This window comes from Myotis myotis, unplaced genomic scaffold (assembly GCF_014108235.1).
Source record: "Myotis myotis isolate mMyoMyo1 unplaced genomic scaffold, mMyoMyo1.p scaffold_m19_p_4, whole genome shotgun sequence".
In the NCBI taxonomy this organism is placed as follows: Eukaryota; Metazoa; Chordata; class Mammalia; order Chiroptera; family Vespertilionidae; genus Myotis; species Myotis myotis.
In genome coordinates this window covers 118,072,144-118,126,052 of record NW_023416346.1, presented here as the reverse complement: position 1 = coordinate 118,126,052, position 53,909 = coordinate 118,072,144, and the positions used below count along the sequence as shown (strand labels likewise).

Below are 53,909 nucleotides of genomic sequence, written 5' to 3'. Positions count from 1 at the left end.
AGGCCGACACTCTATCTGAGCCAAACCAGTCAGGGCTCATTCAACGACTTCTTACTGGGCTATATGCAATGCGCCAGAACGTCGTTGCAGATGCTGGGGATGCAAAAAAACTGATAAAAAAAAATTCCTGCTTTTTGGGGGCTTACCTAGCAGGAAAGGAAAACAAGTCAGCAAGCAAGTTAGCAAATAACATTTCAAACGTAGGAAAGTGGTCTAAAGAGGAAATAAAATAAGGTAATGAGAGGGTGTCTTTTGAAAAGATGGTAATTTCCTGGAAGGGAGGGTCCGTGTTGTGTTTCTTCTGAAACCCCATGCTTACCAAAAATGTTCCAATTTTAATTAAACTGGCTTTTTATTCTCTTAATATGTCTTTATTTATTTCAGAGAGAAGAAGGAAGAGAGAGATAGAAACATCAATCAGGTGGATCCCCAGTAGGCAGTGGCTGAGGGTGCAGTTGTCATTTTCGATCGGGAGGGAGTCTCAGGCTCTGGGCTCCAGTTCTGGGCGAGTCTCTGGGGACCCAGCCTCATACAGGAGAAACGGGACTGTCTGGCAGCGGTCGGAACTCGAGGGCAGCTTTCTCTCTGAGGTTTGCAGCGCTCACTGGGACTCTGTGAGGCAGAGCCTCTGGGGACGGGACTGAGAGCAGCCATAACTGCTTGCTCCGCCCGCCCTGTTAATCCCCTGGGACCCGCCCTGCCCAAGCCCTGCGCAGAGCCATTTGCCAGATAGCCTCAGGCAAAGGCTAGATTAGCACCTCCCTAGAGGACAGAAGTTCTCCCACTGCAGACACAGCTGATTCTCACAGCCAGTTGGCCTGGAGGTCAAATCCCCCTCAGTGTTACCTACAACAATCAAGGCTTAACTACCACAAGACAGCGCACAAAGACCAGTAGGGGGTGCACCAAGAAAGCATAAAAAATGAGGAGACAAAGAAACAGGACAGAAATGGAGGAAGGCAAAATGCTGGATATAGAGCTCAAAACCACACTTTTAAGGTCTCTCAAGAACTGTCTAGAAGCCGCCGATAAATTTAGTAAGGCCCTCGAAAAGACTGGTGAGACCGCCGATAAATATAATGAGATCCTCAAGAAATCTAATGGGACTCTCAATGTTGTGATAAAGGACCAACTAGAGATTAAGCATACACTGACTGAAATAAAGAATATTATACAGACTCCCAACAGCAGACCAGAGGAGTGCAAGAATCAAGTTAAAGATTTGAAATGTGAAGAAGCAAAAAACACCCAACCGGAAAAGCAAAATGAAAAAAGAATCGAAAATACGAAGATAGTGTAAGGAGCCTCTGGGACAGCTTCAAGCGTACCAACATCCGAATTATAAGGGTGCCAGAAGATGAGAGAGAGCAAGATATTGAAAACCTATTTGAAGAAATAATGACAGAACACTTCCCCTACCTGGTGAAAGAAATAGACTTACAAGTCCAGGAAGCGCAGAGAACCCCAAACAAAAGGAATCCAAAGAGGACCACACCAAGACACATCATAATTAAAATGCCAAGGGAAAAAGACAAAGAGAGAATCTTAAAAGCAGCAAGAGAAAGAAACTCAGTTACCTACAAGGGAATACCCATACGACTGTCAGCTGATTTCTCAACAGAAACTTTGCAGGCCAGAAGGGAGTGGCAAGAAATATTCAAAGTGATGAATACCAAGAACGTACAACCAAGATTACTTTATCCAGCAAAGCTATCATTCAGAATTGAAGGTCAGATAAAGAGCTTCACTGATAAGGAAAAGCTAAAGGAGTTCATCACCACCAACCAGTATTATATGAAATGCTGAAAGGTATCCTTTAAGAAGAGGAAGAAGAAGAAAAAGGTAAAGATACAAATTATGAACAACAAATACGCATCTATCAACAAGTGAATCTAAGAATCAAGTGAATAAATAATCTGATGAACAGAATGAACTGGTGATTATAATAGAATCAGGGACATAGAAAAGGAATGGACTGACTATTCTTGGGGGGGGGGAAAGGGATGTGGGGGATGCGGGAAGAGACTGGACAAAAATCGTACACCTATGGATGGGGACAGTGGGTGGGGAGTGAGGGTGGAGGGTGGGGTGGGAACTGGGAGGAGGGGAGTTATGGGGGGAAAAAGAGGAACAAATGTAATAATCTGAACAATAAAGATTTAATAAAAAATAAATAAATAAAATAAATTAAAAAATCATTTTAGCCTTTGCTGGTTGCTCAGTGGTTAGTGTAGGCTTATGGACTGAATGGTTGTGGGTTCAATTCTGGCCAAGGACACATACCTTGGCTGCTAAAAAATAAATGGAAAAAGATATTCTCGGGTGTGAATTAACAAAAAATAATCTATACTAATAAAAGAGTAATATGCTAATTAGACCAGGTCAACCGGCCATCTTCTGGACGTCTGACTTCTTTCCAGTGGTGGGGGCCAAGGCAGAAGCAGTTATGGGTGACCAGGCCAGCAGGGGAGAGCAGTTAGAGGCAACCAGGCCAGCAGGAGAGGGCAGTTGGGGGCATTAAGCAGGCAGGCAAGTGAGTGGTTAGGAGCCAGTGGTCCTGGATTGCGAGAGGGATGCCCACAGGGATCGGGCCTAAACTCGCAGTCAGACATCCCCCGAGGGGTCCCAGATTGGAGAGGGTGCAGGCCAAGCTGAGGAACAGACCAGGCCTCTAGTAATTTCATAATTACAAATGGAACATGGTTTTTGGCTTTCTCTTTCCTCGCCACCCATTTTTCCCTTTGATCAGTCTGGCATCCAGAACATTCTCCTTTTGGCCTGCAGGGATGTCTCCTTTATTTTGGTTCAGAATGTCTGCACCTGTTCAGTGATGGTTTTGTTTTGCTTTGTGTTAGCTATACTTCTTTATACTCCGCCACACCTAACACAGTGCAATAAATATTTTATTGAATTATACTCTTCGGGTTTTTTGTTTTTATTTGAACTTTTCAGTTGAGGTGACGGGAAGTTCAGGGAGAAAAATTAAATTCAAGAGAGTTTTCCAGGTTACATACATGGTATAACAATGGGTACAGAAAGCTTATAATTTGTGTGCAATCAAGTCACCATCCAGGCAGACATATTCTCGTTGGTGTGTAAACAGTATCAATTTGGACTGGAATCGCTGTGCACTGGCTTCAGTCTCTTTTCTTCTGTATAATGCAGTGATGGCGAACCTTTTGAGCTGGGCGTGTCAGCATTTTGAAAAACCCTAACTTAACTCTGGTGCCGTGTCACATACAGAAATTTTTTTATATTTGCAACCATAGTAAAACAAAGACTTATATTTTTGATATTTATTTTATATATTTAAATGCCATTTAACAAAGAAAAATCAACCAAAAAAATGAGTTCGTGTGTCACCTCTGACACGCGTGTCATAGGTTCACCATCACTGGTATAATGGCTTTCCCCGTGTGACAAAAGAAGCTCCATCTTACAACCACAGTCATGTGCATAGACATTGACCCCAAAATCTGCATCCCAAGAACAAAAAGTCTTGAGAAGAGATTCATTGGCCCCAGAGGTCTACATTTGAAATGTTACTTGCTAACTTGCTTGCTGACTTGTTTTCCTTTCCTGCAAGGTAAGCCCCAAAAGGCAGGAATTTTTTTTTATCAGTTTTGTTGCATCCCTAGCATCTGCAACGACACTCTGGCACATTGCAACCCCCCTGGACTGGTTAACTATGGCAGCAGGGAAAGGTCTTATGATTGGCCCATTTGACTTCTCAGAAACCCCCTCAACCCAGACCCATTGCCAGGTCAGAATCTACTAACATGGCTATTTCCATAAGTAGCCACTGTGATGGGGATATTAAGCATTTTTAGGAAAAAGAGTACTAAGTGCCCAGCTGTCATGACTCAGTGGTTGAGCGTCCACCTATGAATCAGGAGGTCGCAGTTTGATTCCTGGTCAGGGCACATGCCCGGGTTGTGGGCTTGATCCTCAGTGTGGGGCATGCAGGAGGCAGCTGATCAATGATTCTCTCTCATCATTGATGTTTCTATCTTTCTCTTCCTCTCCCTTCCTCTCTGAAATCAATAAAATATATATTTTTTTAAGAGTACCAAGCAGCCAATCTTACAGGTGTCCACTGCAGGAGTTATTTAAAGAGGAAAAATGATCTTATCACTTAGCTCACATATCTCAGTCCTAAGCTCGGAGGACCCCAGCTAAAACCTAGCTGCCCAGAATTCATCCATGTGTCTACGGTTATTTTAACTGGCAGCATGCATAAATTATTAAAACAGCTTAGCAACCCTGATTTCTGTGTGTGTGTGTGTGTGTGTGTGTGTGTGTGTGTGTAAAGTACATATGCTATACCAAATTTTAGATAGCAGGGATTAGAAGACAAAGTGGTCACAAAATCAGACCAGGAAACATGCAACAGTTGTCTAGTGGTGAGAATCACTATAATAGATTCTCCCCCCCCCCACCTTTATTGTTTCTTCTTATGTTCCAACTAGAGGCCCGGTGCACGGATTCGCACACTGGTAGGGTCCCTCGGCGTGGCCTGTGGGGATCAGGCCAAAACCGGCAGTCCAACGCTGCCTGCCACTCCTGCTTGCTGCTCCTGCTCATCCCAGCCCTGCTGCACCTGCTACCACAGTTCCACTGGTCAGTACAGCTCCTCTGGCGCCTGTTGGTCAGCTTAGTGGCGCTCCTGCTGTAGTAATGTAGTGACCACCAGGGGGCAGCTCCTGCATTGAGCATCTGTCCCTGGTGTTCAGTGCACATCATAGTGACCGGTCGAACAGTTGCTTAGGCTTTTATACAGATAGATAGTTCTATTATGATATGGTGCCGGGAAAACAGAACTGACATCAAATGTATCATTAAAACAAAATAAAAGGCACCTAACCATACTTGGACAGATAGATATTATCAATGTCATTTTTACAAGTAGAAAAATCAAATCAAGTAAAGCCTACCAATATGTGTTGTCAATTATTTAGATTTATGAAAAGTATCTAGTAACCATCTTACCTTGGGCTGCTGAATCATATATACTTTTGGATATCTAATGCAGGTAGGAAATGTTCTTGGAAATGTCATTAACTTTCAAACAAATTTATTTATGCTATAATTACATACGAATGAGAAACCACTGTTAAAACATTAGCTTGCCCTGGTCAGTGTGGCTCAGTTGGCTGAGTGTCATTCCATGCACCGAGTTGTCACCAGTTCTATTCTGGGTCAGGGCACATGCCCTGGTTGCAGGTTGATCCCCAGTAGGGCGAGTGCAGGAGGCAGCCAATTAATGCTTCTCTCTCACACATCAATGTTTCTCTCTCTCTCCCTCTTCCTCTCCCTCTCACTTCCTCTCTCTCTCTCAAATCAATAAAAATATATTTTTTAAATTATCTTATTTCCCAGAGTATAGAGATTATACAAAAGGATACAGAATAAAGTTGGGAGAAGGGAGGAGGAAACAATGGAAAGGTATTTTCCCTATTAGTGTTAAAAAAAACTGGAAAGACCAGTGAACTATTACATGAATCCTTAGTATTTTACCCACTTGCTCCAACAGAAGTGAAACCCAAGCTAGGTGATTTGGAAATGGCAGTGATTTTTATCACTTTCCCTGCCTTTCCTAAGCTCCACTTTTATGGCAGCTCCTAGAACCCAAGTACTGAAAGGTTTGTGTCTTTAGCAACGCTCTTTTCCCTCTAACAATTTCTTCTTGCTTAAAAATGGCAAGTATTCACAACATGTCATGCTATTAGTGACAGGGGATCAGAGGCCTCTTCAGGATAGGACATCTTCACTTCAGGGTGTCATCTTCAATAAAGATGTCTCTTTCAATAAAATAGGCCTTAAATGGTAAAACTTCAATGTCTGTTTCCCCTACCCATGCCTAACTGTAGGGAATACCTGGGAAGGCACATGGGTATTTCTTTAATTATTGTCAGCTGAATCCAGCGGCATTGGCAAAGCCACGTCCTGGAAACACGCTTTGCCAAAAGGCAGGAGTGTTGTCAGCTTGACCTTCAGCCCAGGTGCCAGGGGGTGGGTTTTGTTATTTAAATCCAGCCAAGCACCAAGAATGAATACTTCCTGGTTTTTTGCTGTATAAAATAAACACGCTGCCCTGACCAGTTTGGCTCGGTGGATAGAGCGTCGGCCTACGGACTGGAGGGTCCCAGGTTCGATTCCGGTCAAGGGCATGTACCTTGGTTGCGGGCACATCCCCAGTAGGGGGTGTGCAGGAGGCAGCTCATTGATGTTTCTCTCTCATCGATGTTTCCAACTCTCTATCCCTCTCCCTTCCTCTCTGTAAAAAATCAATAAAATATATTAAAAACATAATAATAATAAAAAAATAAACACACTGTATTGGCACGGGGTCTCTGTCTCTGTCACATCATCAGAGAGGACAGTGGTCCCACCCGGCCCCAGCTTTTTTCTTCCATCTCTGTGTCTGTCTCTTTCTTTCATTTTCAATCCCCAGCTGCCCCTATTCAGGAACAGGACCGTTCTCTAGCCACGCTGGACGCAGAGAAAAGAGACATATTTACACCTAACCTTACAGTCTTCACCCTGTCATGCCCACCCTGCCTCTCACTTAAGCCACTTTCTCCAACAAATTCAGTTCTCTTCCATTCATTCCTCACTCTGCATCCTATGTCTCCCCCCTCTCTTGCCCACCCACTGTTCATCATTTTTTTTTTTCACACCACCCCAACTGCTACCATCCTGGCTGGGAAAAAGAGCCTCCCTTCAGACTCCAGGGCAGCCCGTTGAGCTGGGCCAGTGTACGAACCCTGCTGTTTCTCAGCCCAAGGAAAACCAAAAAGTACCTCCAATACAATGACAGCTGCACCAGCATGCAGGGAACAGAGTGTAAACATGCTTCACCATCTCTGCAAAATATCATGGTTCAGAGTGCACACAAGCTTTTGAAACTTACTTTATAGTGAAGATTTGTATATTTTATAGATGCTAAAATCATGGTAGTTTTTAAATTTACATAACATGCTTTCAGGTGTAAATTTGTATTTTGTGCCCTGGCCGGTTTGGCTCAGTTAGTTGGAGCATCGTCCCATGCACCAAAAGGGCACTGGTTCGATTCCCAGTTGCAGGCTTTGTTCCCATTGGGGGCCTGCAGAAGCAGCTGATTAATGTTTCTCTCTCTCTCTCCCTCTCCCTCTCCCTCCCTCTCTCTCTCTCTCTCTTCTCTTTTCTAAAATCAATAAAACATATATTTTTTAAAAATGTGTATTTTGTGCTATCTGGAGATGGGGCCACACAAAAACAGGGTGATAGTATTGGTTTGTTTTCAGAAGTACTGGCGTTATTCTAGCTGGTTTATCTTTATGCATATTTATGGGACTGTTAGGCTGCCTTGTTGGTTTTTACAGGTAACTCATTAGCACATTGCTCAGGATACCACATATGGTTTCTATTTGACTTCATCTATGGAGATGCAGAAGTCAAGCCCGGAGGGAAAAAAGGTCTTTATTTTACACCTACAAAGATGCTTCAAAATGGCCATTCCTTCCTTGACTTCAGTTCCTACTATTACCCACAATTTCTCACTCCCCATGCATTGCTCAGCTCCTCCATCTCCCTCACTATGGCCCTGGCAACTCATGTAAAACTTCCCTGAGGAGATAGATATAGATATAGAGATATATAGTCACACACACACACACACACACACACACACACACACACACACACACTGAGAGCAATCTGCTCTAATGGACTGGAATACATGTCTCAAGCCAAGCCTGCCAGAGTCTGGGTTTGCTAGTAAACTGTACATTCAGAGTCCTTCAAGGTAGAAAGGTCTAGGGTTGAAAAACTAGAGAAAGTGTCACTCCCAGGAAACCCAATTGAATACTTTGGTGATTGGAGCTACTCCATATCTAAGTGAAGTCTGTGGCTTCCAGTCTGGAACAACAAGTTGAGAAACACTGGGTGGCAGGAGGTGGGGTGGGTGGCAGGGAATTAGAGAGGGCTTCACTGTTGATGGGGCATATCCAGGAGGCTTGGAATTCTGTTGAATCAGTCCTGGTCCAAGAGCCCTGCCAAGGCCAAGTTGCTTGTGACACTACCTCTCCATGCCTGCAGCCTACCAAACTCTGCCAGCCCACACCACAGAGAGCTAATGTCAACGGGATTCAGTCCCCACCAGTTCTTGTGCTTCCCCTCTCTAATGTCGACGCCACCACATTGAGTCTCCTCCCCATGTGCCTCCCATTTCCTCTGCCACCACTACGGACTCAGAGATTCAGTGACATTTGAGATACTCAGAATACAGAGATGAATAAGGCACAGTCCTGGACCAGGAGAAGCAAACAGCCTGAGAAAGAGAGAGAGGGGAACATGGAAACAAATCAGTATAATTTAATGACATCTATACTAATAAAAAGGTAATATGCTAATTAGACTGGGTCAACTGGCCATCTTCCGGACGTCCGACTTCCTTCTGGGCAAAGCCATGGTGATGGGGGCTGAGGCAGAGGCAGTTAGGGGCAATCAGGCAGGCAGGCAGAGGGATTAGGGGCAATCAGGCAGGCAGGCAGGTGAGCGGTTAGGAGCCAGTGGTCCCAGATTGCGAGAGGGATGTCTGATTGGAGAGGGTGCAGGCTGGGCTGAGGGACACCACCCCCCCATGCACAAATTTTGTGCACCAGGCCACTAGTATATTCTAATAAAGGAATAGGCAAAGTACCCCAATACAGCAAGAGTGAATTGGTGCTGGACAATGTGATTTGGATACCTTTTAGTCTCACCCACTATATTAGTTTCCTACTGCTGCTGTAACAAATTACCAGAAACTTAGTGGCATAAAGCAACACAGATTTATATCTTACAGTTATGAAGGTCAAAAGCCTGACATGGGTCTCCTGGGGCTAAAATCAAAGTGTCACCAAGGCTCTGTTCTTTCCTGAAGCTCTAGGGAAGAATCCATTTCCTTGCTCTTTCCAGCTTCTAGGGGCCACCTGCACCCCTTGGTTCATGGCCCCCTTCCACCCTCTTCAAAGCCAGCAACATTGCATCTCTCTGTGCCTTTCTTCGCATATCCCTCTGACTCTCTGACCTTCTCTCTTCCACTTCTTTATATATATATTTCAGAGAGAAAGGGAGAAGGAGAGATAGAAACATGAATGATGAAAGAGAATCATTGACTGGCTGTCTCCTGCATGACCCCCACTGGGGAACTAGCCCGCAACCCAGGCATGTGCCCTGACCAGGAATTGAATCATGACCTCCTGGTTCATAGGTCACTGCTCAACCACTGAGCTACCTCAGCTGAGCATCTCTCTCTTCCACTTTTAATGACTCATGGCTCACCAGGATAATCTCCCTACTTTAAATTCATCTGATTAGCAACCTTAATTCCATCTACAACTTTAATACCTCTTTGCTATGTAACCTAAGATATTGACAGATTCCTGCAATTTGGATGGGGACATCTTTGAGAGGCCTTTATTTTGCCTATCACACCCACCAAAAATGTATATAAATATAATAAACTAGAGGCCTGGTGCACGGATTTTTGTACCGGTTGGATCCCTCGGCCTGGTCTGCAGGGATTGGGCTGAAACCAGCTCTTCGACATCCCCCGAGGGGTCCCAAATTGTGAGAGGGCACAGGCCAGGCTGAGGGACCCCACAGGTGCACTATCAGGGCCAGGGAGGGACCGCAGGAGGGCTCCAGGGTGTGTCCGGCCCATCTTGCCCAGTCTCAATAGGCCAGACCCCAGCAGCAAGCTAACCTACCGGTTGGAGCATCTGCCCCCTGGTGGTCAGTGCCCCTCATATCGACTGATTAAAAAGTCGAATGGTCGGACACTTAGCATATTAGGCTTTTATTATATAGGATATATAAATGTATACAAACACACACACACACACACACACACACACCAACCTGAGTTCTACACACGTTCCTCCCTGCCCAATTGCATAACAACAGTCTTACATCCTCCTGCTGGTTGAAGGCAATTACCCCTGCCAAGATGGTGATTCTTTGACCATAGGAATCCAAAGCCCTGGCAATAGCCATACTTGTAGTTCAATGACCCTTGCTATGTGCATTGGCAAGAGTGTGACCCTTTATGAACAGAGCCTCAAACTCTGAAGAGCCCAAAGTTGCAGATTCAAGCAGCATAAAGTCCCCCAATGGGTCATGTTGAATGAACTCAGAGAGTCTGGAGACTTTGGCTAGAGATAAATGAATAAGATTTATTCAGGTCTTAAGGTTTGCAGTTCATAAACTCAGCTAGGTAAAACCCAGAAGTGTTTAAAAAAAAAAAAAGAAAGAAAGAAAGAAAAGTTAAGAGTTCTTATAGTAAAAAGTGCATTCTTTTTTTTAATCCTCACCAAAGAATATTTTTTCCATTGATTTTTAGAGAGAGAGAGTGGAAAGGAAAGGAAGGGAAGTGAAGGAGAGGGGGAGGGGAGGAGAAGGGGAGAAAAGGGGAGGGAAAGGAAGGAAAAAGCCCTCATCATGAGCAGCTTATCTCCCACCTGCCTATATGAGGCAAAGGTTTTTTCCCATTTTTATACCCAGTCCCAGCCTATAGTCAGCCAGAACCTGGCATGTCACAGGAAGACATCTAACAGTGATCTCTTTCACTGAAGAGAAGGTATCATTAAAGAATTCCAAAGAATTCATAAGGGAGAAGAGAGTCCCATTAGTAGAACCAGAAAAGCTTATGCAGAGTCTATTTACTGCTGTGGGTCTTATACTAGGCATGGTGCCTGATACACTGTAATCTATACTAATAATAGACAAATATGTAAATTGACCATCCTTCCATGATGACCACAGCCAATCAGGTGTGAGTATGCAAATTAACCCGACAAAGATGATGGGCCTGTGGGCAGCCCATACGCACTCCGAGCAGCTGAGGGCGGGGCAGGACGCTTGCGAAGGCAGTGCCAGCAACCAGGGGAAGGAAGGCCTATTCTTGCACGAATCTTTGTGCATCGGGCCTCTAGTTATAAAATAATATGGATTGACCAAGTGACTAAATAGCAGTATATAGCTACCATGTATCAAGTATTTATCTCAGTGCCTAACATGTTGAAAAATACATAATAAATATTTATTAAACAAATGAGGATATGCCCTGGCTGGTTTGGCTCAGTGGACAGAGCATCTGCCTGTGGACTGAAGGGTCCCAGGTTTGATTCCAGTCAAGGGCACATGCCCAGGTTGTGGGCTCAATCCCCAGTAGGGGGCATGCAGGAGGCAGACGATCAATGAGTCTCTCTCATCATTGATGTTTATATCTCTCTCTCCCTCTCCCTTCCTCTCTGAAGTCAATAAAAATATATTAAAAAAAAAAGACAAGAGAAACCAAGATAGCGGCATAGGTAAACACCGGAAATTGCTGCCTTGCACAACCACTTCAAAAAAACAACTAAAAGACAAAACGGACATCATCCAGAACTACAGGAAGGCTGGCTGAGTGGAAATTCTACAACTAGAAGGAAAGAGAAAAGCACACTGAGACTCAGAGGAGGTGCAGAAGTAAAGTACAGAGGTACGGAGGTGCACGCGGAAAGGGCTGGCAACTGAGGACGCAGCTGTCTTTTTCAATCGGGAGGGAGTCTCAAGCTCCCGACTACTCTGAACTCCAGTTCTGGGCGAGTCTCTGGGGACCCAGTCTCATACAGGGAGAAACTGGACTGTCTGGCATTGGGCGGAACTCCAGGGCAGCTTTCTCTCAGAGGTGCTTGCAGCGATTACCACAGGACACTGAGACCCAGGGACTCTTAGGGCAGGACTGAGGATCAGCCATAGCTGTTTGCTCTGCCCTGTTGATTACCTGAGACCTTGTCCCACCCAAGCTGTGTGCAGAGGCTTTTGCATATGAATGGCCTGGCCCTTTGCAATCTAAAATTACCTAACAAACTACAGTTGGGTCAGAGAGACCCAGAACATCCAAAAGAAGGCCCAAGCCCCTACAGCAGCTTGCATTGCTTCATAGCTGGGCCTCATCTGGGCACCTCCAAACCCCAAACAAAGAAGAGGAATCTGCAGATCTCTCCATAGCTCCTGCTGGGTAGCCTCAGGCAGAGGCTAAATTAGCACCTCCTTAGAGATCCAAGAGCCAGTGTACCCAGTGGTCAGAGTGGGACCATCCAGACTACAACTCTTCAGATCCATAAGGGACACTCAGGGTGCAGACTCAGTGAGCACCAAAGCCCCACTGAAGCAAGTCTTGCCCCATAAGGGTGTCTCCAGCACAGAAGTACTCCCACTGCAGACACAGCTTATTCTCACAGCCAATTGGCCTGGAGGTCAATTCCTCCCAGTGATACCTACAACAATCAAGGCTTAACTACCACAAGACTGTGCACAAAGCCCACAAAGGGGTGCACCAAGAGTGTCCACCTCAGGTAATTGAGGAGGCTGAGCCACTGGGCCCTATAGGACACCTAGCACACAAAGCCACTCTATCAACACAGGGAAGCATAAAAAATGCAGAGACAAAGAAACAGGTCACAAATGACAGAAATGAAGGAAAGCAGACTACTGGATATAGAGTTCAAAACCACGGTTATAAGGTTTTTCGAGAATTTTCTAGAAACCACCGATAAATTTAGTGAGATCCTCGATAAATCTGGTGAGACCCTCGAAGATATGAAAAAGGACCAACTAGAAATTAAGCATACACTGACTGAAATAAAGAATATTATACAGAGATCCAACAGCAGACTAGAGGATCACAAGAATCAAGTCAAAGATTTGAAATATGAAGAAACAAAAAACACCCAACTGGAAAAACAAAAAGAAAAAAGAATCCAAAAATATGAAGATAGTTTAAGGAGCCTCTGGGACAACTTCAAGCGTACCAACACCCGAATTATGGGGGTGGCAGAAGAAGAGAGAGAGCAAGATATTGAAAACCTATTTGAAGAAATAATGACAGAAAACTTCCCCTACCTGGTGAAAGAAATAGACTTACAAGTCCAGGAAGCGAAGAGAACCCCAAACAAAAGGAATCCAAAGAGGACCACACCAAGACACATCATAATTAAAATGCCAAGGGAAAAAGACAAAGAGAGAATCTTAAAAGCAGCAAGAGAAAAAAAGTTAGTTACCTACAAGGGAGTACCAATACGACTGTCAGCTGATTTCTCAATAGAAACTATGCAGGCCAGAAGGGAGTGGCAAGAAATATTCAAAGTGATGAATAGCAAAAACCTACAACCAAGATTACTTTACCCAGCAAAGCTATCATTCAAAATTGAAGGTCAGATAAAGAGCTTCACAGACAAGAAAAAGGTAAAGGAGTTCATCACCACCAAACCAGTATTATATGAAATGCTGAAGGATATTCTCTAAGAAGAGGAAGAAGAAGAAAAAGGTAAAGATACAAATTATGAACAACAAATACATAGCTATCAACAAGTGAATCTAAAAATCAACTGAATAAATAATCCGATGAACAGAGTAAACTGGTGAATATAATAGAATCAGGGGCATAGAAAGGGAGTGGACTGACTATTCTTGGCGGGGAAAGGGGTGTGGGGGATGCGGAAAGAGACTGAACAAAAATCATACACCTATGGATGAGGACAGTTGGGGGCGGGGGGTAAGGGCAGAGGGTGTGGAGGGAACCGGGTGGAGGGGAGCTATGGGGCAGAAAAAGAGGAACAACTGTAATAATCTGAACAATAAAGATTTAATTTAAAAAAAAGACAAATGAGGGGAAAAAAGCATTAGTTATTGAGCACTTATTGCTCAATTATCTTATTTAATCCTCACAATGAGCCTAGGAGAGGGAGAATCCCATCATTTCCACTTTATAGATAAGGACATCGGGTTATAGAGACATTAAATAACTTTCCAAAAAATTGTGATGGCTAGCAAGCATTGTCTAAATAGCTATTACAGATGTGGAGTGATTGGTGTCCCTCTCCACCAGAGGGCATAGTCTTGTACCCCAGTCTTGCCCTGAAAAACTGATAATGGGAGTAGATCTGGGGAATTAGGCTCCTGATCCCAGATGTGTATAACAGCAATCACTGTTTGAATCATGGGATTCTGCAGAGTGAGAGGGAACAAACTGGGAAACAAAAAATAACCTAGAAACCTATAGTTAGGGTTATGGGAAACCCAAAATGGCTGCTCGGTTCTTCCCAGCTCCCTGGCGTTCTTTTCATTTGTTGCATTCCTTCATCTACCGGAGACCATTTGGGCTGGACTTCATTCAATTGCCACTTAGTCTGAGTTACCAATATGTTCTTCTTGTTGTGTATATGTTTTCTGCATGAGTTAAAGCTTTCCCCTGCCACAAGGATGATGCCCTCACAATGGCAAAGAGACCGTTCGAAAATGTTTCCCACTTGGGATATATCTTCCAAAATCTCTAGTGATTGAGGCACCCATTTCACTAAGCAAGTCATACAAGACGTGATGACGGCCCTGCAAACTTCTTGGAATTATCACTGACCCTATCACCAGTTCTATCACCCTCAGTTTTCAGTCAAGGCCGAGAGAACTAAGGGGGAAACTGGATTCCAGCAGAGCAAGTTGAATTACACTCGACTGAATGAACTGGTGAGAAGAGCTAAAATTGTATGGCTCTCTATTTGAAATGTTGGTAATTTTTCAAATCTTTTGTTTTGCAGATATAAATAATTTTCACTCTTTACACCAGAGGTGGGGAACGTCCAGCCCGAGGGCTGTATAAGACCTGAGAAATCATTTGGCCTGGCCTTGCCAAGGCATTAGGGGTGAGTTAATTCAATGTTTGGCCAAGTACAGCAGGCCAATTTTTAAGTTGATAATCTTTATGGCCCTTAAATAATGTTGTAAATATCCAAATGGCGTTTGACTGAAAAAAAGGTGCCCCACCCCTGCTTTACACCTTTGAAAACAATATTGAAACATTTACTTTCTTTCTCTGTAATTGATCCCTCCAGATTGTAATCACGCAGAAACTTTATGTTCTTTAATCTGGCCTTTATTTTTTCCTTTGACTCAAACTGGCCTCTCACCCAGTGCCCTGACTCACCCACCTCCCTTCTCCCTTGCTTAACCATTAAGCCCTCAGGACAATGAAGTTCTGGTCAGCATCCAATAATCTTGGGAACAAGGTCCTGGGTCTGTTGACTACTTAGCGTTAAAAATATCTTAGCCTCAGTTGTGTTTTAGCTCTGAACCCAGGGAAGTGGAACACTTCCACCCACAGAACAAATTCTTGCAAAACTGGACAGATCAACTCCATGGCTCACATCAGGATCAGATGCACTTATCAACTACCCAACCAATCAGTAGAGACTATGACCAGGCAGACAGAACACTATGGGCAGAGTGCAATAGGCACTGCAATATTGATTCCTGATTTTATGACCATTCACATTTATTATTCATGAGGAAAGTCAAAGTTTCATGACATAGGTCAATGAATATGAGAATGAGCCTGTGTAAAGGCAGGATAAAAACAGATTTAGGGACAAATCCTTCTCTCTCCCCACTGAAACATTCACAATTATTCTTCCTAATCCAAAAATTGCTATCCTTATATTGCCAAGTAGACAGAAAGAAATAGACATTTAGAGGGTACCTACTATCTTCTAAGCACTCTACAAAGGACTTTACCACAGCATTTAATATTCACAACCCTAGAAGGAGGAAACTATTAACTCTATTTTACAGATAAGCACCCTGAGTTTCAAAAACCTGTCCCAAGTCATACAGCTGATAACTGGCAGCGCTGGGGTTTGCACCTAGGTCTGCCTGGCCTCAAAAATCTCTACTTTTTCTGCCAAACAAGTGAATTCAACTCCACCAATCAAAAAGTACTTACTGCCTTAGCCGATTTGGCTCAGTGGATAGAGCGTTGGCCTATGGACTGAAGGGTCCCAGGTTCAATTCCAGTTGGGGGCACATGCTTGGATTGCAGGCTTGGTCCCCAGTTGGGGGTGTGCAGGTGGCAGCCGATCGGTGATTCTCTTTCATCATTGATGTTTCAATCTTTCCCTCTCCCTTGCTCTCTAAAATCAATAAAAAATATATTTAATTTTTTAAAAAGGACTCACTGAGTCAATTACCCTTCAGCTCCATGCCAACAGGTTGGTATTGTCTAAGTCACTTATTTAGATAAGAAAACCCAAATTTCCTGTCCGATGGTGAGGGTGTATGCTCTCTATGAGGGAAGAACATAAATAAAGAACAGTGGACCATTTTCAAAGTACTAGGATAGCATTTATCTCAGAAAGAATGCCCCAGATTCACTGACTAGACATCCAGAGAGGAATCCTATACGAGCAGGAAGTCCTATGGTCTCTAGAATTCCCCTTCTGTGAAGGAATCTGGATGGGGGCAGCCTCTGAGGGTGCAGAGATCTCTTAGCAAGTTGATTGTTTACTTATCTCAGGCTATAGGCACTTCCAATCCATACTGCAGTCCTACTTATCAGTCCCATTCTTGGTATGGGGGGCATAGATGCAAGGCAAAGAAGGGAAGGGGGATATATTGGGAAGACTGGAACTGGTCAAGAGCAAGCATTCTTGCCCTAGCCAGTTTGGCTCAGTGGATAGAGCGTCGCTCTGCGGACTAAAGGGTCCCAGGTTCGATTCCGGTTAAGGGAATATGCCTAGATTGCGGGCTCGATTCCCAGTGTGTGTGTGTGGGGGGGGGGGGGGTGCAGGAGGCAGCCAATCAATGGCTCTCATCATTGATGTTTCTCTCTCTCTCCCTCTTCCCTCTTCTCTGAAATCAATAAAAATATATTTTAAAAAAATAGCAAGCATTCTTGTTGTGATTAAATAAGGTGTGTGCCAGAGAAACTTAATTTGTGAAAAGGGAACCAAATGTGTTGAATATTTACAGTTTTTAGCCTAAGGGCCAGCCTTAGGACAGTATTTTATAAAATCTGTTTTTAAACTTTCCACGTTTGCCAGAAGATCTATGAGGGCTGTAATTACAGGGTATAGAGTCAAAGATCTCTTGCCTAAGAGTCCGGAGATCTCCATTGTATTTCTGACTCTGCTACTTTCTAGCTCTGTGACCTTGGACACGTGCTTTATCCTCTATGGCAGCGGTTCTCAACCTGTGAGTTGCGACCCCTTTGAGGGTCGAATGACCCTTTCACAGGGGTCGCCTAAGACCATTGGAAAACACATATATAATTACATATTGTTTTTGTGATTAATCACTATGCTTTAATTATGTTCAATTTGTAACAATGAAAATATATCCTGCATATCAGATATTTACATGACGATTCATTACAGTCGCAAAATTACAGTTATGAAGTAGCAACGAAAATAATTTTATGGTTGGGGGTCACCACAACATGAGGAACTGTATTAAAGGGTCGCGGCATTAGGAAGGTTGAGAACCACTGCTCTATGGGCTTCGGTTTTCTCAGATGAGGAATTTGGGACTAGAAAATCATTAACATTCTACGCGTTTCAACAACACAGACTAAAGAGCTTTGAAGGGAAAAAATCCTTATTCTCCCAGATTATATTTATCCAGACCAGCTTTATTTAAATGACTGATTGTATTCCCTGTTTTCCCTGAAGCTCTGAATGGAACTGTATAGTTAACCCTTTTTTAGTATAACAACAAATATCCTTTCAATTAAAAAAAAATATAGATGACATATGTAAAAAATAAGTAATAATACATGATAATTAATACTATGTGAATTCTGTCTGGGTAGTTAAGTTGATTGGAGCGTCATCCTGATACGCCAAGGTTGCAGGTTCATTCCCTGGTCAGGGCACATACAAGAAGCAATAAATGAATGCATAAATAAGTGGAACAACAAACCTCTCTCTCTCTCTCTCTCTCTCTCTCTCTCTCTCTCTCTCTCTCTCTCTCTCCTGTATGTCTGTCTCTCTCTTAAATCAATTTTTAAAAAGGCTAAATGAAATCACATCTGTAAAATGCCAACCAAGGCATGCCATGCCACTCATAGTACACACTAAGAAATGCTAGTTGCATATCTCACTTCTTCCTCTCCTGTAGCAGCCTCCTATGATTAATCTTTTAAGGAGGCCTTAAAATGTATTACAAGTCTCTTAATCCTGTGGTCTTGGGTCCCCTTTTGATCTTGCACCCTTCTCCTACTTTCATCATCCCCCAATAAGGAATGACTCGCCCCATATCCTCCACCACCTCCAGCGTGAGTTCTCAGGTAATAACCCCTGTTGTCTCCAGCAGAATATACCCACTATCCACTCACACAAGGCAAGCACGTGGGTCTCTTCTTTGTTCTCAGGTCAACAGAGGCTGCTCAAGTGGAGTTCACTCCCCTGCGTTTCCTTCTTTGAAGTATCCTCTACTTTCCTGGATTCACTGTTAACATGTAATTGCCAGTTTATGAATGGTACAAAGAATGAGAAGCTGGATTCTGAACTTTAAAATCTATTGTGTATGCCCAGGGGCCATAGGGAAAAGAGGGGGTGTCTTCTACTTTGTGTACCAATAGGCAATTATTTAGACTGATCTTATTGAGTAACCTCCATACTCAGATTCATAGAGGTGACATTTCAGGAGGCCTACGGATGGCTGATTGCACTTTGCAGATTCCCTGCATATTTATGAGGAGTTAAATCTTTTTTTAAAAAAATATATTTTATTGATTTTTTACAGAGAGGAAGGGAGAGAGATAGAGAGTTAGAAACATCGATGAGAGAGAAACATCGATCAGCTGCCTCCTGCACATCTCCCACTGGGGATGTGCCCGCAACCCAGGTACATGCCCTTGACCGGAATCGAACCTAGGACCTTTCAGTCCGCAGGCCGATGCTCTATCCACCAAGCCAAACCAGTTTCGGCGAGGAGTTAAATCTTGGTCCATGAGCTGAATCTTCCCTTTGGACATGAAAGATGAGAAAGGGGCTGAAACCGGTTTGGCTCAGTGGATAGCGTGTCGGCCTGCGGACTGAAAGGTCCCAGGTTCGATTCCGGTCAAGGGCATGTACCTTGGTTGTGGGCACATCCCCAGTGGGAGATGTGCAGGAGGCAGCTGATCGATGTTTCTCTCTCATCGATGTTTCTATCTCTCTCCCTTCCTCTCTGTAAAAAATCAATAAAATAATATTTTTTAAAAAAAGAAAGATGAGAAAGTGAGGGCGGCCTGGAGAAGGTAGCTCATGCTGCTGAATTGGGTGGGTGACTCTGTCTCTGCCCCTCAGTTCTGATTGTTCCTGTCCTTTTTCTCCAGGTGGCTGAATCCCTTCCAACTAGAACTAGAACTGTCAGGGCCTGTAATGTTGAACTATAAATCCCTGGAGGGCAGGGACTAAGCCATATTAATTTCAGCATTCCCCGAGCACAGTGCTTGGCAGGAAACAGACCTTAATAAATATTTGTTGAATAAGAAGTAGGCTTTTACTGCCCTTCAAATGCAGACAGACTTCAAGGTGACCCCCATGATCCTGTCTTCTGGTGTTTACACCTTTGTATTACCCTTTCTGCTTGAGCGTGGGCAAGATCTGTGACTTGCCTTTAATCAGAGGAATATGCTGAAGGTGACAGGGTGTCACTCCCCGGATTATGTTACATTATGTAAAACTCTCTCTTGCTAGGCAACAAAAGCAAAAAATAGACAAATGAGACTACATCAAACTTTTTTTAAAAAATATATTTTATTGATTTTTTACAGAGAGAAAGGGAGAGAGATAGAGAGTTAGAAACATCGATGAGAGAGGAACATCGATCAGCTGCCTCCTGCACATCTCTTACTGGGGATGTGCCCGCAACCCAGGTACATGCCCTTGACCGGAATCGAACCCGGGACCTTTCAGTCCGCAGGCCGACGCTCTATCCACTGAGCCAAACCGGTTTCGGCAAACTTTTTAAAACTTTCACACACCAAAGCAAACAACCAACAGAGTGAAAAAGCAACTTACTGAATGGGAGAAAATATTTGCAATACATGTATCTGATACGAAGTCAATATCCAGAATACAAAAAGAATTACTATAGCTCAACAACAACAAAACACCTGATTTAAAAATGAGCAAAGGACTTGAGCCATAGCCGGTTTGGCTCAGTGGATAGAGCATTGGCCTGCAGACTGAAGAGTCCCCAGGTTGGATTCTGCTCAAGGGCACATGCCCAAGTTGTGGGCTTGATCCCCAGTAGGGGGCGTGCAGAGGGCAGCCGATCAATGACTCTCTTATCATTGATGTTGCTATCTCTTTCTCCCTTTCTCCCTGAAATCAATAAAAATATATTTTAAAAAATAAAATGGGCAGCCCTAGCTGGTTTCGCTCAGTGGATAGAGCGTCGGTCTGCGGACTCAAGGGTCCCGGGTTTGATTCCGGTCAAGGGCACATGCCCAGGTTGCAGGCTCGATCCCCCAGTAAGGGGCGTGCAGAGGGCAGCCAATCAATGATTCCCTCTCATCATTGATGTTTCTCTCTCTTCCTCTCTCTTCCTCTCTGAAATCAATAAAAACATTTTTTAAAAAATAAAATAAAATGGGCAAAGGATTTAAATAGACAGCTCTCCAAAGAAGACATTTAAATGGCCAATAAGCATATAGAAAGATGTTCAAAGGGGAGTGGGGTCATAAAGGGTAAAGGGAGTCAAATATATGGTAACAGAAAATGATTTGACTTTAGGTGATAGACTCACAATGCAATATGAAGATCATATATCACAGAAATGTGCACTTGAAACCTATATAATCTTATTAACCAATGTCACCCCCAATAAACTCAATAAAAAATATGTCTAATATCACTAATCATCAGAGAAATGCAAATCAAAATCACAATGAGATATCACCTCACACCTATTGGGATGACCATTACCCAAAAAATAAAAATACAAACCCAGAATATAACAAATGCTGGTGCAGATGTGGAGAAAAGGGAACCTTTGTGCACTGTTGGTATAGAGGCTCCTCAAAAAATTAAAAATAGAACTCCCATCTGATCAGCAATCCCACTTCTGAATATATATCCAAAAGAGTTGAAAACAGGATCTTGAAGAGATATTTGCACCTCTATATTCATTACACCATTATGCATAATAACCAAAAGGTGGAGGAAACCTAAATATTTACTGATGGGTGAATGGATAAAGAAATGTGGTATCGCCCAGCCATTGTGGCTCAGTTGTTGAGCATCGATCGACCTATAAAGCAGGAGGTCATGGTTCCATTACCAGTCAGGGCACATTCCCAGGTTGTAGGCTCAATCTCCAGGAGAGAGCGTGCAGGAGGCAGCTGATCAATGATTCTCATCACTGATGTTTCTATCTCTCCCCCTCTCCTTTCCTCTCTGAAATCAATAAAAAATATTTTTTAAAAAGAAATGTGGTATATACATAAATTGGAATATTATTAAGCCTTGAAAAAGGAAATTTATGCCATAGGCTATAACATGGATAAATATTGAGGACATTTTACTAAGTGAAGTAAGCCAGCAGAAAGATACTACTATATATGATTCCACTTATATGAAGCATCTAAAATACATACTCCAACTCCTAGAGACAGAATGGTGGTTACTAGGGGCTGAGGGAGGGGAAAATGGGGAATTGTTCAATGTGTACATATAGAGTTCCAGTTTTGCAAGTTCTGGAGATCTGTTACACAATAATATGCATTTAGTTAATGCTACTATCTATATACATATATAAAAAGAGGTAATATGCAAATTAGGCTGGGACACTGTAACAGTCACAACTGGCTCAGGAGGAGGGACTGGGGACGTGCACGAGCCGGAGACACAACACACAGGGCGGCCTGCCCCCAGCCCCAGTGGCCCTGCAGCACTCCAGCAGTCCCACCTCTGTGTGGGAGCTGCAGAGGAAACACCTTTTCTGACCGCTCATTGGCTAAGCTCCCTGTACGCCACTTGCAGTGTTCTTGGTAACTTGGGTAATAAGAATCCAAGAAGGTGATCTAGGGTTTTTCCACCACACTCCTGGAGGAAAAAATGAAGGTCCGCTGCTAGAGGGGCTAAGAAATGTCATATCCTGCCCTAGCCAGTTTTGCTCAGTGGATAGAGTCTCAGTCTGTGGACCACAGGGGCTGGGTTCGATTCTGATCAAGGGCATGTAACTAGGTTGCAGGCTCCTCCCTGGCCGGGGCCCAGGTCAGGTCTTATGCAGAAGGCAACCAATCGAAGTGTGCCTCTCACATTGATGTTTCTCTCCGTCTTTCCCTCTGTCTTCCACACTCTCTAAAAATCAATGGAAAATATCCTCAGGTGAGGATAAAGAAAAAAAAGAAAGAAATGTCATATCCTATGAAAGAGACATCTTGAAAATGCCTAAAGAAAATTGTCATTTTTTTTTGTGGTGAAGGGACTGGAGTCTGTGTTGATGAAAACAGTTTGGTGGCTGCGGTGGCCGGCAGTGGCAGCAGCAGCAGGGTGATGGGGGTGGCGCCTTCTCATGATCAGCCCGGTTGCCTCCCGCAGAGGGAGGCCAGACTGTGGCATACGCCTGCTCCATGGGGAAGCGGGCCTAAGCCATCAGTAAGACATCCCCTGAGGGCTCCCAGACTGTGAGAGGGAGCAGGCTAGGCTGAGGGACCCCCCTCCAGTGCACAAATTTTGTGCACTGGGCCTCTAGTACACCTATAAATGGCTAAGATGGTAACTTTTATGTTATGTGGGGTTTTTTAACACACACACAAAAAGACTATCTTGATAGCAGACTACTCTAAAGACTCTCCTTGCTGGCTTGATGAAGTAAATGGCCATGCTGGGTAATCCAAGGTGACAAGGAACTGCAGGCAGCTTCTACAAACAATGGACAGCCTCAAGCAACAGGTGGCAAGAAGCCAAGACTCTCAGTCAAGGAAATGAATTCCGCCAATGCCCACAACTTGAGCTTCCAAGTGGATTCTTCCTTGGTCACACTCCCACATGAGAATGCAGCCTGGCTGACACCTCAGGCAGAGGACCCACCTAAGCCATGCCTGGACTCCTGACCTACAGAAACCACAATAATAAATGTATGTAAGTCACTAGATTTGCATTAATTTAGGTGACAACAGATGATTAATACAAAAGAGATGTTATAAGATAACTGTTACCGGAATTAAAGGTTTGTTCACCTGAGTCCATCAAAGCCCAATCAAATGCAAACAGGAGACACTAGGCAGAGGAAAGAAGTGTGAAAAAGACATGGAGATAGTGCTGGATTCACCCCCCCCCCCTGTCCTCTCTGTGATGGGGGAAGCCACCCCAGTGAGCATCGAGCCACAGATCAATGTAGGCTCCCAGTTCCAAGCTGAAATCCCCTCCATGAGGGACCGTGCCCTGGCAGCTGCTGACCCCCACAAGGCCGACTTGGTGTGGCAGCCATGGGAGGACCTAGAGAGCAGCCGGGAGAAGCAGAGGCAAGTGGAAGACCTGCTGACAGCTGCCTGCTCCAGCATTTTCCCTGGAGCTGGCACCAACCAGGAGCTGGCCCTGCACTGTCTGCACGAGTCCAGGGGAGACATCCTGGAAACGCTGAATAAGCTGCTACTGAAGAAGCCCCTGAGGCCCCACAACCACCCACTGGCAACTTACCACTACACAGGCTCTGACCAGTGGAAGATGTCTGAGAGGAAGCTGTTCAACAAGGGCATTGCCATCTACAAGAAGGATTTCTTCCTGGTGCAGAAGCTGATCCAGACCAAGACTGTGGCCCAGTGTGTGGAGTTCTACTACACGTACAAGCAGGTGAAAATTGGCCGTAATGGGACACTCACCTTCGGGGATGTGGATACGAGTGACGATAAGTCAGTCCAGGAAGAGGTTGAAGTGGATATTAAGGCCAATGACATCCTCATCCTCGGAAGCCATGAGCCCAAGGCCCCAGGGTCTGCTGGTGGCCAGGCCTCAGAGAAGCCAAGGGAGGGGCCAGGGAAGCCACGAAGGGCACTGCCTTTTGCAGAGAAGAAAAAAACAGAGACATTTAATAAGACCCAGAATCAGGAGAACACTTTCCCTTGTAAAAAATGTGGCAGGGTGTTCTACAAGATGAAGAGCCGCAGCGCCCACATGAAGAGCCATGCAGAGCAGGAGAAGAAGGCTGCAGCTCTGAGGCAGAGGGAGAAAGAGGCCGAGGCCGCTGCCTCCCCCCACCAGACGGGAAGCACTGGAGAGAGGAGCTGAGGCCCAAGGCTCTGCCTGGAGACCCAGGACTGGCCCCTCTGCCTGGGCGCCCGGCTCTCCCTGCACCAGCCTTGTCAAAGCGCCTCAGGCGCCCAGGAACTTACAGAGGGATCGAGGAGAAATCACGTGGACTTTTCTCCGAAAAACAAATAAGACAATAAAATAAACAGCTCTTTTATTTATAACGGCCCCAGGAGCAGTGTTAAGGGCTGCAAAAAAACAAACAAACAAACAAAAAAACGCAAAGAGGAGTTTGCAGCCAAGAAGTAAAGGTTTATTAGTTAAGGAAATGGCACCAAACCTAAATTACAGGTGAGCTATTGCTAAGGCCTAGCTCCCAGTTGGCTTCTAGGGGATGGTTTATATAGAGGGGAAATCACTAGTTATGGTGTTTAAGGAAGTTAGGGTCGTGGTCTCTACTGATTGGTCGGCGCTAGGGTAGAGGGTAATTGATCAGTACATCTGGTCCTGATATCAGCCATGGCATTGCTCCGTCTGGTTTTGCCACTTTGCAGGGCCTGGAGCTGAAACATAACTGAGGCCTAGATGTTATCTCTAGTTTGACCGAAACTATCTCTGGGATCAACAGACCCGAGGCTTTGTTTCCTAAGGTTACTTGATGCTGACCAGAGCCTCACTGTCCTGCGGGCTTAATGATTAAGGGAGTGGACATGCAAGGGAGAAGGAAACAAGTGAGTTAGGTGCTGGATGAGGCCAGTTTGAATCAAAAGGAAAGAAAGGAGAAAAGGTCATATTAAAGAAATGAAGTTTCTGAGCAGTTATACAACCTGCTTTCAAATAACTATCTTGCTGTTGTGGAACCTTGAAATAAAAAGTGTTCATGGTTGCTCTAGCTGGTTTGGCTCAGTGGGTAGAGCATGGGACTGAAGGGTCCTGGGTTCAATTCTGGTCAAGGGAACATGCCTGGGTTGCAGACTCAATCCCCAATAGGGCGTGTGCAGGAGGCAGCTGATTGATTATTCTCATCATTGATGTTTCTAGCTCTCTCTCCCTTCTCCCTTCCTCTCTGAAATCAATCAAAAAAATATATAGAGATTTAAAGTGTTCATGGTAGAGACCAATGACTCTTAGGTCAACAAGACCAATCTTAAGTCATAAACATTCATAGCCTTGGAATATGTCCATGTTTTTATTTAAAAATCACTCAGCCTCTACATCTGGTTTCCAGGGGATAATCTCTGTGGATTTAGTAAAATTGCCTCCTCACATAGAGCTCTAGACAAGAAGAAAAGAGGCATTATCATATCTGTTAAACTTCAACCACAGAGTCTCTATGGTCTGTCTCTGCCATAAATTTTTGTGACCCTCAGTAAGGGCCCCATGGATTGCAATTGTAATAGCCTGGGATAGATTTAGGCCAGAAGGGTAAATAGATTCCATCTTATAAATAGACTAGAGGCCCAGTGCACGAATTCGTGCACCAGTTGGGGGGGGGGCGGGTCCCTCGGCCTGGCCTGCAGGATCGGGCTGAAATCAGCTCTCCGACATCTCCCAAGGGGTCCCGGATTGCAAGAGGGCGCAGGCCAGGCCAAGGGACCCGACCGGTGCACAATCGGGGCCAGGGAGGGATGCTGGAGGTTGGCCAGTTGGGGAGGGACTGCGGGAGGCCTCCAGGACATGTCCAGCCCATCTCGCTCAGTCCCAATCAGCCGGACCCCAGCAGCAAGCTAACCTACCTGTCAGAGCATCTGCCCCCTGGTGGTTTGTGCACATCATAGCGAGTGGTTGAGAAGCCTTAGTATATCATTAGCATATTATGCTTTGATTGGTTGAACGGACAACATTCTGCTAAGTGTCTCTGTTTCAGTCTACTGATACAGCTTTTTATTCTTTGGTTTGCAACAGGCATTCCTTTTGTGAGGGTCAGAAATGAGCAGAGCTGGGCACATCCATGGGAATTAAAGTGTGATCATCCCCATTTCTGCATATTCCCAAACAGCATTTACCACCCAGCCTCCTTATCTGGCCAAGGAGCTTCTTATCCACACTTCTGTGTTAAGTGAAATGGAGACTTTCTGATCATTTGGCTCCATTTTCTTTACAAGTGTGTGCAGTGGTGATGGTGAGTAGGGGTTGGGGGTGAGACAGTCAAAATAGGCAACAGTGGTGGTTGGGAGGATGCAGCCCATCCCAGATGTGGCTATGCAGAGCCGGAAACTCAAATGTGATCAGTCTTCCCTGGCAGGTCAGTCATTGTCCCAGACCTCCACATCTTCCCAGATATGCAGGCAGAAAGGAAAAGACTTTCTTTTCAATTACATTTATTGGGGTAACATTAGTTAATAACATTACGTAAATTTCAGGTGTGCAACTTTATAATACAACATCTCTCTACTCTATAATGTGCTCACTACCCAAAGCCTAGTCTCCAGAAAGAACCTTCTTGGCACAAATGAGAAAAGACTCTGATTGGTATGGCTTGGGTCATACTAGGGCCAGCATCAATAGGGTGTATGTGTGTATCAAGAGGGGATAATGTTTGTCATCCATTGCATCTATCTATTTATGACAATGGAAACGCCTAGTTAATTCACTTCCATGAAGAAAATTCAAATTTCTTAGGGTTCTAAGCTTCTACCAGTACACAAACACAACCACAATGAGCTTTTTAGGCATCTGTTTTCATTATGACAGACTCTTGTCATAAGGACAAAGCAAAGCATAAGAGCATGAAAAACTGGAAAAACAAAATAAATAGAAAAAATATGGTAATGCATTTTAATGAAACAATCAATTTCTAAAACACTAAGCAACCCAAATCAAAAATGGCTTGTTTTTGCTTCAACAAGGCAGCTACCATTACAGCCTAGTCATGGAGGTCTAATTTACAATTAGCAGTAATGTGTAGCAAGGTCTCCTTAGTCCTCTTGCATGTTTGACCTAAGCAGTGGAGGGAAGAGCCTATGAGTGGCCATCCATGTGTCATGGTGTCAGGAAACACAACACCTAGAGTAGCTTAGGCAACTGAGAATTGATGCCATTTTTAAAGATCATTGAGAAAGACATTACGTAAACTCCCACCGTGACTCACTACTCACGACGCATGTCATCCCCAGAAGGTTCTCGTAACTGTGAACCTACTTTTGCTTTCTTTTCTACATGTGGGATATTGCTAGCAAAGGCAGAAAATCACTTGTCGAATGTTTGGGGTGGGGATCATTTGGTGATAGTTCAGCCTCTCATTTTACAGACTGAACACACTGCAGGCCCTTGTTATGCTTTCTCTTTGACTCATCGGGAAACCCAGGCAGGGCAGCCCAAACAAGACCCTCAGGAGGGTCTGTCTGGGAAGGTGGGTTGTAAAAGAAAAACTATGTGCAAGAGGTTTGAATAATTGTCCCAGTGGGTACAATCCAGGCATAGCTATATTCTAATCCAGCTGTTCTCAAACATTTTCACATTTAAAAATTATCTCGCCCTAACTGGTTTGGCTCAGTGGATAGAGCATCGGCCTGCGGACTGAAGGGTCCCAGGTTCGATTCCGGTCAAGGGCATGTACCTTGGTTACAGGCACATACCCAGTAGGGGGTGTGCAGGAGGCAGCTGATCATCGATGTTTCTCTCTATACCTCTCCCTTCCTCTCTGTAAAAAATCAATAAAATACATTCAAAAAAATTATTGAATGCAAAAATGCTAATGTTTGAAAATTTTAGAAAACATAAGAATACACAAGCACACATTCCTTTAGTCGCCAGAGCAATATGCCACCGCATCCTGTATATTTATAATTATCTCAAAATAAAAAATAATTCAAAGGGAAAAAAGAAGCACAGAAGATGGAGCAAGTAGGGATTACAACAAGCCTCAACAGCAAGGAATTCAGAAGACAGACGTCATCAATATGCTGAAAGAAAATAACTTTCAACCTCAAATTCTATAAGCAGTGAAATAAATCCTTCAAGAATTTTAAGAAGAATTAAAGACATTTATACAAGCACAACAGAAAATTTTACAAAAGCAAACCTTCACTAAAGGAAATTATGAAGAGTGTAATTTAGGAGTGTTCCCACAAGGAATATCAAAGATTTAAAATGGAAAGAAGTATAAAAGAAAACATTCTGTTAACTCTAAAAATTACAAGTACTGTATAGGAGAAAAAAAATTACTGAGAAATCCAAATAGCTTACTTTAGGAAATTCTACAAAACACAGAATACTCAAGAACCCATTCCTTTAGTCATCTGAGTAATGACTTAATCACACATCAGGCTGCTTCTGGAAAATTCTAGGGAGATTGAAAAAGGCAAATGACGTCTTACTATTGTTATGAAACTAGTTTTGACACAGACTCCCTAAAAGGATCTTGGAGCCCAAACACTCCCCCAGACCACAGTTTCCGAACCGCTGCTCGAAACCCCATTGCCCAAGGCCAGGTTTCCTGAGTTCCCTTCCCTCACGGGTCAAGGAGGAAACAGTAAAGTCACCCTCTTCCATTTGCAAAGGTGACTGGGGACGCCTAGGCTCCAAGGTCGGGCTTCCTGAAGATTCTGAAAAATGCCGCTAGAGGGCGCCGCTAGAGAACTAGTCGCGTGCGTCATCGCCTCGCCCGCGCCTGAAGGGTTCACACGGCGCCGGAAGAGAGGACGACACCGGAAGAAGGGGGAAGAAGGTCGCAGCCTCATTGGACGAGGAGCCATCGTCTCACGACGGGGGCGGGGCTTCTTCGCGCTAAAAAGACTGCCAGCTGCGCCACACATTCGCAGTTCCCAGCGACTCTGGTCACGTCTTTCAGTTGCTCACCGAGGTTTCCCGGGTCATGGTGCCAGCCTGACTGAGAAGAGGCCGCTCCCGGGAAACGAATGAAGAACCACTTTCTCCTGTTGTTCAAGTACAGAGGCTTAGTCCGCAAGGGGAAGAAAAGCAAAAGACGAAAATGGCTAACTTCGTGATCCGCCCTGCCACCGCCGCCGACTGCAGTGACATCCTGCGCCTGATCAAGGTTAGCCTGAGGAGCCGGCTTCTCCCAGGGCGGGGGGCGAGGCGGGAGGTCGGAGGCCGCGTTCCCCGCTGAGTCTGTGACTCTGGCCGGTTCCCCTTCCACCCGCCTCCCCCAACCCCTGCCGGGCAGCGGCTCTGGATGGGACTCCCCAATGAATCACCGCCCCGCCGCGCCCTGCCCCGCCTCGCCACCTCCTCCCCCCCCCCCCCCCCCCGCCTTCCCTCTAGGCTGGCCGGGCCCTCACTCAGTTTTCTGCCTCTTTCCCTTTCTCCTATGTGCATCGCCTTAGGAACTGGCTAAATATGAATATATGGAAGAACAAGTAATCATAACTGAAAAAGGTAACGCAACAGTGGCGGGGAGGAGGAGGTGCGTCAGGTGCCTGTCACCTTCCCCGAGGCCAACACTGTCTGTCCCCACTGCCCTTTCTCGCAGATCTGCTGGAGGATGGTTTCGGAGATCATCCCTTCTACCACTGCCTAGTGGCAGAAGTATCCAAGGAGCACATCACTCCGGAAGGTAAACCGCCCTCCCCTTCCAGAAACCAGAGACCTAGTGTTCTAGAAACATAGTCTGCTGTGTAGAACTACTGACAACACAGGCTTTAAGTTACTGAGAAGTGGCCAGAAGTAATAGCCAGCCAGTGTTCAAACTAATGAGGAAATAAAGTAGATGTACTACGCTTATTAGGGCGGGTTAAAAGAGCTATTTAAGTATCAGAGTGCCGTGGAGACCGGAAGTACTTGAGCTGTTTAAAAGTAAGTATTAGCCATAACCGGTTTGGCTCAGTGGATAGAGCATCGGCCTGGGGACTGAAGGGTCCCGGGTTCGATTCCGGTCAAGGGCATGTACCTTGGTTGCAGGTACATACCCAGTGGGAGGTGTGCAGGAGGCAGCTGATCGATGTTTCTCTCTCATCGATGTTTCTGACTCTCTATCCCTCTCCCTTCCTCTCTGTAAAAAATCAATCAAATATATATTTAAAAGTAAGTATTAGTGCTGTGGAGGTCCAAAAGACTTAGGTATGTCATTTGTTGTAATTCAGTTTCATAAATGGTTCTTGTTTGACCCTATCGTAACCTCTTATTTTTGTAATGCTGTTAAATCACTTTTTTTCTTAATTTGTCCCAATCTTCAGGTTACAGTCTCTAGCTTCGCCATGTACATGGCCCTTCCGTGTACATGGATGGGCGGGGAGGTAACTAAAAGATCCTTTACACAATAAAGTAGATGATCATGATAAAATGAGGTAAGGCCCTACTATCACACGGTAGATATTAAACACGGTAGATCAGAAACTCTATTCTACTCGCTTCCTATGTTTACAAAGGACTATCAAATGGCAAGAAAGTTTAATTTGAAACCTTTGCCTCCATTTGAAATTATAGACACTCAGTAAAAGGGAGTCTTATTTTATTTATTTATTTTGCTGGTCCCTATTAACTGGTCAAAAAAAAACCAGAACTAAAAGGGGAAGTTGTTTGAGTAGGTGCTTACTTTCTACCCCCCCCCCCCCGAAGTCTGTTCCCCAAGCTAGAAGAAATGAGCAGAAAGCATAAAGGATGAAGTATTTTTTTTAAGAGATATGTGGATGTTACATAATACCTGTTTCTGAATATCTCTGCTGCTTCTGGCTTAAAAACTGGGGAGAGCAAATTGAAAATGTTTTAAATGGAAGGCAAGTTCTGAAATTAAATATTGCACTTTTGGCCTACTGTCCAGACCTTAAGGAAGCAGGGTTTCTAAACTACAAATATTTACTATTCTGAACTGCCGTGTAAGCCTTATCCCCAAGTCACCATTCCAGTATATCAGTAGGATGTGAATAATGTGTGGCTTTAGTTTAAGACTATAGCAGTTTTGCTCTGGCAAGTAATGAAAGCATTCTCGCTAATACATGCATGTATATTTTTAAAACCTATGGTAGGCTTTGGATTTTGCAACTACAACTTTTATGAGTCCATTTTGTCCATCGCTCATAACGATACTCTGATTACAGGACACAGCGTTGTTGGTTTCGCCATGTACTATTTTACCTATGACCCATGGATTGGAAAACTCTTGTATCTTGAGGACTTCTTCGTAATGAGTGATTTTAGAGGTATGGTTGAGTTCAGAAGGGTGGCTCTAAAGAGAAATTGGGGCTTGAAGTCCTTCAAGTGACGTTTTTTCAATGGTTACTTCTCTTTTAGGCTTTGGGATAGGATCAGAAATTCTGAAGAATCTAAGCCAGGTACGTTTTGGTTTTTAGTTCCTGAATTTGTAAGAGTTAACTAGATGATTTTATTTTAACGACTGAATCAAAACTGGATCCTGGAAAGCAGGTAAAATGTCACTGAGTTTGTATTTTACTCTCCCCTATACAACAGGTTGCGATGAAATGTCGCTGCAGCAGCATGCACTTCCTGGTAGCAGAATGGAATAAACCATCTATCAACTTCTACAAAAAAAGAGGTGCCTCTGATCTGTCCAGTGAGGAGGGATGGAGACTCTTCAAGATCGACAAGGAGTACTTGCTAAAAATGGCAGCGGAGGAGTGAGGAGTGCTGGTGTAGACTACAACTCCCATTGTATTTTAGAGCAAATTCTCAACTTATCTTCTTTCTATCATGTTTGTAGTGAAATAAGAGAATGAGCACCCATTCCAAAGCTTTATTACCAGTGGCGTTGTTGCATGTTTGAAATGTGGTCACTTTAAGATGGCAATGCAGTTTGGAGTCAGATTTATCCTTGAACATCTTTTGAGAACATAACGTGGTGGTGTAATCTTAATGTATATGAAAAAACTTCATTCTTGTGAGTCATTTAAATGTGTACAATGTACACACTGGTACTTAGAGTTTCTGTTTTGATTCTTTTTTAAATAAATTACCCTTTGATTTCATTGTTTGGTGTAAGCATTTTTACTAATCCTTTATTTCTTAAGACAGTTTTCCTGTTGAATATAAAATAAAAATGGCCAAGAAACATAACCTAAAACATTGTAATTGTTTAAACAACTCTGGAAAGAAGCCAGTTGAAATCCAAGGTTTTATAAGTAGCAATACCTATAAGATAACATTATATTGCTGACACTGTATATTTCACCTGCAGAATTTTCCAGAGCTTAGGAACTCCATAAATAAGCCTATATGTTACACAAGGAAGAGTCAGAAGTGGGATTCAGAAATGCTGGGGGAAAAACATCTTGCCGAAAACAGTCTCATCCTACATAAAATACTGCTCAAAAGGAAAATTGGATCACGTTGCTAATCAGGCAGGAACAAAAAATCCCATATTTGTACAGGACATTTGCAAATAGGCTGGAGTTGGACGCGGGTGCTAAGAAGGGAAATTAGCATCCCATTTGGAGGGCAGTTCCTTAAAACAAGTGCTTAAAACCACCAGGGTGAATGAGAAAAATATTCCCCAGGACTAAGAATGAAGTTCAGAAGAGGCATGGGGAAGCGACTATTTTAGAACTTTTATTACTCATTACACTGATCTAAATTCCTAAAGCCACTCATTACCACAATAAGGAAAATGGTAGTTGATAAGAACAGTTGTACTGATTGCCAAGATTAATGATTTCCAAAAGAAGTTGACAGATAACTGAAAAACAGATCCTCTGCTTCTGCTTTCTGTGTTGTCTAGGACAGCGGTCGCCAACTGGGGGTCCAGGAGGTCTGAGAGGTTGGTGACCGCTGGTCTAGGAAATAAATACTGGGCTCCTCCGAAGGGGGATTTTGCCTTGAATCCCTTCGTCTCAGTGTTTGTTATGGCCCCTAAATTAGAGGGCAGCCATATAAACAAGTGTGATCCTGTATTGAATTAATACAGGGGAGATCTTACTGGCTGCTCAGCATTCTCCCAAAACAGGCCTACAGAGTCCACTCACAACCAAGGTTCTGCTAGGTGGCAAGTAACCACAGGCAAGACGCTAACAAAAAGGGTTATCAGCGGTTCTCAACCTGTGGGTCGAGACCCCTTTGGCGGTCAAAGGCCCCTTTCACAGGGGTCGCCTAAGACCATCCTGCATATCAGATATTTACATTACGATTCATAACTAGCAACATTACAGTTATGAAGTAGCAACGAAAATAATTTTATGGTTGGGTCACAACATGAGGAACTGTATTTAAAGGGCCAGAGGTTGAGAACCACTGGGTTAACTGAACACAAGGAGCCTGTGGGGAAAGAAAACATTTTGAAAATTGTGTTTTGGAAAGTGGGCCTCTTGGAGGAAAACAACTACATGCTGACTGTGGTTAAATATGTGAATAAATTAGATTAACCAAGCAACTTACAATAACAGCCCTTTGTTTTCTCATTCTTAGAGCTTAACCCTAAGGGCCTAGTGTTGTCAGCATGAAAGCTTTTATGAAGTTTTTGTGTCCATTTTAAATAAGTCCCTTAAGTTTAATATTGGAAGCTGAAACACCCCAGCACCAGCTCACTATATGCTCATCTCAATCACAAAGACACCTCTTTAAAAACTGAACCATGAAACAAATCTGTAAAGCCTGAAATCACTGGGCAAGTAAGAAAACATGTTCTGGGGAAATGATATGAAAGGAAATATTAAACAATCATAAGCCTGGAAATGGAGAAAAGTCCATGTAAGCAACACCTCTGTAAAGATAACTAAAATTACTATTTTACTACAATATTATCCCTGACAGTCATTTGGGAATAGTATTTCAGGCCTAAGGCTATTTTGGGGTTTTCTCTGGTGTCTGTCTATTTTTTTTTAATAACTATTATGTGCTAAGTTTATTCTATCCCTTAAAAAACTTACAAAATCAGGGGTGATGGGGGAGTAGATGAAAGAAGGGGAAGGGAATAGCCAAAGAACATATATGCATAACTCATAGACACAACAGTGTGGTGATGGCTGGACGGGGGGTGGGGCTGGGTGCAGGTGGGCAAAGGGGGGTAGGTGGGAGGAGTGGAGGGGGGAGGGGGAGATTAAGACATCTGTGTCAACAATAAAAATAAAGTAAAAACAATAAAGCTGGCAGCCCTAGCCAGTTTGGCTCAGTGGCTAGAGCGATGGCCTATGGACCAAAGGGCACTTGGTTGCAGGCTCTGCCCCGGCCCAGGCCCTGGTCAGGGCTCATGCAGGAAGCAACCAATCAATGTGTTTCTCTCACATTGAAGTTTCTCTCTGTCTTTCCCTCTCTCTTCCACTTTCTCTAAAAATCATGGAAAAATATACTCGGGTGAGGATTAAAAAAATAAATAGAAAAATAAAGCTGGCAAATAAAAAAAACATATAAAATCAAAAATTTTTATACAGTTCCCCACATATCCATGGAGAATGCTTCCAAGACCCTCTAGTGCAGTGGTTCTCAACCTGTGGGTCGCGACCCTTTAATACAGTTCCTCATGTTGTGGTGACCCCCAACCATAAAATTATTTTCGTTGCTACTTCATAACTGTAATTTTGCTACTGTTAATGAATCATAATGCAAATATCTGATATGCAAGATGTATTTAGGCGACCCCTGTGAAAGGGTTGTTCGACCCCCAAAGGGGTCGCGACCCACAGGTTGAGAACCGCTGCTATAATGGATGCCTAAAACCACAGATAATACCAGGCCCTAAATATCCTATGTTTTTCCTACACATATATACCCATGATAAAGTTTAATTTCTAAATTAGGCACAGTAAGAGATTAACAACAATCCTATATAATAAAAGCCTAATATGCTAAGTGTCCAACCATCTGTTTGACCATCCCACCAGTCACTATGATGCGCACTGACCATCAGGGGGCAGACGCTCTGATCGGTAAGTTAGCTTGCTGCTGGGGACTGGGCAAGAAGAGCCAGACATGCCCTGGAGCCCTCCCTTGGTCCCTCCCTGGCCTGGATCATGCACCAGTGGAATCCCTTGGCCTAGCCCGCGCCCTCTCACAATCCGGGACCCCTCGGGGGATGTCAGAGAGCCGGTTTCGGCCCAATCCCCGCATGCCAGGCCGAGGGACCCCCACCGGTGCACGGATGTGCACTGGGCCTCTAGTAACTAATAATAAAATAAAACAATTATAATAATATACTGTAATAAAAGTTATATGAATGTGACCTCAGTTTCTGTCTCTCTCTCAAAATTTCTTACTGCACTGTACTCACCTTCCCCCTTAACGCAGGCACTTTATGGCCTCTATTTGGCACATCTGAATTGCCAGCATCTCTACTCTTACACTTTGGGGCCATTCTTTAGTGAAATGGGAAGTAGCTGGGTTTGTCTGCAAATAGGCTTGTGACATCCTACTACAGATCTGACTAAAGTCCATAGTAGAGCTACAGTCTGACATTGTCCCAGCCATAGCCCAAGATCATCAACTGCTTAGATTTCATAGGACAGCCTTTCCAGGGGAAGAAAGTGGAGTCTTTTTCACAGAAATGCAGAAGCAACAACTCAGAAGAAACCTAATGATTTATGAATGACGTAATGCCCTGTACCCTATCCTGTGAGTTCCCAGCAGGGCCTAGATCAGTGGTTCTCAACCTGTGGGTCGCGACCCCTTTGGCGGTCGAACGACCCTTTCACAGGGGTCGCCTAAGACCATCCTGCATATCAGATATTTACATTACGATTCATAACAGTAGCAACATTACAGTTATGAAGTAATAACGAAAATAATTTTATGGTTGGGTCACAACATGAGGAACTGTATTTAAAGGGCCAGAAGGTTGAGAACCACTGGCTTAGATGGATAGCACTTATCACTGCTCCTTGAGGCAAGTGGCTGCTCAATAGCAACTGATGGAGCTGGTCATGCCATGGGAAACCATCTATCATTCTCCTGACTGTGGCAGGCCTGGCCTCCTGTCCAGTCTGCAGGTGACCATGTCTGCTCCTAGGAGTCTATCTGTTTGCTTGACTGGCCTCATCTTTGTTTTCCTGCTTCATCATCTCTTCCTGTGGATTGTCAGCTCAGGGTGACTTGTGCTTCATTCTCATCCCTTTGTGCTGCAAGCCTGAGCTACAAGGCAGTTATCCACAGCTCAGACTGACAGGCCTATATACCCTTACTGAACCCGCCCCTGTCATCATTGCCTTTGTTGCCCCACTTATCAAAGGCCACCAAGTGCTCTTCTTCAGAATATTCTCCCAGCATCCTCTTCCCCCATCACCTCTTTCTTTCTTGGGGCTCACATTAGCCCAGAAAAGTATTGTAGTAGCTTGCAGATGGTTATCAACATAACAGTTGATAATAAATAAGAGCTAACAATAAGTACTCAACAGGAACCAGTTATTATACTTAGCCCTTTCTATATATTATTTTCTCATCTCGTTCTCACAAACATCCTATAAGTAGGTACTATTTTTAGCTTTTTATTTTATTTTTAAAATATATTTTTATTGATTTCAGAGAGGAAGGGAGAAGGAGAGAGAGAGAAACATCAATGATGAGAGAGAATCACTGATGGCTGCCTCCTGCACACCCCACACTGGGGATCAAGCCCCGAAGCCCAGGCACGTGCCCTGAGTGGGAATCAAACCATGACCTCCTGGTTCATAGGTCAACGCTCAACCACTTAGTCACACCGGTGGGGCTAGCTTCTTTTTATAATGAGAAACTAAACCTCAGAGAAGTGAAGTTGTCTAAGGGCACACAACTAGGCCTAGGAATCAAATTCCAAACCAAGTTTCTCAAAACCCTGGGCGCTCACTGCCATGTTTTCAAAAAATTTCATATTCTCTATAAGAATGATTAAATTTGGTATTCTTTTGGATTATACTCTCAAGAGTATAAGCATCTTCTGGATCAACAAAATCAGTAGTTCTCAGTACTGGTTGCACATTAGAATCACCTAGAAAGCTTTTATGAAATACTAAGGTGCCTAAAACCGCAGACAATACTAAGGTCCCACACTAGAGTCTCCTAATTTAATCACATTTTAATGGGTATTCCAAAGTGAGGCCAGGGTTGTGAGTCTCTGATATAGATAATCATAGATAATCATCTTGTAACCGAATCCTAGTCATAATTATGGGTACAACCATGCTGTTTGCCTTAGCACCACGTCATTCATAGTGAGCTCTTGCCAAGCAAAGACAAACTGAAGTTTAATTTCAGAGAAATCACATTGCATGAAGGAGAACTGTCTGGAAAGTTCTTAAAGAAAAATGGTGGCAGAATTGTGTGGTCCAACTGTGTACAGCACTGAAACCCAAAACCCCAGCCGTCAATACCATGTTCCCTTGTAAACAGCAACTTCATCTTAGCAAAACATCCTCCCTCTCATTAAATCAGTGTTGTTTATTTGAATTTTATGAGTTTTGTAGTTTTGTTTGTATTTGATTTATAAATATATACTGGTTTTAGAGTTATATAGGAATTATCCTATATAATAAAAGGTAAACATGCAAATTGACCATCCCTTTGCTACGCCCACCAGCCAATCAGGGTGAATATACAAATTAACCCAACAAAGATGGTGGGTTAATTTGCATACACAGGCACTGGGTGGAGAGCAGAAGTGGGAGAGATGGAAGCTTGGGGGGACGTGGCTCCCTCGGTCACTCCCAGTGTGGGGAGAACCAGGAATTCTGGGAATAGTAGTTCTGATGGCAGATGGATCTCCTAGAGCAGCGGTTCTCAACCTGTGGGTCATGACCCCTTTGGGGGTCGAACGACCCTTTCACAGGGGTTGCCTAAGACCACTGGAAAACACATATATAATTACATATTGTTTTTGTGATTAATCACTATGCTTTAATTATGTTCAATTTGTAACAATGAAATTGGGGGTCACCACAACATGAGGAACTGTATTAAAGGGTCATGGCATGAGGAAGGTTGAGAACCACTGCACTAGAGCAAAGTGAGCCTGGAGCAAGTTACTGTTGTGGTGGGGGATTGAGGGAAAGCAAAGGTGAGAGACATAAGTCAGAGCGTCTAGGAAAAATTAAAGGGAAGATATCCTAAAACTTCCAGGAAATCTTCACCAATGAAGCAAAGAAAAAAAAATGCCTCTATTATTCTTTGAGCAACAAACCAAACTGGGTTGGGGGTCTCAGACAATTCATTCATATGATTGCAAAGACAGACAGAAACTCCCGGATTGGAGAGGGCTCCCCTGAGGGCTCCCAGATTGAAGAGGGTGCAGGTTGGGCTGAGGGAGCCCCCCCATCCCCCATGCACAAATCTTCGTGCACCAGGCCCCTAGTATAGTTATAACATTTTATAGAGTTATATAAAATGTTCACATCTAGTTGTATGTCTGTAGTAAGTAATATAAGAATTATAGCCCGGCCAGCGTGGCTCAGTCGTTGAGCGTCAACCCATGAACCAGGAGATCACAGTTCGATTCCTGGTCAGGGCATGTGCCCAGATTGTGGGCTCAGTCCCCACTGTGGGACGTGCAGGAGGCAGCTGGTTGGTGATTCTCTCTCATCATTAATGTGTATGTCTCTTTCTCTCCCTCTCCCTTACTCTCTGAAATCAATAAAAATATATTTTAAAAAATTAATTCCAATCACCACTGGGGGTCTGAAAGTTATTTCTTTTAAAAGGGGTCCATGTCACTCAAGTTATTGCCGTGACCATAATGCAAATATTGCCTGCTTCTGTTTGGTTACAAAATAAAAGCCAAAGGTGTCAGAAATAAGACTTTACCAATTGGGCCCCAACTGGTTAAAATTCAGATTTGATTTTTTAGCAAGAATATTTCATACATGATTTTTGTCCCCATCAAGAGGCGTATAATGTCTGGATGTCTCTTTTTGTAATGCTAACAGCTGTTAAAATGAACACCTAGGTCGTCTGATTCATTAGGAGTTCCAAAATGGTGATATTATATTTTTATCATTTCTTCTTCTTTAGCTAAAATACTTCTATAAAGAGAACTTTCTCCCATCTTGTATTTTGTTACCATGAGTACAGTTTACCTAGCAAAGGCAGGATCAATGCTGGATTCTTCCCTTGTATTTACTAACTTTCAAAAGAATAACTTGGCTTTTCCAGCATCTTCCAATTAGGCTCACCCCTCCTCCAAGTATCGTTTATATTAACTCAGGGACTTTAAACATTTCCTGTGTCTTATTTCATTGTCATTATATTTCTTTTTTGTTGCTAATCCTCGACTGAGGATATTTTTTCCATTGATTTTTAGAGAGTGGAAGGGAGAGAAGATGTGGGGGAGAGAGAAAAGAACATCAATGTGAGAGAGACACATTAATGGGCTGCCTCCTGAACATGCCCCAACTGGGGCTGGGGATCAAATCTGGAACCCAGATACTGCAACCCAGGTATGTGTCCTTGACCAGGAATCCCTTTGGTGAACAAGCCAATGCTCTAACCCAGTGGTTCTCAACCTTCCTAATGCCGCGACCCTTTAATACAGTTCCTCATGTTGTGGAGACCCCCAACCATAAAATTATTTTCATTGCTACTTCATAACTGTAATTTTGCTACTATTATGAATTGTAATGTAAATATATGATATGCAGGATGTATTTTCATTGTTACAAATTGAACATAATTAAAGCATAGTGATTAATCACAAAAACAATATGTAATTATATATGTGTTTTCTGATGGTCTTAGGCGACCCCTGTGAAAGGGTCGTTCGACCCCCAAAGGGGTTGAGACCCACAGGTTGAGAACCGCTGCTCTAACCATTAAGCACACCGGCTAGGGCTGTCATTGTACTTCTCATTGGAGCTCAGGATGCCCATATTGCCCAGTAAGATCTCCTTCAAGAGGCCTCAGAATCCTTTAGACACGACCCCAGAAGCCTTTGGTAGCTCCCTCACTTTTAAGATGCCCCAGGTTCATCTGGTATGTTCCTCACTCAAGACCTGACATCAATGTTTAGGTAATTCTGAGCTTCAGAGGCTCCCAGAAAAGCAACATTTATTGGGAACAAATGATGTTCACAGTTCTCTGCTTTGATAATGACACAGGCACAGCAGGGAGAGCCTTTTAAGTGGGGACTGAGTGGGGGGGAACGTTCCCTTCCAGCAAAGCTTAGAGAGGCTTCCATCAGCTGTGGGCCTCCTGATTTACATTCCTCTCTTTCTCCAGTGAATCAATAACAACAACAAAAGTAGTTTCAAAACAGCTAAACCCACAATGACAATGATCCTTAATTGCAGAGAGACAAGGTCCAGAGGCAGTTTGGGTCTGAAGGAAAGAAAACTCCACTTGAAGTCAAAGGAAACTGAGTGACAACCTGGCTCTTTTTCATTTATGGGAATAAAAATAAACTTTGATGGGACTAAAATTAAACTACCTCAGAGTTGCTATGAGGATTAAATTAAATTATAAATATCGATGTGCAGGATGTACATTATGTATTAATAGATTCTACATGAGCCCAGCCAGCATGGCTCAGTGGTTGAGCCTGGACCTATGAACCAGGAGGTCACATTTGATTCCCAGTCAGGGCACATTCCTGGGTTGTGGGCTTGATCCCCAGTGTGGGGTATGCAGGAGGCAGCCGATCAGTGATTCTCTCTCATCATTGATGTTTCTATCTTTCCCTCTCCCTTCCTCTCTGAAATCAATAAAAATATATTTTAAAAAAATAATCCTTTCTTTATAGACCATATATTTTAGTTATGTTTACCCAATTGCCTCTCTTTGTTCTACCTGGTACAGTAAGGTTTAGGTTTTGCCACTTGTTTGAGCCTTCATTTCCTTATAAGGGCTTCCTTGTGATGTTAAACTTACATTGAATAAATGTGTATGCTTTTCTTCTGTTATTCTGCTTGCTGTTAATTAAATTCTCAGGCCCAGCCAAATGCCTGATCACCATCCAAATGCCTGTCAGCCAAAACCCCCAAGAGAATAAAGATAAAATAAAGTTTCACCTTCTGCACGTATGCCAGTGATGTGCTTAAACCAGGAGAAGGTGGGGGTGGGGGAAGCATAGATTTGTAGAATTTGCTGGTTAACATGGTATAAATACTTCCACCAAGGCTGATTTCAACTCAAGCTACCAATAGTTTTAACAACTGGCTTGCAAACTTCCCCCATATTTAACAATAGGCTCTCCGGAGCTGGAAGGAGCCGGCTTCAGCCACCACCGATTCAGGCCCATTTTGCAATAAGGAAACAGGCTTAGAGAAGTTGAGCAACTTGGATTCCTTGCAGGGGCTGGCAACCAGGTCTGTGTGTCCGCAAACATAGGCATTCTCTCCACACACCTGCCCTTTTTCTAAGCAGTTGCTCCGCAGTATTTGACCTCGGACTGACTTATTTATTTATCCTTTGCCATAACGGCATGCACATAAATATTGACTCTTGCCTGTCCACATCTTGGGATCAGGGACTCAGTGTCCCATAATCTTTACACCCTGAGGGCCTTGTTCCATGCTGGACACACAGTGCGCACTTATTCATTAAATAAACGGACTATGACTCGGGTGGTGAACCCACTACCGTCTGCAGATGGTGTATTGTAGAATTGTACACCTGAAACCTGTTTAAATTCAGTAAAAAGAGGAAATTAAAAAAAAAGGAATAATCAGCTCCCATTTTATGGGGAAACAGAGATAGAATCGACTCTAATGTCATTCTTTATTTGTAACAGGCAGCCATTTTTTTGTGTGTGTTTTTTTGTTGTTGTTAATCCTCACTAGAGGGTATTTTTCCCCCACTGATTTTGAGAGAGAGTGAAAGGGAGGGAGAGAGAGGGAAGGAGTGAGAGAGAAAGAAAAAGAAAAATCCTTGTGAGAGAGACACATTGATTGATCACTTCCCACACATACCCCAACTGGGACCGGGGATTAAACCTGCAACCAAGGTACATGCCCTTAACCAGGAATCGAACCCATGACCCTTTGGTGTGCGAACTGATGCCCTAATCACTGAGCACACTGACCAGGGCCCAGGCATCCATTTTGAGTCGCAATTTAATTGGAAACAAACAAAAAGTGGATAATTATAAAGCACTTTCTATACTCCTTGAGTTAAACATGGCTTATGTCCTTTAATCCTTAAAACAAAGCCATCCCTTTTGTGCATGCGAAAGCTAGGTTGTAGGGACGAAGCATCTTATTCTGTTATACAACCAGAGGCAAGGGGGCTGAGATTTGAAACGGACAGCGGGACTCCACACACACCTCATGAATCACAACTCTGTCTAATTTAACCAGACATAGTGGCCATGAGTCATTACTACTGGTAGTGCTGACTGTTTCTTTGTCACCTGAACGAGGTCTTGGCTGTGCTCAGGTTTGGTTTGGAGGAACTAGGGGCATGTGAGCCTCCTGTTGCCTGCTCCCTGCCTCACTTCTCAGCCCGCTCTGTGAGAAAACTCAACTTCTCCACAGGAGACCACCTTCCAGGAAGGCCCGTGGTTTGGAAACCATGTCCCTTTACTTTCTCTTCCTCAAGTTATATTGAGTTCTGTTACTAGAAACAAAACTTTGCTCTCCTAAGTTTTCCACATGGACCTCCAAGGAGTTGAAAAACAAAAATCATTTTCCAGTTTTTCTGGCTTCAAGCCTCATTCCAGGACATGATCCAACACTGATCACCATCCAAATGCCTGTCAGCCAGCCGGTTGCTGTGTACTCTGGCATACAGTTCTGAGGCCGTCTTGTGCAATGTCGTTAAAGCATTATGTTATAATTATAGCCCAGCCTTGTTTCCTGCCCATCTCCCAGATGCTTATCCACCAGCAGGGTTAACTGACAATCGCTCTAAACAAGCCTGGACAAAAGAAATAATAGCGGAACCTTGAGGAACTTCTGAAAGAATATACAGCTAATGCTCCAGAATGTTCAGCCACTTCAATATTCTCTTATAGGCCAGTCAAAAATAGCAGGCAGCATTTCTACCTCTCCTATTCTGCCTTTGACCTCTCTTTGTGATCTCTTGCCCAGAACAGTCACTCAACTCCTCTGTATCTTAAAACACGTGGCCATAAAACATGGGAATAAAACATGAAACACTGGGGGAAATTCCTACAAGCCCTCAGTCCCGGATCCCAACATCTCCCCACCTCTCAGAGGAGTGAAGGAGAGCAGAGTTTGCAACCCCAGAATATGCCTCTTTGTGATGCTGATTTTTTTTTCAGGCGGTTATATTTTCGTGTTGTTTTTTCTTAATCCTCACCCAAGGATATTTTTCCATTGATTTTTAGAGAGAGGGGGAGGGGGAGAGACAGAGAAAGAGAAACATCAGTGTGAGAGAGACACATCGATTGGTTGCCTCCTGCACATGCCCTGATCAAGGCCTGGGCTGGGGAGGAGCCTGCAACCAAGGTACATGCCCTTGATCAGAATCAAACACAGGACCCTTCAGTCTGCAAGCTGACGCTCTATCCACTGAGCCAAACCAGTTAGGGCTGGTGGTTATGTTTTTAAAATATTTTTATTGATTTCAGAGAGGAAGGGAGAGGGAGAGAGAGAAACATCAATGATGAGAGAGAATCATTGATCGGCTGTCTCCTGCACACCCCACACTGGGGATCAAGCCCACAATCCGGACATGTGCCCTGACTGGGAATCCAACCATGATCTCCTGGTTCATAGGTCAACGCTCAACCACTGAGCCACCATGGCCTGGCTCAGCTGGTGAATTTTAAGAAATAAATACTAAGGAAGAACCTTCGACCTTCTCCCTTACCCCCAACTGCCTAAAAAAACTAAGATCAGGACCTGCTCCAGGAAGGGAGCTAGCATTTATATATATAAAAGCCAAGCGACCAGAATGATAGAACGACCACAACAACCAGTCATTATGATGCGCACCGTGGTGGCCAACCAGCACAATAGGGGCCCCTATTGGCTCCACCCAGCCGCCCCACCCCCCCCCCACCCCCCCCGCTCCCAACCGGCCCGGCCCCTGATTAGCCCCCCTGCCCCCCACTGCCGGCCCGGCCCGATTGGCCCCCACCGGGGCGGACCAGCCAGACCCTACCTGTGCACCACCCGCTTCTGCTTCTAGTTACAGATAAAGATAGTTTAATATGAACTAGGTGTGATAGGGTGGAACCTAACAAGGCTCCTTTGATCAAAGTCCTCTGATGCCCCATTGTTAAAGCCGGCCCAGCAAACATTTATTTCCCAAACGTTTGCTTTTCTATCTCCATGTGAATTGCTGTCCTCCCCTTTGAACTCCCAAACCACAACTCCTCCAACTATTTTTTTTAACATAAGTGTTTTTTGTTGTTGTTGTTGTTAATATATTTTTATTTGATTTCGGAGAAGAAGGGGAGAGAGAGAGAGAGAGAGAGAGAGAGAGACATTAATGATGAGAGAGAATCATTGATTGGCTGCCTCCTGTATGCCCCCTACTGGGGATCGAGTCTGCAACCCAGGCATGTGCCCTTGACCAGAATGGAACCAGTGACCCTTCAGTCTGCAGGCCGACACTCTATCCACTGAGTCAAACCGGCTAGGGCCCAACTTCTTCTTAGCTCAAGATGGCATATAAGTGCCTAATTTGTTCTCAGGCCGCATGTTCTTTTTTTTGAGCTTTTATTTTTTAAAAAATATGTTTTTATTGATTTCAGAGAGGAAGGGAGAGGGAGAGAGAGACAGAAACATCAATGATGAGAGCGAATCACTGAACGACTGGCCTCCTGCACATCCGTCCCCTGTTGGGGATCGAGCCCGCAACCTGGGCATGTGCCCTGACCTGAATTGAACCGTGACCTCCTGGTTCATCCAAAGATGCTCAACCACTGAGGATGCTGGCTGGACAGGCCCCATGTTCTTAAGGAATTAAATTCAGTTATTTTCTCCTGTTAATGTGTCTTATGGCGTCTAAATTATTCGACCAGCCAGAAGAACTAAGAAGAGAAAGGGGAAATTTTCTTCTCCACTACAGGAGGAAAGGGGTTGTGCCATGGTCAGGGACACCCAAGGTCCCAGACACTGTGGTCTCGGGCCAGACCAGATGGAACTCAAGAGGAATGTTCCCACCGAAATTCAGGGAAGTGGTGAGGAGAAAGCTCCTGAGGGAAGAATAGGTGGTGGTGTACGCAGTTTTCATTCCTGCCAGTGACTTAAGAGGTTTCCCAGAAGGTTCTAATGAACCTCCAGCTGAAACTAGCTATACAAGTTTGGCAACCCAGGTGATTGTGTTCTGATTTTTCCGGGTGTATTGTCCTAGGCTTGAATTTCATTAAGTTTATTATTCTTTCTAACTCCAACTCAATGGGAAAAAGCGAAGTGTACATTTTAAAACCTAGGTATTTCCTGGTAATGATTTGTACGAAAGTATCTTCCTGAGATTTGGATCAAGAAAGGAAGTGAAAATTGACAGTTGACATTTACGAGTGAGAAGACAAAAACAGAGCATTTTTTTAAAAAAGAGCAGTGCTTTTCTTCCAATGAAATAGACACAACCTTTTAGTTCAAATGTTAATTATTTCAGACTTCGCTCTTAAAACAAACCCTTAAGTATCAAATGTTCCAACCCCTGAGGGACAAATTCAGAAAAGTTTCTGTTTCTGTCTAGTCTACTTCATCAAGGCCTGAAGCACCATATGATCTTCCTGCAACAATAACCACTGAATAATAATCACTCTGTCGTCAAAGGAACCACTGAGAAGATTGGGCTTTGAGGAAACTGGAAAAGATGTAGGATCCTGCCTGGTGGCCTCTATCCCAGAGTCCTTAGAATAACCTCGTGATGTGATGTGTGATAAGTCACTCTCTATGGTCATTTATATAAGCCTCTGCCTCAAGCATATAGGAGGAGCAACCTAGTTTAAGGCTTTCAAACTGGGAAACATTTGCCACTTGAGACATAGGAGAATTCTCCAGGGGACTTAGTTTTAGGAACTTGCTTTCTGAGCTTCAAATTCCTTATATACTCCTTTTGGAAATAATCTGGCTCTAGCCGGTTTGGTTCAGTGGATAGAGCGTTGGCCTGCGGACTGAAGGGTCCTAGGCTCAATTCCAGTCAAGGGCAGATGCATGCCCGGGTTGTGGGCTCGATCCCCAGTAGGGGGCGTGCAGGAGGCAGCCAATTGGTAATTCTCTCTCATCATTGATGTTTCTGTCTCTCTTTTCTCTCCCTCTCCCTCTCCCTTCCTCTCTGAAATCAATAAAAATATATTTTTAAAAGAAAGAATCTGCCTGGCAATGCTTCTGAGGTGAAGAAGTCAGACTCAGTTTTCGTTTACCCATCTCTCCTTTCATAATTACCCTTCTCCCACATGCCAAAAATAAATAAATAAATAAATAAATAAGATGTATGCCCCATCCACCCTGAATCTTAGCAGAGTGTGCTACCTTAAAGTGTAAAAACCTCTGAGCACCAAACCAAAGAATACCAGTAATTCAGGAACGTATAGCTCCTGAGGGAATAGCTCCCTGAGAGTTAAGTCAGTGTCAGGGAGGAAAGATAACTTTCCCTCTATCCTTCTAGGCTCTTCACTGAGACACCCACTTCCCAGCCCCCAGCCCCGATGAATAAAAGACATATTGACAGGAGAAAAGCAAACAGAAGTGAAATAACATGTATGCCTCCTGTATACATGGGAGAGACCCTGGAAAATTGAGTAACTCCCTGAAATAGCCCCAGCCTCCACCTTAAATACCATCCCCAGCTAAAGGCAAAAGAAGATGTTTGCATGGGAATCCAGTTATAGGAGCTTCCCAGGAAAAAGCACAGTAAAATAAGGGCAGGTTGTAATACAGACTTAAATCTTTGCCTTCTCCAGTGATAGGATCGTGTTTCTAGAGATTCAGAGTCACCTCCTGTTCCTGGTACAGACAGGAACACACCCTGACAAATGGAGACTCCTTTATACATGCAAAGCTCTCTTACAGAGGGTAACTTCTACTCAAGTTTTCAGAGATTCTCCTGTGTCTGCTGGTTCTTAAAAACAACCAGCTCAAGATAATCCTTATGCCAAAGAGCACACTTTGGGGTGACATATTCTGTTCCCCTTCACCAGCTTCTCAGATTGCTTAGGAGCACAAACCAAGGTTTTATTTCAAACTCCACAAAAGATAGAGGCTCCTGAGCAAGCCAATTCCAAGATCCTCTTTTAGTAGAGATATGTGATACAATAAAGGAACTACTGGTTAAAGAGTGTCAGCAGTCAGCTGGGTGGGCGGGGGGACCAGAACTTTCCAGAAAGAGATTGCTCAAGCATTTTATCAGGATTGTTGATTATCTCTCAGAAGAGGACTGCAAATTACATTAGACATAAAAGTTCTATTCCAGACTAGATTTTGGACAATTTTCTCTCTTAAGACCTGAAAAAAAGGGAGAGCTTCGGTAATAATAATAATAATAATAATAATAATAATAATAATAGAAATGGCAATTTACTTAATCCGGGTGACAAACTGCTTTATCTGAGCATTACAAGTAGATGCGAGATAATATTTCACATATATTTGAATTGAAAAATGAAGTCAGATTTTATTTAAAGATTTTCATTTCCCTTCTTTCAGTGCTTGGCTTAAATGTCACTTCCTCCAGGAAGCCCTCCCAGACTACCCACTTCTTATTATACATTTCACTAACATCTCCTTTACCTGCATTCTTTCCAATTGTGATTTACTGTTTACTTGTGAAATACTTTGCTTAAAATCTGTCTCTCCTATTATAGCACAAGCTCCACTAGGACAAGAATTATGTCAGTTTTAGGTCCATCGCTGTTTGGTAAACAGGGAGAGGGCTAACATTTTGCACAATTCTTTAAAAGTTAGTTGATTGGGCTGATTGGTTTGATAGGGGGGACTGGCTTTGCCATTAGGTTATAGAGCAGGCATTTTCCATGAATTGAATGAGTTAAATGAGCTGTGCCAAGATATTTTTTTTAGTTTTTTTTTTGTGCCAAGATTTTGAAGCAATAAGAATATACTTAAAGTATGTGTATAATGTACAGTACATCAGAAATCACATTCTTTGCAGCTGTTTAACCTATGATTTTACAAACATAAGATGTCAGTTAGAAATGGAGGGAAAATTTAAAGATGTAAAAGACAAAATAAAATGTATGAAGGGCTACACAATTGTTCAGAATTCCTTTAGGGCATATTCAAGCAAAGGTGTTTGAAACTGAAATAGTACAATCCCTACATTAATGTAAGACTCAGGCGCTTCCACTGTTCCTGGGTGGGCGTCAGTAAGCATCTGCTTGAACACATTTGATGATGGGGAAATTCCTTCCTACACAGTAGCTCAAATCATTGTGGGAAAGCTCCACCTAGGAAAAAGTTTAGCTAGCTTCCAGTCCAACGCTGTCTCTTTGTTGTTCCCGTTCACCCAACTGTTTCCTTAACTCTGCCTCTGGGGCTGGAATCCCCCCTCACCCACTGAGCGGGTTTTTGATGATTCTAAGATAGACATGTCAGATATCTAGTCCTTCAATCATTCTTTAGTAAATACTAGAGGCCCGGTGCATGGCATTCGTGCACTGTGCGTGTGTGTGTGTGTGTGTGTGTGTGTGTGTGTGTGGCGCGGGGGGAGAAGGGGGTCCTCAGCCCGGCCTGTGCCCTCTTTCAGTCCAGGACCCTGCTGGGAGCTGGCCTAAGCCAGCAGGTGGACATCCCCTGAGGGGTCCTTAGTGCTGCCATGGAGGGGGGAGAGGCTCCTGCCACCACTGCTGCGCTCACCAGCCTCATGTGAGCCCAGCTTCTGGCTGAGCAGCGTTCCCCCTGTGGGAGCACACTGACCACCAGGGGGCAGCTCCTGCATTGAGCATCTGCCCCCTGGTGGTCAGCGCACATCATAGCGACCAGTAGTTCTGCCGTTCAATTTGCATATTAGCCTTTTATCATATAGGATAATTTCTTGAAGATCCCTGCTCCCCTTCACTTAATTAACTGCTACTTTTCCTCAGCAATCAGCTTAAATGTCCCTTCCAGCATCTCTAAGCAATGTGTCAATTTCTTGCACAGGGAAAGGGGGAGGCAAGAGTAAAATACATAGCCTGTGCTCATAGAGCATGTCCTTTTTTTATTTTTATTTTTTTTTTAAGTCTGAAGAAAGCTATCTCCCAGCACTTCCACCTGCATTTCATTGGCCGGGATGTGTCACACAACAACCCTTAGTGATAAGGGAGGCTGGGAATTCTAGTATTTTGCTTTCCAGTTATTCTCATAAAGTCATGGTGTAAGGTGAGCAAAGTGATGAAACATTTATTGCAAGAATGACAAGCTATAATTTAAAAGTAATTAGGAAGATTATAAGGTAAACTAACCCATCAGCCAACAGAGTAGTTGTTTAAATAAAACAAAACAAAGCTTTGACACAGTATAAAATTATGCAACTTTCTAATTATGTTGAAGCAAAAACATAAAATGTAGACTCTCCAAAAAATAAAGTCACATATATGGCCGGATGTTGTTTTGTTCTTAAAAGTTTACATTGACTTTGGTTTCCACTTCCACCTCCAACTGTCCTACCCCAAAATGTTAAATGGTCATGACGTGTGTATTTTTAATCAGCATATAAGTCAGACATTTTTAAAATATATTTTAAATTGTGGATTACATGATTTTGTCTGTAAAGCTATTTGATTTTTAAAATTACTTTTTTATTGATTTCAGAGAGGAAGGGAGAGGGAGAGAGAGATGAAAACATCAATGATGAGAGAGACTCATTGATTGGCTGCCTCCTGCATGCCCCACGCTGGGGATCGAGCCAGAAACTCAGGCATGTGCCCTTGAATGTAATCGAACTCAGGACCCTTCAGTCCGCAGGCTGACGCTCTATCCACTGAGCCAAACCAGCTAGGGCAGCTATTTGATTTTTTAAGGCAAATTAATTTGAAAAACACTTACACACAAATGTTCACTTGATTATGCTTAAGACCATTTTCTTCCGATGAATCAGCATGATTTCTTCATCAAATTAGGTACTTGTCTGCTCTCTGGAACATGGGCAGTTTCATTTCCTGTTAAGGAAACCGTATCTTCAGAACTTAGATAAACCTTTGCCTTTACTATTTGAGTACTGAAAATAAACGCAGACAAATATGAAACACATTTATGCATATTTGGGTAATAGGATATCAAATATGTTTTCAGAATTATTTTAAAGGTCTAGAAGAGGATTATTTGTTCTGACTGGAAAAAATGACCTTTAAATGAGTATTTATATGGAAGGTCTATTTTTGAGGCTGTTCTGGCTGATGCTAGTGGATTCGTGCCCAACTTCTTTCTTTTTGAAAAACAGAACCACAACATCGTCACAATCTCCACATTCCTGCCTGGATTCTTTGAGCGAAGTCTGGGGTGACTCCAGGAGTAATATTTTCCCAGTATATGCTGCGCACAATATCCTAGCAACTTTTAGTCATGTTTTTCATTCTTAGTGTTTTCTTTTAGAAAAAGTTCAAAAGAGGATATGGTGAAAAGGCTAACTAAAGGATAAGGAAGATGAGGAGAAAGAAAGAATTTAAAAATAGAAGCACACGACTTGCAAGCAAGGAAGGGGGAAGAGCAAGGAGGGAAAGGGGGTTGTGAGAAATCAGAGAGGAAGTGTGCTGAGCATCAGGGCAGGCAGGTGAGCAACATACTGAACATTTTGTGAAGTGTCTGTATTGTATAGGGGTCTGTGTGGCAATGACATTACCCTAGCATCCTGTAGACATTGCAGGGGACTACATATAGGGTTGTTTGGTTTCTGATTTTTTTTTTTTTTAACAAAACAGTCAGATTTAGAGTTTTCTGTCTGGAAAGCAAAAATTCAGAATTCCAGCCCGGCAGGAACCGGGAGGTCACTGGTTCAATTCCTGGTCCTGGCCACATGCCCAGGTTTCAGACTTGATCCCCAGTGAGGGACATGCAGGAGGCAGCCGATCAATGATGTTTCTCTCTCATTGATGTTTCTATCTCTCTATCCCTCACCCTTCCTCTCTCTCTAAAAAAGCAATAAAAACATTTTTTTAAAAATCAGAATTCCAAATATTATGGCCTGTAGTAGCTACAATTTGGACTAGCCCACTCCCCACTTCTCTTGTTTTAATCGTTTGCAGAACTTCCCTTCCACCTAAATGGTCTTGGTGTCTAGTAAGAATATTAGCCTGGCCCTGACCGGTTTGGCTCAGTGGATAGAGCGTCGGCCTGTGGATTGAAGGGTCCCAGGTTCGATTCCGGTCAAGGGCATGTACCTTGGTTGTGGACACATCCCCAATGGGGGGTGTGCAGGGGGCAGCTGATCGATGTTTCTCTCTCATCGGTTTCTAACTCTCTATCCCTCTCCCTTCCTCTCTGTAAAAAATCAATAAAATATATTTTTATTTATTTTTTTTTTTTATTATTTTTTTTTGTGTGTGTTTAAAAAAAATGTTTTATTACTACCAGCAGGAACGGCCTGCATGGGGTGGCAGGTACGCTGGGCTCAGGGTGTGTGTGGTCTGTGAGAAAAGGATGATTGGGAAACTTGAAGGAAAGGGGCTGGGGCTGGAGGCCAGCTCCAAGGGTTCTTCAGACAAATTTCTGGGAACGCTTAAAGGTATCATGGCAAGCTAACGCCAAGCCGCCAATAAGGTTAAGAAATTCTTGGAAATCTAGCTGCCCATCAGAGTTGACGTCCAATTTCTTCATCATGCGGTCAAGGACACCGGGGTCCTTCTGGTTCTTTGTGAAGGCAGCCAGTTCCGTGTTCATGAAGGTTAGGAACTCCGTCTTGGAGAGTGTGAAGTTGTTACTGTCCCTCCCAGCGTACCTCTGGAAAACAGCAATCAGAGACTCGATGCACCGCTCGGTCTCTGTAGGGCTGGCCATTTTTGCCATGTCGGAGCGGAGCGAGGCGCAGAGGCTGTGAGCGGGAAGCGGCGCGGCGAGCTCTATTAAAATATATTTTTAAAAAAAGAATATTAGCCTTGATGTCCTGTCCCCCTCCAAAGTCCCCAACCCCAGGAGTTGGCTCAGGGCTGGTGCACCCATGTTTCACAGCTCCCACTATTTCCAGATAGTTCCCAGCCTGGAGGCGGTAGCTTGGGCTAGACTGCCTTCTTCAGTGCCTGGAGGGAGCACCTGCTGCAAATGCAGCTGAGGCCTGTGGAAATCAGAGCCAAACTCTGGGAGAGCGGGACAGTGGTTTGAGATGTGTCTCCTGCTTATAGACAGCCTCAGATTACTAAACCTATTCCACAGGGCTAGCTCATCTCCCCACTTATGTCCTGCCTGCCATCGTGTGTACAGCACGACCCTGGCATGTAGTAGGGTCACAGGTAAGACTTGTTCAATCTCAATTCTTTTTCAGTGACAGAAAGTAAACTAAAACCAGAACGTTTTGTACTAAGTGATCATATTAGGTGGCTGCTTAAGAGACAACATTTACTGGGCACAACTTACATTATCTCCTCTAATCTATAAAACCAACTTGGGAGGTGGATGTACAAATTTATGATCTGGGAATTCTGAACTGAGTTATAAATCGCATGAAATGCAAGTACCTCTGACTCTACATTTTGTATGAGAAAACAAACTCTTTACACACACACACACACACACACACACACACACACATACACACACACACACGCCAACCAATGGGTAAATTTAGCCAATTTGTACTGTATTATTATTCCCAGTATCTGAGGGATAAAGGATGTTCAAGGACAAGGCCTTATATGCTGAATAAACTGGAACAAATCATCCACTTGAGTTTCATCAAATACATTTCCCAAACAACAAAATATGTGATTCAGTGTAGAAAAACTAAACACTCATGCAAATAACATATTTTCTGATGAAGATAACATATTTTCTGCGAGACTTTAGCCAATCTTGGTAACTGCCTCTATAATCCAGTTGTTATAGTGGAACCTTCCAGAACTGAAGCTGTGACCCTTAACAAGATAGCTGACCTGGGTATCTTTTCATTTGTTTTGACTTCATTTATGTGCTTAAATCCCAAGTTGCAAATAACAGGAAATAAACCACAAGGTTAGCCAGTTAACATCAAAGGTGGAAGGAGACCAGGAGGCCCACTGTGAGAAAGAATTATAAGGGGAAACATTCCAGTGAGAGTGAGTCACAAGCATCAATACTCACTAGAACCACAAGAAGCAAATTGTGTGGGAACCCTCCTCTGTGGACATCCCCCAGTAAGAGAGACCTAGAGCTCTTTGAAAAGTGTGAAGTGCCATACCCATGTGAGAACTAACATAAGCCATAGCTAGGCCAAATATTCTTTTTAAAAAAATATATTTTTATTGATTTCAGAGAGGGAGAGAAAGATAGAAACATCAATGATGAGAGAGAATCACTGATGGGCTTGCCTCCTGCACGTCCCCTACTGGAGATCGAGCCCACAACCTGGGCATGTGCCCTTGACCGGAATCGAACTTGGGACCCTTCAGTCCACAGGCTGACGCTCTATCCACTGAGCCAAACCGGCTAGAGCTAGGCCAAATATTCTTAAAATGGAAAAATGATTTCTTAATGAAAATTAATGTCAGGGCATACTGATTTATCATACATACATTTTATCCATTTGTTCTTTCTTGTAGAGAGAATAATCCTGAGGGATAGTTGGTTTTGTATTTATCAGACCATAAATGTCACACATTATGGCACTTTAACTTTGAAATGAAAGTTTGTCATTTTTTTATTTTATTGTTTTAATCCTCACCAGAGGATATTTTTTCCATTGATTTATTAGAGAGGGTGAAAGGGAGTGGGTAAAGGGAGGGAGGGAGAGAGGGAGGAAGGGAAAAAGGAAGAGAAGGAGGGAAAGAGAGAGAGAAACATCGATGTGAGAGAGGCACATCAATTGGGTGCCTCCTGCATACCAGGGATCAAACCTGCAACCCAAGTACTTGCCCTTGACCAGGAATTGAACCCAAGACCCTCCTACAGTGCTCAGGCTGATGCTCTAACCACTTAGCCACACCAGCCAGGGCAGTTTGTCATTTTTGAAATAAAAATGCTAAGCGAAGTAAGTCAGATGGAAAAGGACAAGAACCATATGATTTCCTTCATATGTGGGATATAAACAGAAAGCAACAAATGAATGAAC

General features: G+C 43.6%; 2 protein-coding genes across 3 annotated transcripts; one reads left to right on the top strand and one right to left on the bottom strand.

The window, feature by feature from the left end:
* Nucleotides 1-28,756: 28,756 nt before the first annotated feature.
* Nucleotides 28,757-31,903, top strand: SAT1 (spermidine/spermine N1-acetyltransferase 1). 2 transcript variants are annotated; one of them, XM_036304994.1, is made up of 6 exons: nt 28,758-29,019; nt 29,309-29,360; nt 29,455-29,538; nt 31,019-31,120; nt 31,212-31,252; nt 31,389-31,903. In XM_036304994.1, exons 1-6 carry the CDS (start codon nt 28,954-28,956, stop codon nt 31,557-31,559), a joined length of 516 nt encoding a protein of 171 aa, XP_036160887.1. In that variant the 5' UTR covers nt 28,758-28,953; the 3' UTR covers nt 31,560-31,903. The 2 variants fall into 2 exon arrangements, with proteins under 2 accessions (XP_036160889.1, XP_036160887.1); XM_036304996.1 differs by lacking the exon at nt 31,019-31,120 and having other exon boundaries at nt 28,757-29,019.
* Nucleotides 31,904-51,212: 19,309 nt separating this feature from the next.
* On the bottom strand, nt 51,213-51,726 carry LOC118654556 (protein S100-A11-like). Its single transcript, XM_036305928.1, has one exon. It carries the CDS (start codon nt 51,674-51,676, stop codon nt 51,368-51,370), a length of 309 nt encoding a protein of 102 aa, XP_036161821.1. The 5' UTR covers nt 51,677-51,726; the 3' UTR covers nt 51,213-51,367.
* Between the last annotated feature and the right edge of the window lie 2,183 nt (nt 51,727-53,909).

Bases quoted from the DNA above. Each gene is read 5' to 3' on its own strand.
- SAT1 (XM_036304994.1), top strand. From the start codon at position 28,954: ATGGCTAACTTCGTGATCCGCCCTGCCACCGCCGCCGACTGCAGTGAC. The intron at 31,121-31,211 runs GTATGGTTGAGT...CTTCTCTTTTAG, and splicing joins CGTAATGAGTGATTTTAGAG to GCTTTGGGATAGGATCAGAA. The intron at 31,253-31,388 runs GTACGTTTTGGT...CCTATACAACAG, and splicing joins TTCTGAAGAATCTAAGCCAG to GTTGCGATGAAATGTCGCTG.
- LOC118654556 (XM_036305928.1), bottom strand. From the start codon at position 51,676: ATGGCAAAAATGGCCAGCCCTACAGAGACCGAGCGGTGCATCGAGTCT.